The 72089-nt window shown below is 40.7% G+C and overlaps 1 protein-coding gene across 1 annotated transcript; it reads left to right on the forward strand.

The window, feature by feature from the left end:
• The first annotated feature begins 7624 nt into the window (after positions 1-7624).
• Positions 7625-50216, forward strand: pot (zona pellucida domain protein papillote). The gene is made up of 6 exons (XM_071591404.1): positions 7625-7803; positions 38100-38379; positions 39670-39807; positions 43271-43410; positions 44211-45090; positions 45476-50216. Exons 2-6 carry the CDS (start codon positions 38110-38112, stop codon positions 47390-47392), a joined length of 3345 nt encoding a protein of 1114 aa, XP_071447505.1. The 5' UTR covers positions 7625-7803; positions 38100-38109; the 3' UTR covers positions 47393-50216.
• Positions 50217-72089: the final 21873 nt, after the last annotated feature.

A 72089-nucleotide genomic window follows, 5' to 3' on the forward strand; every position in this document is an offset into this window, starting at 1 on the left:
TTACTTCAGTGGGCCAAATGAGCTTCCGGGGGCCAACTGCCTCCCCTAGTCACGCTAATGCTTTCACCAAGAGCGAAATCCTTGATTATAACTGAAAAATTACTAAACCTAAGCATTAAAAATGAGTCGCGAAATTATTGCATCCAACAAGAACAAAACAAATTTTCAGCATGAGTTGCATCCTTTAATACTAATTTCTTACACTGAAAGAATCCATGTAAATCACTTTACGTATTCTTAGAGACAAGGTAACGAATATAACTGAAAATACTATAATTAGGGCTGTAAGGTCAGTGCACAAACATCTGACTCTGGTTACTATATTTTCTACCGTCCAGCTCACATATTATTCTTCCATCTGACTCCTTAAAAACGGAATGAACGAAGTAATGCTATAAATAATCCGATGAAATTATAAAAAAAACTGCAACACACTTAAAAACAAACAAACCTTCCTTTTTGAAATCTCCTCTCAATGCCTCCACCTCCCTTGTGATTTTCCTTTTTTTAAACTACATGTTTTTCATCATTTCCCGTTCGTTAAATTGTTCTTGTCAAAGCTTTTACTAGGTAATGTCTTCTCGAAGTCCGGTAAAACTTCTCTAGATGCATTGATACCACAATAATTCACGTAATATTCTCAGGATCATATTTCCATGGAACAGTTACTGCGTGGATTCAGAAAATATTTGAGCACCTGCCATTCGGTATATCCCTACACTGCCACACACATATCCCATCTGAACCTTATTCATGTTGCTTTATTCATGCACAACCTTCAAAATTTCGTAATTCAATCCTTCCCTATTTGACATTCCCTGGCATGAGTCCTCAACTTCCCTTTTTTTTGTTCTCCATTATAATCACGCATTTTATGTTAAGAATGGTATTACATTCTATTCGTATAGTTTTTTTCAACCTATTTCTGATTTTCTTTATCCTAATAATAAGTTTTATAATCCTATATGTTTTTTGAACTTCTTCGGAGACTCAATTTTTCCTACAGTTTTCTTTGGTCTGGCACATCCGTTACTCAGCCAATGTTTCTGTATTCAACAGCTTCTTCTCAAGAGGTTTCATTTAACCCACTTTCTCTTCTTTTGCTTTCATTAATCCATTAGGTATCATTCGCCATCTTTGAGTTATTCCTATTCGATGCCATCTCCAAAATCTTAATCGCGTATGAAAGATCCAACTATCCGCTGGTTCCTAGTGGTTTAACACCTGTCACTGATTCTGCATTTCATTGTCCGAGTGTCGAACTTTGGTGTGAGTTACTTCGAAATTCATTAAGAAATTCTCATTATTTTCGAACTTTGATATCATTGTCATACATTGGAGTCTCTATCATTCCTTGACTTAATTTCAGTATCTCTATTTCCCTATAAACTATACCTTCTTCCTTCAACTAAAATTCTCCATTTTCATTTACTTTTCGTGAAGTTTACAAAATAATGTCCAAGCCGTTACTATGTATACCACGTTGAGGACAGGATTAAATCAATTTCTTCCTCCCCTATCATTGCGTGTAACAAGGCGTATTACGTCAACACATCCCCTGTTTAGCCTTTTCTCTCAACCGCATTCTAGTCACGATAATCAGGTTTCCCTTTACGTTCTAATCACTGTCACTATTCACTCTTAGACGACTTCCGCTTCATTGCAATTCGATGTAAGGATATATAATTGCACCAATATTACGTGGGTCGTTCAATAATTTCTCATAAACCCAATTGCGCTGGTATTATCGGAAAAGATTTTTTTAAAGTAATCCTTGTCTTTCATTAGACTAGCTATTAAAGTTACAGCTATATCCAATTCTTGGTTTCATTTTCATAGTTGACTGAAGCAAAACATTCTTGTTTATTTAGAAAAGGGAGTTTATTGCGGCAATTAAACATTGCTATTTAAAAACGCTTAGCACATAAAGAGATCAAAATCGAGTGGATGAAGTTCGTGGCACATCTGCTCCTGTATTTGCTTGCGACGGTTGACAATTGGGTAAATGAGTTTAAACGTGGCCGTACATCCACAGATGATGAACATCATTCGGGGCGTCCGGTAGAAGTGAGTTTCCTCCGAAATGATTGACAAACTGCATGTTATGGTTTTGAGGGATCGACGATTCAAAGTACGCGAAATAATTGAGACCGCTGGAATATCACTAGGTACAGTGTTTTCAATTGAACACGAAATATTTGGTGCAAAAACAATCTCGGTAAGATGGGCGCCGGAGTTTGCTCTCAGAGGAAAATAAACACAATCGTGTGGTAGATTCGGAGGCTGGCTTTTCCCTTTTCCATCGCAATCTTGACGAGTTTTTGCGGCAATACATAACTGTGGACGAAGCATCGATGCACTAATTCACTTCACAGATAAAGGAGCAGTCGAAACATTAGGTTTATAAAGGTGATCCGGCTCCGGCAGGGAAATCGGCCGACAAGGTTATGTCCACGGTCTTTAGGGATGCACGCGAAATCATCTACATTGATTACATGCGAAAAGGATCAACGATCAAAGGAAAGTATTATACGTCGTCACTGGTTGGGCGTAAAAACAAAAAAATATCCTCATCCAGTAAAAAAAAAATTCTCTTGCATCTAGACAATGCGCGGATGTACAACGGCGCAGTTCAATGGCAAAGAATATGGAAATAAGGCTCGAATTATTACAACATCCACCATATTCCCCAGATTTAGCCCCCTGTGAATGTTTTCCAACTTGGAAAATTGGCTCGATGGAAAACGATCCACGTCGAATGAGGAGGTCATCACCAACAGAGATTTCCGGAATCCTACTTTTTCGACGGCTTAAAAAAGTTGGAAAAACACTGGGAAAAGTGAATCGTGCAAAAAGGAGATTTTTTTAAAAAATAACACAAATGTACACGAAATAATTTTCTTTTTCTATTTTTCCCTCAGGACCTATTGAGCGTCCCACGTTCTTTCTTCAGCTTGTTTCGGCATCACTCATTGCAACCTGTACGTTCTCCAAGAAGGAAACCATCCATTGCCATTTTGGTGGTCTCCTGATGCATAATTTTGGTATTTTCAGTAACAGATGTTATGAGAATAATCCTTATGAGATGGATTCCTATTTAGCACACGCTGCGACCTACGAGGGTCATCCGGAAAGTAGTACCCGTTCGTGAAATAAAGACACAAAAGTAAATATTAACAAACATAAAAAATTTTATTTGAAAGAGGATACTTTAAACTACTTCTCAACATAATCTCCAAGCAAATTAAGGCATTTGTCATAACGTGTGACAAGTTTCTGTATTCCTGCTGCATAGTCCTTCGCCGCCAGCTCATTGAGATACGCGAGGGACCCATCTTGCACAAATTTTTGCATAATGCAGATGGTGTTTAACAATTTCATGAACAATTGTTCGAGAAACATTGGGAAAATGCTCACAGATGTCATCAATTGTGACGCGCCGATCGTTCCTCACGAATTCGTCAACTGAGCTCACCAGTTGGTCTGTAATGACAGACGGTCTCCCCGAACGCTCATCGTCGTGTGTGTTCCCCCTCCCCATGTTGAAGTTGCGACACCACCGCCGAACAGACGACTCGTCCATTACATTGTCTCCATACACCTCCTTTAATTGGCGATGAATATCACATGGGCGAACGTTTCTTGCATTGAGGAATTTAATCACTGCCCTCACTTCACAACTGGCGGCGTTCTCAATTTTTTTAAACATTGTAAACAATCACAGAAACAACACAGGCAATGCTAGCGTCACGCAATTTGGCTCAGAGAAGGCAGACAAGCCACTGAAGCTATCTGACCTCGTCCAGCGGCTACTCGCGTCGTCAGCACTTCATGCGGCACGAACGGGTACTACTTTCCGAATGACCCTCGTATATAGGAATCTTATGCAGGCCTTGCGCCGAAATCAAAATTCAGATCTAGAAGTTGAAATATTTTGCTTCTCCGTTACTTTCCCTATCGTGTCGACAGAATTGTCAAAATAATTATTATCTCGGGTACAGAGAGAAACATGCATTCTGCATTGCCCGCTGGGGTCTCCACTTTCACTTACGTGAAGGATAGCTGCGGTCCCTTCCTCCTGACTCTTATGGTCTATTGGCTGGGTGTCGGTAGCCATTCACCATGTCACGACCTCTTCTTAGGATTTTATTCTTAAGAAAAGAAACCTGCTCTCTCCGCGAGAGGTACCACCTTTCGCCTACGAGTGCTCATTTAAGATTAAAATCGCTCATTTCGCAGTTTACCTATACCCTTTACTTTAAGAATTCAATCCATCATCCGCTACTCGGTTAACACAATCAATAGTAAATCTTACTCAACTTATTAAAGAGCCTGTCTAATGAGCTCTTCTATTTGTACTTTTTAATAAAAAAACATGTGCATACTCAAAACATGAGTAACTAGTTACATTTATAACGGTGCAGTGAAAAGCCAATGGGAAGTTTGATTAAAAAGGAAACGTTCCGGGCGTGATATGGTGTAATATCATAATTAATTAAAAATTGGCAATTTTTAATTAAAAAGGGAAGTTTGAGAACTATATCTGGTATCTCCTTCCATGACGCAAGTTATGAACTCCCCAGCAAGCAGATATATTGGGAAAGGAGAGCATCAAAATCAATGTCATTAGCACATTTATTAACATAGTTTGAACTCCAATGGAAATGACTTTTAAATTATATAGTATATTGCTAGCTTTACATCGTACCATGTTAATCATGAGCAACCTGCGAGTGGAAGGACTAAACATTTAAATATAAAAACAGTTTAGTACATAACATGATCTTCGCGGACAAAATGGTTGTCAGTGCTAATATTTGGTCACATTTTTAATTGTAAAGCCAAGTTCAAGAACTGTCACATAAACTATCCTGATTGAGGTATCTGGCTAAATATTCCCGGGGAGAGAAATGAAACGGTACTAATCTGCGTATTGTAGAGTACAAAATGGTTTGGTGTGGTCAGGTTTAAGTCTATAATACATCTCAGTGGCGCAACTAGATATTAAGATGATGGAAGGGTAAAAGCGACATATATCTGCTGGTATAAATTTGGTGAAAATGCCATATTTGAATGATTAATCAAGGATAGCCCTTAAAAATTCTTTAGTTGACTGCACTTAGAGATTCTGATTCACGGGGACTTTAAAACCCTATCCTCGATACTAATTTTTCATCATGGCTAGTCCGAATAAAAAGTAAAATGGTCACTTATCTTATGGTTACTTATACTCGAAAAATTAAATTGATTCGAAGCAAAAATGTACATTATACCAAGAACTTACAATAAAGAAGGGTGGAAATTTAAGATAAAAAGAGTGTCAAATCATTATTAGCCGAAATCCTTTCTATGAAAAAACAGTTTATTCTGCAACCCACTGAGAGAGGAATCTGTCCAATGCGTCACCGGTGTCCCAGTCCGATTCTGGTTTCTTGAGATAGATCCATCCACAGCCTACATTCTGACTCACCAATGAGTTATGTGAAAGTCCATGTCAGGACACGTAGCATTCATTTGTGGAGTGATGGAGAAGATAGGATGACATTAAATGAAATTTTATAAGAGGAAATGAACTTATGAAAACAAGGTCTTTCGAGAATATCCTTATAGACGGGTCGAGCTTATCTTGACATTGGATTGCGGAATTGAAAAGCGATTTTTTAATATATCCATTCTACGATTTATTCCTCTTTTTTTACCCGGGTGGTAGTAGATTTGGTTTTTGGCATAATTTTCTCGGGGTCGAAAGCACACTCAAGAGTACTTTTCCGTACTAAAAGGCTTCGTGCCGCCTCCTGTCTTCAGCAAGGGTCGAGCTTCTATTATTTTTTATTATCCAACAAAACTTTCTTATCTCAACATATTCTAACAACAATAGCGGAACTTTTTAATTTTAACGAATTTATTACATCAAGCTATGACCGATTGGTAAAACTCTATCAGCAAACCCTTCGAATGGCGTAACATCTTTGCTTTACTTTCTTCTCAAGCTTAGATACTGTCAATTTAATTACTTCAAGTCAACGTCAAGGAAAGAGTATTTTGTGTAAATATTAATGGAATTCCTCAGACCGTTTCATATACGGAATCCTGAACGTCCTCCCCGTTTTCTTCCATTTACAAATAAAAACAGAAGGAAATATGAGCAGTAGTTTTTTCAGCAGGAGGGTTAACGGTAAAAGACGGAGGCTTTTATCACTCCCTTGGTTGTTGAGGTGCATCAGTCCAAAACAAACGCCGTAGGCCGTGATCCAATGTGACCATGCCTGCTCTCGTAGAATTTATGTACATACTTGGTCCGTGAAGTCAGTAACTCAAAATTCCCACAACATGACGGGCCAAGGAACTGAAAACGCGGGAATTGTGTTCTCTTCGCTGGTCATCGATATTTTTTCCAAATTCACCAATTACCATGATGGTGGAAAAGGGGTTGGAATTTGGACATGAAAAAATAAATGAAAAACCAGTCACATTATTGTGATGTTAGAGTTTCTATTCAATATATGATGAATACGATGACTGATATGATGGTTTATGTAATCATTTTCTCTACGCATAAATAAAAGTGTAGAAAAAACCAACAACGACTTGGCCAGAGTGGTCATTCATGGTGGTAAAATTCTGCCTTGTTGGGATATGGCGTTAAAATACCGGTCTAGGTTCTGAGCCAACCGATTCATTAAAAAAATAGATTCAATAGGGAAAAACATTGAGTACCACCGCAGACATTTTGCTCTATCTAAGTAAACATTTACGAAGATGCAAGCATTGATGTCACCACAAGATTGCTGTCAATATTTAAATTCTCGAATCAGGGACACTCATACCAGAGGGCTGTAGAGAATTTAAGAACACCGGAATAATAAAAACTGGACCTGAACGCCTCGGGAAACCCGTTAAGGATAGTATCATCGAGACGATGGTGCCTGCAAGTATGGGAGCACAATCATGTAAACATTTCTGACTACAATCGAACTCACTGGAGAACGAATGATGACCCCGGGATGAATAAATGATTCTTTCCCTTCGGGGCATCCGACGTCATTACTTTTCTCCTAAGTGGATTGTCCTTGGTGTTCTGTCAACAAAAGATAAGGTGAACACGCTCTTGGTGTTTGAGGACCCGTGGGAGGGCGAAGACTAGCGAAAGAATAGTGAGAGAAGAGTTCGACGGGGGTGAGAGCTCCCGGGGAGCGATGCCCTTTCACGAGAGAGAAAGAAAGAGAGAGAGGTGTTGGTAGGACGAGATGGTTGAGGGGGGGGGAAGAATAGAGGACCGAAGGGGGCGGCGCCCACGGGTGGCTGCGGTTGAGGGAAACACCGCAGACCGGCGCTGCCTTCGCCTCCCTCCTTTGAGGAATACGAGTGGGAGTTCGAACGGCTAAGCTGGTTGGGGCCTGGAGCGGTGGCAGAAAGGGAGACCTGTCCCTTCGGACGTCTGTTGGCGGGAGAACTTGGGTGAGCACATGTGGTGAGTCTGTGTTCGCTGGCTTCGGTGTGCGTGCGAGTGAGAGCGCCAGAAAGAGCAAGGTGGGCGCTAGGAGGAGGTTGCCAAGGTGGCCGCCGGGTAGCAGCACCGTCGGAGGGACGTGAGAGAGGGAGAGCGAGTCAGTCTGCTGGTTGCCTTGGATCTGGACATATTATCTTTCGAGTGCGAGGGGCGTGTGGTTACTACGAGAAGCTGTTGTGAGCTGCTCACCTTTTGGTTACTGTGTGACCAAGAGGAGGATGTAAGGACCTTCGGAAAGCAGCCGACAGCAGTGGACACATACGAGCTCCAGAACAGGCCCAAAGAGAATTAAGGTAAGTGTCTTCTCGCTTTGGTACATTCATCATTGAGCAATTTATGCGGGCACGAAACGCCCTCCGCCTCAGTGTTAACAAGCCCTTGTGCTCACGCTTAAAGAGAGCGTCAATCGTCACCCGTGCCAGTTCTGGGATTTTTCGTTAAGAGATTTCTCTATGGCATTGCTTTGGTTGCGTGAAGTTATTTTAAATTACGCCTCACTCCGCATTAAAAGTGATTTAAACTACGGTAATAATGAAAAGACCCATATGTCATCGAGACGGGTTAAAGGAATCGGACGGTAGGGCACTTTCTATTTCAACGACATATTACACCTATACTGAACCTTTCCTTAGAAAGGCAACGTGATGTAGTCACGACGTCACTTTCTAATTGATCGGTGCAAATGCGGAAGCTTGCTCTGGATCAGGTGCGACCATGCGTCCATTAAAAGAAACCAAGGCGATGAGCGGATGCATTGTTACGGCATGTTACACAGGGGCGTGTATTTTATATGCACATTTATTCATAAGAATTGTGACATCACGTCAAATGCGATTGGCATTTCAACGAAGCGACAAGAAATTTTTGTTACGCATTTCTGAAACGGTTTGAGAACTTTAAAACCCTACTACGTGCATGCATTCAAAAACATTCATGTCGACGACAGCCGAATGGTCTGAATCTCCTCCCGATCTTCCAACGCGCGCGTGACCATCTGTTCCTTCAAAACACAGATATCGTTGGGGGAACGAAAATGTATTTCGTAACTCCAAAATGCGCTTGTTGTGGCCCTCGGCTTAGGGGAGCGGGCTGAAGTTTATATTGTACTGTTGCTCAACATATTATCTAGTCTTTTTTTAGGTGGGATTTTTAGAGAAAATGTGTTTTCCCATAGGTAAAGTGGACATTATTTGATTTTCCATTTGCACTCCGTTTCAAAAAAGTCATATACTTATAACTTGGTGTGGGCTGGAACGCGAGAAGGCAAGGGAACTCGAATATTTTATTGGACGGTATAAAAAAATTGAAAATTCTGGCACTTTTGGTTCAAGTGTATCATGGTTGCTTATTTACTTCAGGAGCAACATAATTTCCTGCTTGAAATTAGCGCCTCAAAGGTTGAATTTTATAACTATCATTAAGGCAGAGGTCATTCAATATTCATCATGGATTGATTGACCACGGTTGCAACTAAGCGGAAGCGAGAAGCTATCTTATAAAATCTAATTTTACAAGTTTGCTACCTTAGAATTATTTTTCTAAGGCCTGGACAACCAGGAAAAGGAAAGACCTTTGACTTAATAGTAGACCTCAAAGTAAATTTAATATAAGTTTTTCAAAGCCTACCACCTGATTATTTGAAAATCACAATTTGCAAAAAGCCGTAATTTTTATCATCATAATCTAATTATCTCAATATTTAATATTTAACTACTCCAAAAAGTTATATTTTTACAGGAGAAAAGGCCGTTTATACCAGGAATTCCAGTTTTAAAAAATTAACTGATTTATCCTATGAATTAAGGCATTTTAAGCTGTCATTACCCCGTTGCAAATGCAATGTAGATAAACTGTTACTATAGTTGAATTTAATTCAATATACCATTCAAAAGTCACCTGGTCATTTTCTGGGCGAATTCCATCGCGCGGATGTGGGGATAAAAGCTTGACTCCATTCAATATCGAAGCTCTTGTTATTCCCGAAGGTAATTCATGACAAGAAAATTTGATAACTGATGATGATTTACGTCGAAATCCAGGTCACGAGTACATTAATTTTACTTTGAAATAAAAAAGCGCCAAGTTTAAATGCAATAGGTGCAACCATTTAGACGAGAAATATACTGGGTAGGTTACTCGTAACTTAAGTAAAATATTTTGCCATATACCAAATATTGGTAAGAAAATGTCCTACGTGCAAATTAAATTTTTTCACAGAAACCTAATTACATCATTACGCCGGTGAAAGTTTACGACGTCTTCGATTTGGATGGGTTGATTCTATTAATTAACTCGGGGATGTACAATGGATTGCGATTGTTCGCCTTTACCATCCGCTTTCATTGCCTTTTCCATCGCATTCGATTTAGAATTTGAAGGCCATTGGCTACAGTGTTATATTAAGTTTCTTTACTAAGTATCACAAAGACCAGCATCGGGCAAAGTTTAACGAGTTGAATTGGAATTGGACGAGACGTTGATTATGTGGCGGAGAAACCGCACGCAGGTGGCGACTTCAGTTAGCATTAAACCAGTGATGAGAATTATCTCACCTGGGCTCAGGTAACGGTCGCAGAGATGATCGGTGTGTCACTTATTACAACATGAAAAGTTGCCAAGGTTAATCGGTTTGATCGACGAGTATTATTTTGCCCTCTCTCAGTGCACGTCCAGCTGCTTCCGTCCCTAGCAATCAGGCACCATTGTTAACGTCTCCATACACCTTTCTTCTTACACCCTCATTGACAAGATTTAAAACCTCTTAGTAATATTTATAAGCCTTTGTAACTGTCTTCCAAAAGAGAAATACACATTTTAAGACACTTTATATCATATTTATTTAACTTCTCCTTTTAATTCTTATCTGTATTGACACTGGGTATTTATTAATACGATGCGATCATTTTATGACAACATACGAACCATGTGAAAAATTGTTAGTAAAATATGAAACATTTTAGGGTGGTTAGTAATGGGAATTGTCGCTAAAAAAAACATCGCTCCAAAATTTTTTAGCGGCCATTAAAATCTCCGACCGACAGCCTTGGAACGTTAAGATGGAGGACATAAAATGATTTCGAGGATGGGTTAGAAGGGATGTAAGGTGTCCCTGTAGAGTAACAGAAGCTCAAGCATTGCGCAAGATCTAGTCGTCACGTCACTGTTTGATATAATCATCACACTCGTAGACATTTGATGGCTTTAGAGGAATCTAATCGGGGGAAATGTATAGTGTCGGAACCTGAAATCAGTTCTCGCGTATATTTTCAAGCCATTAAACTTATGTATCAAACAATGTTTAAATTTACATATATTTTCTTTTCCAACCCTTGTTTGAAATGCGAAGAAAAATAAATCATCAATTAACCTGCATAATTGCTACCGGTAACTTTTAGTTGCTTATTAAGAAACGGGAAAGTGAAAAAAAAACCTTTTTTAACTTCCAGAAAGTTAAAACTCAAAATTGACTTAAAAAAAAATGGGAAATCAAACTTTTACATTCCATTTGGCATCCAAAACACTGTAGGTAAACACTGTTTCCATATGTATCATTTTCGACAATGTATACTTTGATATTCCAAGGCTAGTTATTTTCATACCTTGTTTGTGCATATAAACAATGGCATGTACCAATATCAATATTTCCTTCCTTTCCCTCAAATGCTGACACAATGAAAAACTCCTTAATTGCAGGTGGAAATGCTAAGTAGGGCCAACAGCAAAGTTCAAGGAACTGAAAGAGTTACTGTGCCCTCTATAGTCGGCTTAGAGGATTTATTTTTTGTATCAAAATACCTTTTCATGTCCCTCAGTCATCTAATACTTAATGAAACAAACTCTCTAACATCCAAGAGGGCAAATGTTTGATCTTTCGTGCGGAGGGGAAATTCCAGTCGAGACACCTGCTCTGAGTCGTGGTAGAAAAATAGTTTATGCGCACCTCGGGTAGATATGCATCTCAGCCACAAGCCAATTGTTTTGGCCGGATACCAATCGCTTTCGGTTCTTCGTTGTTAGGTCTTAATGCATGACTGGAGCTAACCGTGAGAATCCTCATCGGGAATCGGTCGTCCCAGGTCCCTGGCATCTCAGCATCCTGCATCCCGCGCAAGGCGGAGGGATGAATCCCGCTCCCCCTGATTCCTCTCCGAATATCCCGCCCCTCCCACCGCCCTCGTCCGCCGGGAACTTGCATCCCCCTCCTCTTACCCGAACAGGCTCTCTGTATTTGGCAAGGAAGGGACGACAAGTCCACGCGGGGTGAGTCACGTGACGCGTCGCGCAGACCGACGCGACGACGAAGGGGACCGGACTGGAGCGAACGAAGGTCGTCGCCGTAGCAACATTGCCGATGCGTCCACCGTCGTCGAGTGGAAGAATCATTGCGCGGCGACATTGTTTGCACTTGCCTGGGCAAACTAATGTTTAAAGGCGTTAGAGGATTGAGGAAGTGGTGTGTCGCCGAAGGACGCAGGTTGTGAGATAGGCCGCGGGGTCGGCGGAATGCCTAAACAAACGAGGAAATGCAAGGGGAGGATGGTGGATATTTAAGTGTCCCCTGCCGGCGATTCGTTGAAAGGTCTCCGAGACGAGGTGGAATGGAGCGAGTGGATTTTAATCTGTAAGCGGAAGTGGGTTCCACGAATCCAGAGCTATGACGGATCGGCCCCATGACTTCGGACGAAACGACTTCATGGGAAATTCTCAAGATGTTTTTGTAGGCGTCGGTCTAAAAGTTGTCCTAAGTCAGGTTCTAAATATGGAAATTAAATGACTCATCGAATAAGCACGTAATGGTGGCGGCTCTTCAGGTCACGGCAGAATATTTTCCATATGCGAGCTGCAATTATTAAAGTTCCTAAACCGAATTTTCATGTAAATTAACATCTATAAAAATTATCAGCTATTGTTTACGACATACACTCTTTCATCGTCGAAAAGGTGTAGAGGGCCCAGAATGTTTATGATCCTGATGGCGATGACAAGAGGATGCCTCCATGCGCAAAACATTTTCCAAATACAAGCTTGTATCGGACCACGAAAAAATGAGTATTTCACTATCTGAAAATTAAAATCATAACAAGTGATCGCATGTTAGTTATTATTATTTAATTTATTATTTCGTAATCTACCGGTTAAGGTAGTTTTTGGATGGACACAACTATCAAATAAATATTGTGTGACTCCCAACAAAACAAAATACAGCAACCTATACTACTACTTCATCTTCGTATACTTCCTTCCTCCCTTCATCCCGCACAACATCCCTATTATATTCCTACCCTTTCCTTGTTTGCCTAATATTATCCCCTCTATCACAGTCTTCAACATCCCACTGATGATCAATATGCTTTTCACCCATTTTTCCAGCCTCCTTATGATTTCTCCCAACAAACCCTTCTTCTCGCCCACCATACATAGTACTTCCTCATTTGTTTTCCCTTCGGTCCATTTCACCATCTCCATCTTTCTCCACACCTACATTTCAAAAGCCTCCAATCTACGTCTATCCTCCAGCTTCGGTGACCATGTTTCCGCACCGTACATAACTACGCTCCATATCACAGTTTTGACGAGTCTTTTCTTAACATCCTCATTCAATGTGTCTGTCATTAACTCCCTCCTCCTTGTGATATCCTCTTTACCCAACGCAATTATTCTCCTTACGTCCCTACAATTTTGACAATGTCGGTCCAAAAAACTTCCGAGATACGTAAATTGTTCCAACTGCTCTATTTTTTGCCATCCTATTTTAATGATTAGCTTAGCCTTTTTCTTTCTGGAAAACCGCATAACCGTTGTTTATTAATATCGATTCTTGCCCCATACATATCGTACTGAATTTCCAATTCACTCAGCATTGCTTGCAACACCTTGGCTGACTGACGAACTACAGCTTGGTCATGAGCAAACCTAACTGATTTTACAAATTTCCTCCAGACTTTCATTTCTATCTCCAGCTCTTCCCGTGCTTCTTTAATCATTTCCTCCACAAATACGTTGAACAGCACTGGTGATAATTGGCAACCCTGCCTTACACCTCTTCCTAGCACTGCCCATCCGGACTCTCCGTTCCCCACTCACACCTGAGTAGTCTGAGACATGTACATGTGCGGATTATCCTCCTGTCCCTCCAATCAATCCCTATTTTCTGCAATATACTCAATAATTTTTCCAAATGACTCTATGGAACGCCTTTTCGAAATCTACGAAACAGACAAATACGTCCTAAATGTATTCTAATTTCCTCACGATTAGTGACAGTATTACTGCTATGGCAACACGCGTGCCTCTCCCCTTCCTGAACCCAAACTAATCATTCCCTAAGTAAACGTTTGCCCTGCTCTCAATTCATTTTTTGATGATCCTGAGAACCACTTTAGCTGCATGGGAAATCAAACTTATTGGTCTATAGTCCTCACATGATGTAGCCTTTATCTTTTTCATTGTACGAACTAACACTGATCTCATAAAGTCTTCTGGCCAGGTTCATTTCTAATAGATGCTACGAATCAGTCCGTATAGCCTTTTCCTACCACATTTTCCTTAACCTTTTATTAGTTCCTCAGGAATGTTGTCTATCCCCACGGTTAATTGCTGCAGTTAAACATATGCTTAAATAATTTAAAATGCATACATATACGTTGGTCGAAATCAATCATGATCCTTACGACGACAAACATTAAAAGAGAAGCAATAGGGTTTTTATAGTGCCGAATAAGAGTATATCTGGACACCAGAAGAGTTCAATTTTCTCAAGGCATTTTCCACTTAGTTTCCTGGCGATTTTAACCCGAAAGCCACATACGGGTGTTACCTCTCTATATCGAGTGCAAAAGTGAAAGTACGTTCCGGGTATTACATTCGAGGCTACAAATATCACCTCTAAATCAATGTCGTGCAGCGATATATAGGCAACGATAAGAAAACGAAAAAAATGAAGAGTTAAGAAACCGCTTCTGACTTGGCATAATACATTTTTTCTTTTAATCTCTAAATAAAGTACGAGAGCTTTAATTCTAAAAGTTAGCACTATTCTAACAGTTAGCAGAAATATTTGTCTGTGAAAATTTATCTGCAGGGTAAAATATTGTTTAAATATCGTTATGTTACTTTCAAGATCCAAAGTCCATTTTTGATTCGGATATTTTAGGTGCAGAAAAATTGTATTCCATCACGTTAATACATGACGTCTCCCGTGGCTTTGCAATCACTGATTAATTTCAGGTGCAACCGTTTCGATCTTTATCAGACATTAAAAACAGAGAATGTCAAGTAAACATTATATTGTAATGATTATTTCCATCTGAAGTCAATGGATATTGAAAGTGCCGTTTACTATGGTAAGCACTGCAGTTAACACATTGATAAAAGAACTCATTCGCATCGATCTGAGTCACAGCTGTCGCACGCATTCTTGTTGAAAGGCGGAAACCACAATTGCATATACACGTTCATGAACATGTGCGATCAAATATGAAATGAAACGATACAGGCAATTATAACAGCCTAGACCGTTTTGGCGCAATCGTATTAACGCCGTTGTCGTTAAAATCTCTCATCGGCAGCGGAGCATAAATCCAACCGTGATTGCAGGGTGTATGTAGCGCGTGTCCGTCAGACTGCCCCCACAACGTGTTGCGAAATATTATTTCGCCTCAGTGGCTCTCTCCAAGCTGGAGCCTTGATGCCCTCCTCGCTTTCGCACATGGGATCGCTAGCAATTCCGAGAGTGTATGTTTGTTCGAATCAACTGACAGGCCCCGCGCTAGGAACGGCGTGCCAAAGGTGGTGAGGAATCGCGCTCTTTACCCCCAAGTCAATTATTTTTATCGCACCGCATCTCAGGTCGGGAGAGCAACGCGAGCATTTTATTCACGCAGGGCGGTGCCGCACAAGAAGCCTCGCTCACCAGGTTGCGTTGAGATTGAATACTTTAGGAGAAATTGCGACTTCAAGGTGGATATGTTTTCGGCCGATCGCCCACTCGCACGCCTGCAGCCTCGCCACGCGTTGGCAACGGGCGTCGCCCGGTGCCGCGGGTGCGGTCGTCACGATGTAAGACGCAGATGGTCGCCGCTCGGCTGCAGACGGATGCTGTAAACGACAGCCCACGATGATTTCGCATTGCATGTGTGTTGCGGAATGTGTGCGAGAAAGAAAGGGGGTGCGAGGAGGTGGAGGGGAGGAGGGCGAAAGAAGCGGGGGCGAGGCAGTTTCGCGATACCAGCGCCGAACAGAGCTCGCTGCGAGCCGATATTGAGAGCGATGTTACCAGCTGCTGTGACCTCGTTCCCTTTTCATGCGGGCGCCGCCATCTTGACAGCTATTTCTCTTTTCTTTCCCAGTTGACGGCAAACAATAACTTTCTCCCGTTCACTTTCTTGCTCGACGGATCAATGAGAATAGTTACCAAAAAATAGGAAAAAATACTACGATCACGAGCAATGGGAAGCTATAGAATCACTCTGTGGGGTCGATGGAATCGTTCTGTTCAGAAAGTGGGCTGTAAAAGAAGGCTTAAATATAATTAAAATTATGAAATGCATAAGGGACGTAAATTCTCCGGGTCCACGCAGCAGCTTTATCAAGAAATTTCATGAATGGTGAAAGAGAATTACCGAATGAAACTCTTCGCAGAAGAGGTGCCGTCAGTAGCGCAGGGAATTGTTGATATTCCGAGAAAAACGGCGATTTAAAAATCACTCCTTTGTATTTCTCCATTGCCGAACCAATAAGACGCGTTTTATCCTTAAATCTGTACTCTTCAGCCATCGAAGGACAGTCATTTCTTTAGAATTCCCTCATTCGTTAATACAGAAAAGTAAAACTATTTGCGACATATGGAATTGAAAGTGACTTATGTTTTAATGAAACTGTTTACCTTGGTGTTTCTCGTGTTGTGAATACAAATTAGGTTGCACAGCCTCAGGGAAAAGCCAAAAGCTCTTGACGATATCGATTTTATTAGTCACCTTAGCCTTCAAAAAAAAGGGATTAGTTTTTTGGCGGCACAAAACACCGGAAGTCAGAGGGATGGAATCTTCGAAGAATAGTTTTGGAAAACGTTCCTCCCGTTTCTCCTACGTCCACTTATATATCCGCCCATTCATTTTCCGTTTCCTCGGAAACCCATTGTCTCCCCCTCCCCCCTTATTTCTTCCTTTAATGTCTTGGGATTTCACGCCTGCGGCACCGCACGCACGCTGGAGAATCTTCTTTTGTCTGTTGGCGTCACAACGCTGTTTTTTCCCCGATCGTCTGCTTTCTCGGCGTGAGAGCAAATTTAGGTCTGTTTAAGAATAAATACATGCAATTATCGGGAAAAGGACCTACTTTTGAACAAGAGGGTTTGTGCTGACACGTAACAAACAAGAGCTGTAAACACTCTCTTACACATTTTCTTACACGCTCAAAATTGTTAGCGAGTCTGGTTGACTAACGAAAATTTTTACTACCGTAATTTTTCTCATGGCAATTTAATGAACACTAACTGTTGTAATAATTCACTTTCAAGTTTATCTATTTGTTAAACCTAATGAATGACGCAAGATTTAAGGGAAAAACGTTTTTCATTGAGCTGAGAAAATATGCAAATGGAGCTGCATAGATATGCAAATGAAGCTGTAAAAATATATAAATATTTCAATGATGTTAAGTTTCAATGTGGAGTGCAGAATGTTTATAATTTATGCCAACAGTTAAGTCTTCTGACGTTTAAATAGAGAAGCTATTGTACGCCATAGGGTTATTTCTACCAATAGTATATACACGGAAGTATTTGTTGATTCAAAGAATTCGCAAGAGCGATTACATTCATCATAAGCACTCTACTGCTTACCACTTTCTCAAGTGATGGAGAGGGAGACGAGCATTGTTTTCAGTAATATTTTCAATACGTAAACCCAGTTTGAGTTATCTTAGAAATTTGAATTGCAAAGGCATTTCGCTTTGAATAGCAAAGGAGTAAACATTTTATTTCTTATCTCATAGCCTCTGAATAAATGAAATTTCACCTAATGGAAAATATTAAACTGAGTTTTTTCATAAACACCGTTGGCTAATTTTAATCTATAAGAATCGGAAAAATGTTATCATCAATTTATGACGGTTGAATGGGTGGACGAAATCGATAGTGATTTAGCAGCCTCAGGAATTCTCAATAGTGACATGTGAAAATATCGATATTTGCACGATATATTTTTTTTGACACAAAATATTTCGACAGAATACGCATAATATGCAAAATCAGATGATAGATGCCGTGATAAAGTGAAAACAAGGTGCCTTGACGAGAGGCGGGGAGTGAAAATTGATAAAGCGGGAAGGGAAGGAAAGAGCATATGCAACGAATATAAATTAGCTTAAGAGGGAATTAAGATTCATGATCGATTCGGTGTTGCACTGTGAGCGTATGGAATGAATAAATTAAGCTCATCGAAGGATTCCCTGAAACTCTTGTTAGCAGCAGATGAGATGGAAAGTGATTACGTACTTCGAAATTCTCCACGTAAAACTTCAAAAGAATAAATTTAATTCTTTGAAAATCGGGTTAGTGCCTTTGCCAGTACACCTAAGTCATCGTCATCGATGAATCACCTTCTTCCGTCCATAAGTGCGCTGCCGCAGTCGTCAAAAGTTTCGGGAAACAATTATTTTGGATTCACGAACTAACGAAGAATCTATTTGGGGATCCTGATCCATTTTATTCCTTTTGACCCCGGAATCTCTTCCCACCCAATCGAAATTCCATTAGATCTCAAGATTATATGCTAATATTCGCCGTAGACCTGCTTTCTACCTCCCTGCTCCCTCACTCCCCGACCACCTCGTTCCATTCCATCAAATTCAGCCTCTCCGTGACGTACTTTCCCAACCTCCCCCCTTACTCTCCCCGGCACCTGGGTACATAAAATATTTCTTGAGAATTTCCCTCACTCAGTGGGACAATATTGAGAATTATGACACACGAAATTTCCGCTGTGTATCAACCAGAATGTCAAGTGTTATAAAGAGCGTTAGAATGTTGTTTGTCTAGCATTTTCTCATTCCTTGAGGCACAACTGACCAACAATATTGATAATGAGCATCGATAAACTGAGAGTATCTGAGACATGAACGCAAATGATGCTTTACGGAATCAAACACATAACAAAGATCTAGAATGCAGAATATTATATTATTATTATTATGAGCTGCGAAAAATTGCTGAGGTTATGTTAACCGCCAGTAAATTTTCATGCTTTTCTTTAAGAATTTAGTTGTGGTACAATGATAGCCAAGGAGACTTGGATTTATTCCCAGTTGCGGTTGAAAGCTTGCAATAATGAATCGGTAATCCTTTACACCATAAACATGTCGTTGCCCCAACGTACGCCACTTGCAAAAATGATAGCATCTACCTTTTAAAACTAAACTATCGTCAATTTTCGACGATAAGTCTTCGCGTACCCCGAGGTTTGACTTCGCAAGAATATCAGCGCCCACAGCAATGGCGTAAAATCTTGAATTTTACGACTACGACCGACCGCAGGAACTGTCATGGGAGGTCTGAGAAAGAGACTGGGCTGAGGAGGGCGGGATGAAACAACGTGCGAGAGCGGGTGGGCGTGGGCGGTTCAAGCGGTTGACTGGCAAAGGAGGGAGTGCAGAGGAGGGGGAGGCGCCGCAGAAGCTACCCACGCACGCCCGGCAAGGCACCGGGACGCTGGGACCGCGAGATCCGATCGCGCTGGGGGCAGAGAGGAGAGGAAGGGTCCGTTATCTCACAATGGCGAGATTTAAAGCCCGTGGTCGCAGGAGTTCAGACCATCAAAACCATTGGGAGGAAGGTTAAGGGGGGGCAGGTGTGGTGAGGGGCGCGGAACGCCCCGCGCTCAAGTCTTACCATTCGCAATAGACCCCAAGTTGATTACTCGAGGACCTTTTCCGCGGTCTTTACATCCATCCCTTAGTCCATCGCCCAACGGCGCGCCAGCCCAATGTGGTTGAATCACCTCTCGCTCTGCGAGCAAGAAAACGATCCATTTCGGACCACCAACAGGTGGTCACGTCATCACGGGCGGGTGACTCCCGAGCCGTTCCCCGTAACTCCCAGAGCGGACGGGATTCCGGAAATTTCGACTACGGTCGTTGAAATCTCCGCGAAACGAAGGGACGACGTGAGCGCTGTTTGTTACGTGCCGAGACAAGCCCCTGTCTCTTGCTCCGGCCGGCGACTATCCCCCGGGGGCGATGCGCTCCAATGGCTCGGCCTCCTCCGCGGACCAGTGGGCGGATGCCATCGCCCCCACACACCACCCCCTCCCCACGCCAGCCCCTTCGAGATCCGTCTCTAGTTCCCTCCTCGGATCTTCTTGCGCACTCCACCGCCGACAGTGACCTTTTATTACACCCTCGGGACTCAAAGAGGCGGAGTAAGAGGCGGTGAAGGAGACGACCAAAAGGCCTGCCGTCTATGTGACCCTTCAGTTTTCTCATCAAAATGCGTTGATCAGGAAATATTTAAGTTCAACCCCCGGGGTTATAGACAAAGACGGGTTGCGCGGTGTGCCGACTATCTGCTGTTGTCAACTCTTGGTGCTCGGGACCCAACAATCAGCATCAATGCCGTCGTCAAGCGGATTCCTTCTCGACTTCAAGAGAAGTCGCTGTTAAAGAACTCACCCGAGCATGAAGAAATTGTAATTTACTATAATTTTAAGAGTGGGCCTTGGGGAAAAGAGAAATTCGACAATTCATGCCACTACTTAGAAGGAGATAGAATGAAATTAAATTCATCATTTCATCGTGCGTGATAATCGCCATTACCGAAGATTATTTGCCATAAGCTTATGTTTCTTGAAAGCATCAGGGGAAGAACGGGGTGGTGGGAGATGGGTGATGGCTCGGGGCGCCGGTCGGAATCCTCTAAAAAATCTGACACCTCTGCTTTCCAGTACGCGGGAGACACCGCTGGGTATCAACTATCGCGCTCGCCACGCACGCAACGTCATCGCATTTTCCCTCCCGCCCCGCCGTTTTGAGTCAATATCGGATGAAAATTAAGAAAACGGAATTTCCAAGGCCTGCCCCCTCTGCGGCGAGCGGAGGAGGAGCGGTTTGCGTGGGTTCTGTTACCACGACGACGGGTCGAAGGCCTTGGGGGGGTCCGCCGTCCTCATCGGAGAGCGCTGGAAGGCGGCAAGAGTGGGCTGTAAAGTGGGGAGGGGGGTCAGGGGGAGGAGAAATCTCCGAGAGGGAGGGACAAACAAGGAGAAAAGAGCGGAGGTGGAGAGAGAGAGAGAAGTCGGGTTGGAGGAAAGGGTGAGAGGCATTTGAGGAGGTAGGGGTGAGGTGGAACGATGGTGGCGCCGCCCACGGGTGGAAGCCGTACAAGGCAGGCCGCCAGGAAGAGAGAGTGAGAGAGAGAGAGGGAGAGGAGGGATGGGAGGAGGCGAGGCGAAGGAGGTCGACCCACGCGAAGTGAGGGAGAAAAAGAAGTTTGCGGAGGAGGTTGTGGAAGGGGATGCGACGAAGATTGGAGTGTGCAAGGAGGGAGAGGTGCGGAGGAGTTTCACGGGTGGCGCAAAACCCCCCTTTGATTACTTCGACCTGAAAGTGAAGGTTCCCACTTTACCACTCACAGAGCATCTGGCGATCGGCGATGGACGAGTCTCCAATGGGGCATTTATAAAATTCTTCGGTCCTCTCAGTATATTTTTCATCCTTGACTCCACAATTTTGCTAACGCAAATTAAAAATGCAAATGAACCGAATTGTACAGAACGGTAAAATTCTAACGAAACGCATGCATACATGTACCCATCGAGTATAAGATAATACTTTCAATCTTGCTAAGTATTTTACGAGGTTTCGTCATATGAAGCAAAAAGGGGTGGGTAAAATGTACTTCAATTGTAAAGTTACTCCATGTCTAGTTAACTAACAAATGCAATGTTTGCAAATGTATCGATTGTTTTGGAAATTACGATTCAATTATTTCATATTAAAAATAATTAGTATCACCGATAATATGCTAGGTGTGATTTTATTGCACATTTTGGTAAAACCGTGACTAGAAATCATTAAATGGGATTCTGTTACTTTTGAATCTCGGTCTCTGATGATTAAATGGGATTGCTAGACCTTAAATACTAAATATCTGGGATTCTAAATATAATTTCAACTCGGATGAAAAAAATTAAGATTACGAGATAACAACATGATTATTTAGCACCTGGCAGGATCTCAAGCAGAAACCATTATAATTTTAAGCGATAAGCTGATTAAATACACCTGGAGGTTGCGCCAGGAATTCGTAAATTCTAAAAAGTCAAATGCTTAACGCGCAAGTGTTTGGTGTGATTCAATGCAATTCCAGCGACAGATGGAAACCCATGATCTCATTTCCAGAGTAACGTTGGCAGCCAGCATAGTTTTCTTTGCGGTGCGTAATGCTCTGAATGCTTAATTTTCTCTCTGATGCATTGAGGTGCAAGTAGGTGATTGCCTCAAAGTCTTAACCCGAACGTACTGGGATTCACTTCCGAATCATCTACTGAAATGGGCACAGTTAGTTTCGAGACTAGTTAAGTGATATCTTTCTCCATATTCTACGAACCTAGGTTTCGGCACCAAACGATTCGATATATGATTATTTTCGATAAGATGACGATTAATTATATGTTTAACGGAAACCAATGACCACACTACTATGTGCTAAATGCTGCTAATATTACTGAAATTTTTACGGTTTACCAGGGAACATACCTTTTAATAATATAATTACAGATTTGCATCGAATAATGCTAATCGTGTCAGAGTCAGCTAATCACAAGTAGCTTAGAGGATACCTTCAGCATATAGGAATTATTTCTATAAGGGCCTAATCTTAAAACATACGCGAGATTTTCCGTCTAACAGAGAGAAACAGGTTTATTACATGAGCTGCTAGCACGTGGCTGCGACATTCCTTCCGCAGCAGGAAAAAGAAAACCATTACGTGATGAATGATGTTTCCCCGAAACTATTACTGAATGTTTTTCATCAGAGGTATTCTTGAAAAACGTGCATGGGTTCCACATTCTCGCGAAAGAGATTTTGTGTTGGCATTAATTTTGAGTTGGCTTGTTTTTGGATCTCGTTGGAAAGGGGGTAGAAATTGTGATATAATATTTAAAATTATTATTTTTCCTTAGAGTTACATGACATCGTTGAATAATTACGGACTTCACAATATTTCACTCTGAGTTTTTTTTATCAGAACTGCGGTTTAAATGTCAGTGAGTCATCTTCAAGGGTAACGTCTGTTTCTTAAGTTATGAACGTATTTAACTAAGCGAAGGTTGAGAGGGAACCAATAAATTTACGTTGGATTTGTTATATATATATATATATATATATATATATATATATATATATATATATATATATATATATATATAGATATATTTATATTTATATCTTCGAAATGGAACGCTCTTCGGCGCCGCACAAATATATAAAAACACAGATGTAGATTTTTAAACGATAGAAACACAAAGAAAGGACACTCACATATGTTGTTTTGACGTTTCGACGGCTCGGCCGTCGTCTTCAGAATAAAAATAGTGACTCTAATGATTATTATTCCTGCGATATCTCTGACGTTATCAAACACTTCATTAAGTTTAAAGATAACCCTTGTAATGCATTGTTTGTGTCTAAAATGGCCTTAGCCTCCTTCATTTTATTGTCCAGGTGGCTTTGAGGCATCGAAAAATTAAGCATTTTATGGCAATCGCCTTAATTCTTCAGATAAGGTACTTTCACTTGTAAAAAAATATATTTGCACGTTACACTCACGTGAAATACAAAATCTCCACCAGTATAGGAAGACTACCTCGCTGTAACATGATGGCGGCAGATATGACTGGGCAAGCTGGTATTTGCAAAGAAAAGTGTACTATGAATTACAGGCTGAATTAAATGTGACAACTGAAATTATGCGGAGTAACTTTTGAGAAAACGTATAAAAGTGGATTGCCAGCTTGGCAGTCTTTTTCAGCATGCGGTAGACACCTGAAAACAGGTCATATTCACTAAGGGGAGAATGGAAATACAAATTTCTCGTGTGGGTTTTGCGGTACAATGCCGAATAAAGGTGACTGCAATTCGAATTGAACACCGACGCCGTCGATAAAGCGCGACCTATAACATGGTGTTTCGTGCAGAGGCGTACCAAATAGGCAGCTCAACGCCGGTCCGCCCACAGCACTCGAAAGTTCGTCGCGACAGACGGCCTTAGCGCGAGGAGAAAAACGCACAAGGTTGGAGAGAATGAGAGTGGAAAAACAAAAGAATAGAAAAAATTTCGCGGAAAACTGCAGTCGAGATTTTGGTGCGGAATAGTAAATTTTTCTCGCCCTCTTTCACGTTCATTTCCTAGGTATTTTTACGACAGCTGATGGCATAACTTCAAAATCTTTACGTTGGTGCATACGTTCGCACCGACAACATACATTTGCTACACAGAAAATGGATAGTATTTATTTAAAGCCACGCGCCGAAATAATTTTGACGGACCAAAGTGAAAAATTCGACGCTTACCGAAGAGTAAGGCGTGGTTCACTCCGATGGCATCAATGTAAAATAGTTTACCTCGATAAAATACCATAACCAACAATATTGTCGAAAGAGGCAGGATATGCTCTGCCGTGACCACCGCCCGCAAACCACATCCGCCCTAGGGCCGATGAATTTCATCCGGTCCCCGACGTACTGCAAGACTCTTAACTGCAATCAAGACGAAAAAAAAGGTTCGTTTCGCTTTATCTTTCCTCGCGGGGGCTTTGACATGAAAACACTAAAACGGAAAATGCGAGGACACAGACGGGAGAGAAATTGATGTTGACTCTTTCCTTGGACGCAGAAAATACGATTGCGAATTCTAAGTTTGTGCGTTGAGCCGCGGGAGGTTGCCTTGGTCCTTCATCCGGTTGGAATAAGCTATTAGCACGCTCTCTCGGTTCGAAATCATGAAGGGGTTTTATTTTTAAAGTTTGACATATGTGCGAACCACGTGGAGTCTTCACGGGATGATGAAAATATTCTATAACGTATTTAGCCCAAGGTATCCTCCTGGGAGGTGCTTTCGGCGAATGGCGAAAGAAAAATATTCCACACAATTTTAATTGGTATTAATTAAAATTTAAATAAAGTTTTACTTGACTTCCCAGATAATTTTAAGTGAATTGAATAGATAATTTAACAGCTGCTCGCATCTTATCGAGGAAGGTCACCCAGGTAAGATTGGCAACGTCGCGTTGGCTGACGACTTTGAAAATAAAATTGGTACGGAGTGATTTCTAGAGGAATCAATCACTTAAGACATGAAAAAAAGAGTTTAAAATTTACCACCAAAGGAGGAATATGAAATCTTTGCCAAGTCATGGTAAAAATTAAAAAGACAGTTACTTTTTTAATAACGAGGTGAGGGCAGGGAGGACTTCTAACAGTTGCGCAGAACGCAGCGAGCTCGATAAAATGTTCGCTGCTACTCTGATTTATAATGAGAAAAGTATTCTGAATTATTTCATTAAAGGAAAATTATTGTAAAGAACAACTATAGAGTATGCTATGCGGTTACTTAGCAAATGATCAAGCTAAACTCTGATAATACCTGACGATAACCTGATCCTCAGAAAAAATTATGTGCCCCATTAAAACATCGTATAAGAAAAAAATATGACAGCATTATTTTCACAATCACCTTCTTTACTTCAAAATTCATGTGGTCAACCTAGGCCAAATTTTGGAGTGTAGATAGCTAAATTAAATGCAAAAATCTCGACGAACAACATTCATAGCGTAAATTACAGAAACCCGAGTTTTATGCACCAAAAGATTGCAATAGTTCTCATATTAGAGGTGTTTTTTCTTCGCACAAAAATGTTTCTCAAGAGTTTTGGAAACACATAACGAAAGAAAGCATGACAATATTGTAGGTTAGCACACAACAAAAGTACTGATTCCCAAAAACATGGACAAAGACGCCGAATCGAATCGTACTCTCTGCCTTATCATTTGTGTTTTTTTCCAGCCCGCTTCCAACTTACATATGCTCGTATTTTAAAGCTGTCAAAACAATATGACGGTGAAACGTGCTCAATATGTGTCCCTCAAAGTGTTTCTCCAAGAAGCAGGACTGACATGTTGTCGGCTTAAACTGTCGGCCCTTCCTGGTCTAAATTCATTTTCTCGAATCGCACAATACCAACACTTTGAGTGCATTGGATGTTATACAATGAGATGAAGAACACTCAAACTTTATCTTAAACGTCACCTAGGTTATGTCTTGATAGCCTGTTCGCCTTCTCATCTTAATTTCCACCCACTGCACGACCACTAGTATGGGGAGTGCGTTATGGATTCGGTTGAGCCGCGAGCGGACGAATACCAGGAACCGCAGAGGTGCGACCGATGTCATTTGTCACCAAGCATTAGCGGATAGGAGTGCCCGTGGGATGACTGTGCCTTCTTAGAGGAGGCACACCTTTGTTGCCGCAGGCGACCCTCGCCTACACATAACGCACTTTTTCTCTCAACCCTGTTGCCAAGTCGCTCTTTGAACGAAGATGAGGGTTCTTTGCTATTTGGCCTTCCGCCCCCGCAAGGTGATATCGTCACTTCTTGAGGTGTCTCTCTGCTGACGGAAATCACGGAATCCGCATCTTACGCAGTCATTTTGAAACGAGCAAAGGATCTTGTGTGAAGGTTGACATCGTGGAGGTTGACAGCGTAAGTTAAGAGATGGAATGATCACCTATAATTATTTGAATTAAAATGCCACTCGCGTTTTTATAGTTCCGCATGTTTATTGTTTTTTCCGAGTGATTTTTCTGACAAAATCGAGTGTAAAAAAATAGCAGACTATCTTGAATGGTTTGTTTAAATCAAAGCGATAAACGATCTGTTCTGAAGTAGGTTGTTTTCTTGCATTCCTTAGTTAATGTTGTTCCCGTATTTGCTTTAATAATCATTAGAGTCTATGGTCTTTTCTTCGTTGCGTGACGCTAACCAGATTTAACAGAGAAAAGAGTATGTGGACGAAGACATAGAGGTCAAAATTCTGAAAATGAAAAATGCAATAATTGCTGATTACATAAATAATCGGCACATGCCAAACTAATAATCTTGTTTTATAACGACTAAAATATAATAACCCTTTTTATAATTATTTTAACCCTCCTTTCATCGCAATATTCAACACTACAATCGTAATTGGTGCTAGTTCGCATGCTCTATTAATATCTTTATGCCCGAGTTCCTCTTTATATGCTTTCTTATTTGACGTATAAAAAATGTTTGTCTATCACGTGGAAAAATGAGCAAAGTACCTTTACTTCAATTCCACCCACACAAGAGAGGTATAATGAACAAGGCGTTTCAATATTTTTTTGCCTCGCAAGAATTTCATAATGGGTTGAATTAGCAGTGGGATTGTTATTAAGCTTTCTCCATCCGGAGGTAATTGTCAAAGACAAGTCACGCCCTCAATAAGTTCTTTCGAGAGATAAATTCCTTCTCAAGTGAAGGTAACGTCTAACTTCCACGGTACTGAGTTCTAGTCGAATCCTGGAGTTTAATTTTCCATCTGATTTACCAGAGTACATCCTCCTCCACTGGTGATCCATTTCAGGCTCCAGTTATCACAACACTATGATAACACACTCATCCAGATAGAACTCTGTATTTTAGTTTCAAAGTTGTCATAACGTAGTGAGTTGCACATCCTCACACCTCTGTGAGTTTCAAGCACAGGCATAACACTTTGCTTCTTTGGTTACAGTGATGTAGCAGTGATCAAACACGCATTTTCAAACGCTGGGAAATTCTCATTAGTAGTCTCTATTACAAGACGAACTCTCAGATTCCCATTTTGAACGGAAGACGAGTGCCCGCCCCTGCACACTCGTAGCAGTAATGTTGGAAAATACTGTTTTTCATTATATTTTTTAAATGGTTTTTTGATTTTCGTAATACTTGCAGAGTTAACATAACAACTCCACGACTATCCTTGCCTGCAATATATACGTTCAGGTATCACGTGGAATAGGTGCACAGGTAAGTTACCAGCATAACTGTTGAGGCAAGGTTGTATCTATGCGATAATTCAATAAACGTACTATTGAACGCTTCACAGAGACGATTTGCAATCAAATGATAGTTTTCACCAATATTTATAAAAAGGTATATTTAAAAAAAATACCTTATGCAGATTGACTGTGCAAAGAAAAGTCATTGTCACGACCTAACCAAGTGCTTTGGGATATGAATGAGGCGCCTGATTCCAAATTTCGTAGGCTTAGAGAGATACGATGGATGCACTGAGGCATTAACTAGACTCTTGGTAATGAGAGGATTGGGCCAACAAGGATAGCTATCTTGGTATAACAGAAACCTGAAGTGACAGAATTATGACAGGGTCCGATAACATGGGGCAATTTTCATTAAAAATTGGTTGAATATATATGCATCTAAATAGCAGTGTTTCAACTAAGATGGAAAACCTGAAGAACACAGGATATTTGCCTCTTTTGGAAAACTTAGGCGGATTTGGCGGATATTTGGAAAAAACGGAAGTTAGCAATTTTTTTGAGAGACACTTCTCCGCATGTCATTTTGAGATACGTTTAACTCGACAGTTTGAGGAATACTAATAATGTATCTCTCTCTCTATTATCATGCTATCTGTTGATGTATGAGAGTGATGGTTTTTTAACGCGACTAAAATTATACTGCCCTCGCCACTATGGCGTTCCTGTTCAGGTACACCCTTTCATTGGAACAATACACTGTCATTCTTTTCTCCGAGTTCTGATTTCGTTTTCTAGGAAGTTCATGCTCCTTTTAGGAAGGGTTCATTGTCATTAACCAGCGATTGCAAAAAAATTCCTATCGGGATGGTGTAATTGATATCCTTCAAGTATTCTTCCGCCGTAATGCTAGATATTATTCTACGCGCCTGATATCACTATACTATTACCCCTCCTTATTATCTTTGACTCCTGTAGTCGATGACTATTGCCAATGCTTGTCAAAAAGTAAACTTATGTTTGGATCTGGAACTACCTGGTCAACTGAGAATATTACCAGGAACCCCAAGGGAACTCGTTGACACTTGGATGTTGTGACACACTTTAATAGCCACTACATTAAGTCAAATCCATTTTCCTCGAAAGGCGGTAATTTTATGTATAATTTTGGATAAAAAGGAACTACTATAATGCTTTGCTTTTCGATACACTACCACTTTTAGAATTTATACTAATCCTCTTATTATTTCTTTTTTACCATGCTCACTCAGCCGATACACATTGCGAAATGACATCACCGGGGGAATTGACAATCAATGACAACGACTAGCATGACCATAAATTTATCCATAAGGTGCTAGATCGTAATTAATCGTAGGCAGAATAGTGTAGACATAGTTAATCATAATACAAATGTAGAGGCTCAAACTGGCAATTCCACTGCGATTATTCACGCTTAAGACCCAGCCAAGAACAATAGAGAAATCGGGAGAGCGCCTTCGCTTTCACTTCGGGATGGCTCCATCATGAACGAGTGCGGCACAGTGGGTTTCTATTTCAGTTCAGGAGAGATCTTCTTTGGATTCGTCAAATAATCATAAATATTTAAACAAGTCAACATTGGGAAAATATACCCACGCTTTAATTAAGAGATTATTTCAGGATCCTTCAGAACTATTCTTCAAAACCTCTAGTTGAAATACCTAATCATTGAAGAAATGGTTGGCTCTGCCGACATTGTAACGATTGAAATCGACACGATTGACATTATGGTAAAACTTAGCTTCCAAAGGTTACGTCAACTTTGGAGTGGCTGGTTCAAATCCGGCACGATCATTCATTCTTATTGGCTGGTATTTAGGAATGATTATTTCAGCTATCAGAATGTAAACAATTTAAGTACATGTACAATATATATATATATATATATATATATATATATATATATATATATATATATATATATATTGTCGATGGCTAACGCATGAGATCAATCAACCATGATATCCCAGTATGCTGCATCAATGTGCACCGCAATATTGATATAAACGTGGGGAGGGTACCACAAAACTTTTCAGTTTTGCGATATTTAATGTCGTTATGATCATTATCAGTTAACGCGACCTGACCTAAGCATTGGCGTAACCAAAAAAGGTACTAGGATCTTAAATAATAAAATACATATTGAAATGAAACACTGGGAATAAGATACATGATATGGAAAAACTGAGGAACACTCATAAAGGACTGCCTCGTAAAATATTTTCAACTATTAAACATTATGATATTCCTAATCAGTTACAGAAAAATCAACACTGACAATATCTACTTCAAATTTCGAAGAAAAGTTCCTCAACATTTATTTTTTTAAATTTTATTACATTGATCCACTTACAGCAATAATAGCCAAAATACAAGCGCTTTATAGTGGAAAATGTTACATAATGGAAAAATAACAGTTTCAAGCTTAACTTTGTGGAATTCCTTCATGATGAGGGTAGAAAAAGAAACTTTGCACTTCCAAATAAAGATTTAATACTCCTCACGACTACCGTCATTCCCTCATTACATAATAGAAATTGCTGAAATAAAAGTGCACTGAATTACACACTATATATTACTGTTTTATATCAAACAAAATGTTGCAATATGCATTGCTTTCTCATACTGACTTCACGTAATATCCTTATAATTGAATATATGCACAATACAGCGTAAGGGTTTACAGATTTTTCCTTTTCACATCAAGACCAACTGTAATCAAGGCCAGTATAAGAAATGAGTTTAAATTTGTTATTCGGGTAAAGTAGAGAACGAAATCTGGTCTCTCTACCACAGATCACAGAAGAGCGATGGAAAAGAAATCTATAGTGGAGAGTAGATTGCCCAAGATTACGTTAAGGTTTCCTAATGATCCAGAGAAGAGTAAGAAAACCTCTTTACGAAGGTTCGATTAACGCGCTTACCTTTCAAAACCCTACGAACATTCACAAATTGAATTAGGTGATCAATCGAAATCTCCCAGAAATCCCTCCCCATAGCTTCCTCCCAATACCTTTCCAACTTCCTTTGTGTCCTTCAGCCCTTTAACCTTTACCACTCTCGAGTGAGACCCGGTAATTAATGTACGAAAAAAAAGATAACTTTAAATAGCATGATATTAATTTGAGTTAACATTTTGGCGGACTTTAAACTTTTCATGCAAAAGTAGATTTCCCAATAATTCTCGGAGGCCTTTCCCTTTTCGCAGTCGCAAGATCTTTCACCATCCCTTCACCGAATAAACACGGCACACGTCATTTTCAGCGAACTCTGCTTCTCGGACAATCGACTCAATGTCGCTCCTCTAACTTAATTTTCCTCGCTCGGTGATGAATGCCAAAATAGAATTTTGCACTCATGTTCACTGCGCGAAGCTAACTCAAATTAAATTCATTCACTTTGGTTGCCGCGAATAATTTATATCTCCGCTTCGAAAAAATGAACACCTTTTTGACCAAAGGGTCCACGCGGGGAACGCATTCAAAGAAGAACGAAAATATTTGATATAAAAGAGCGAGAAAAAGAGCACGAGAACGGACCGGGGAGAGTTCTATGCATGTTCGTGAAAATTAATGAAGGGTTTACCGTGGATTCGCGAAGAATAATGATTAATGTTCATTTTCATAGATTGGCGGCAATATGTGAGAATTCATCCTTTCTCACATCGTAATTTTCGGTCATTTTGAGCAATGCTGATTTGTTTTCCCCGGGCCAATCTCTAGGGAGCTCTTAGGAGGACTAGCTTTAATAATAACGAGGTTGGATTGGTGTGTTTTGTGACACTTCCATTTCTTCAACCGTGAACGCCATCACCTTTCCTTGACTCAACTCCCATCTCTTTGTACCAGCCATGGGTATCTTATCCGCCTACTCGCATTCCTTTCCTTACCCCTTCATCCCTCTTTCCACAGCATCTCTCCGTCTCTCCCTCCTTCTCTCCTGCCTCTGAACCCTCCTCAGACTTAATCCCCTCCCGCCCCTCCACATTTTTTTCCCTTTCACTTCATTATTTCAAAACTGGACGACCTCGCTCGCTCGGCTTCACCACGCCCTCCCGACTGTCAACTGTTATACATGCATTACACTAGAGCGAGCCGTGGAAATCGGCTTTTTGCCTTGGTGATGCTGGTGCAAATAAAAGAGACACGCAAAGTGAATGGAAAAATAAAAGGTGCATGTATCGATCGCTACGGTACCCACATTTTCAATAAAACGCTCCATCGCAACTACTATTCCAGTTCTAGAGTAATTCCCCCTTCCCACGCCCCATCCCCAGACAACCCTCCGATCCGCATATTTTTTTTTTGCCATCCTTCCTGAAGCTTCAAAAGTAGCCCACAAGGCCACGAACTAGACTAGTATATTCCTCAGCGGTTTTAGCAGAGAGAACTTCTGGTTGAAGTGGTAGGATCGGTTTCAGAGGGTGCGTGATTTTCGAAGAAATATGGCACTTATGGTCCTGTAGAGATTCGAATTGGGCAAAAGAAAAATGGGGCCACTTCGCCGGCTAGATGGTTCAAATTCTACGAATTAAAAAAACTACCTGACCGATTCCCTTAATTCTAATGGCTAAAGCGAATTTCTGCTTCTCCGATCTTTGTTTCTAGATTTTCACCAAAATATGATATAAATTACACCATTTAAAAGCGGTCATATTTGTTTTTTGAATGAGCGTCCATAACTGATTTTCATTTTCATTTTTATTCGCTTAAAATTAATATTAATAGTTTTTTCATAATTCGATTCAATAGAGTCCAAAGAGCTAATATCAAGTGATAAAGTTCCACGCATAATCTTGAGATTTGAAATATGAACAGTAACAGTCGGTGGCATTTAGTGTAAATCATTTCCTTATGTAATTAACTGCTGAGATTAAACGACTCTCATTTTTTCTAGGTTCTGTTAAGAAACAGAAAAATTAATGACTCTCAAGGAATCGAGATGACTCATATTTTCCGCTCTAGTCAACCTTTGAAGTGCCGATCGCACTTAAAAATGAAATGAACTGGAGAGGAGGGCAAATATTTGCAACCGAATATGTAATTAAGGACACCGTCGGAATCAATTGCAAGGGGGACCTGGAGAAATTATCTCAATTGCCTTCGGGCGGAAAAATTGCAAATAGTTTGGATGTACTAATGCAACTAAATGTTTACATTTTGGAAATTATCATGCTTGGCGCAGATTTCAACTTCAGAGTGATAGCAGCGTTATGCAGTCAGTGTCGGCCTCATTGCATACGGACGTAGTAATTGATTTTGAATTATCCAGATGGTACCTCAAAAGCATTTGAGTCTTATTACGGCCGGCATTCATAAGTATCTAGAGTTTTCCGGACGGATGCAAAAAAATAAAGATTTCTCTGGGAAAGGGAGCTGATTTTTGACTATTTTTTTAAACATAATCCCCGAAGTGGTGTTAAATCTGACCTTTCGACAAAATGTATTCACGTGATTTTATTTTATACTTAAACAAAAAGAAGAGGCTTGAAAGAAACAAGCTTCATGGAGCCGTAGTCCAGAGTGTTACTGCTGCTGAATTGCAAATATGATTTTCAAATAACGAGGTGATGGTCATGCAGAAGTAATTTTTGATTCGGAACGGTTTCGACGTGTGCCAGCCATTCTCTTTCGTTCAATTTCGTTTCCCTCTTTCCGCCCGAGATCCGTTATGTTTCCGCCCTTCAACCTCCCTCCAGTCCCACTCTCCCATCTGACTCCCCTAAAAAAAAATATCCCGCAAGACTTTCCCTCCTCCTCCATATTATCCACTACTACCTTCACCCGTGATAGGCTCGCTCATACGTCTGTCCGTCGATGACGCCATACGCTCGTTTTAGCCGACTGACATTTACAAAATATTTAACCGCAGTGCTAAATAGGTTACAGACATCTTCTATACGTTACGTTGCCGTCGGGACGGAGACAACATAAGGAGAGCGTACATCAACTATATCGCGTAGAACATTGACTGGACGAAAGCTAACAAAACCATGTTGGGCAATTCGATATGGCGATAACGCAGGCCAAACGTCCGCGGGAACGAGTAAGCCATGTGTGGTAGTGGGCGTGGTTGAGCAAGATTGCATCGAAGGACAACATTTCTAAGTGCACAAGTATGGAAAAAGTCTAGGGCAGAAAGATAAGGGGGTATATGTATAGAAATCACGTAGTGCAGGAGAAATCGGCAATGCCTTTGCACGCGTAGCGTAGCGTCCAAAGCGTAGATTTTAACGATGTCTGAAAATACAATTAAATATGCTTGAAAAATGGTACAAAAGAGTAACAATACAAGGACAATTATTTTAAAATAATCGCTAAGAACAGGATCAGCGGCTATTATTACCCCTAAACTGGAATAACTGATGCAAATTAGATGGGACCAAAGGTAATGACATTGTTTCGGATTAAATACAGCAACGATTTTGTACGCCGTTTCACAATGCACCAATCCGATAAATGTGAATGCGATGCGCTGGTGTTTCTAAATTTTATAATTCATCGGAAACTGAAACAGCATTACGCACAAAAATTCAAAGTTTAAAAACGACAAAAGTACTCGTATAATACAGCGAAATGAACAAAATTCCATGGTCTTTTGCTGCGAAATTTTTATCGGCGACTAGGAGATTTACAATTGTCTCTGCAAGTCATCCACAGAAAGTAAAAAACAGTGAGGCAAAACTGGCTGCATTCACTCTGTAATTTCCTACTAATCTTATTTGCCGATATTTTTTATCCGATTCCAAAGATTTCTTTAAGCGGCACTTTTCTCGTCGATCGTCATTTCAAACCTTGATCACTTATTCAGTTTGAAAGGATTCTCATTGGAAAGAGAGGAATGCTGAATGCCGAGTCGACAAAAAAGGGACGTCAAATTAACGTGCTCTACTGATTGCATTCACGTGCTCCTGGTCGGATGCCACACGTCTCTAACAGAGCGAGTGATAAAACAGCATGCAAAGGAAACGGGGAGGGGGTGCATTGCAATAACTCTCTCTGCACTTGCTAGGTTCACCTTGGCAAGATTCTTAGACATCTTGTGCAACGTTATCCTTTCCCTACATCCAGCATCCGTTATATTCTCTACCCCTCCATCCCGACGCCAACCCCCTCTCTCCTCCCGTCCCCGTACAAATAACATAGCGTCCTTTCCATATAACACAGCTGCATCGCTGTAGTCATTGAGCGTCCAAGGTTAAACGTGAGAGGAATCGAACTTTCGTTTTAATTTTTGGAATCTCGTTGATGAATATCGCGTCCCCAATCACCGACCCAAAGGAGTTAGCGATAAGCGGAGGTAATCGGTCCAAGTGAGATACCGTTCTCTGATTTGCGGAATTATGATTACAGTTAGAGAACGGAAAAAATGTCATCACTGAAAAATTATTTATTGGTTCAAATGAATTACATATTCGACTAAAATAATAAACAAATGTAATGTTGAACGCAAGTATGAACTGGAGGAATGAAAGCTTACAATTCCTACCGCAAGGGATGTTAAAATTTAACTAAAATAAAAAAAATTAGGACTCCTCGGTTCATCAAGATAAGAGGTTTGGGGGTGATCAACTGTGCACTAAATCCAAAATAACGGGGTATATTCGTGAATATCTTCGTGTAAATCCAGTCGAACTTGAACTTAGGCATCTCTCGTGAGTAAGGTATACAATTTTTCCGCGAATACAGGAATAAAAAGAGCCGCTAAGGGTTAGCTTGAGTAAGGTAAGAAGTGCGATTTTCGGTTCGTGGAAATTTTTGCCAATCAGAATGCTTTAAAAAGTAAGCGCTTTTCAGTCCTTTTGCCGCCGCTTTTTTCTGAGCGTGATAAACATTCGCACATGGATTGTCATATCATTCGCACAATCATTAATAAAGTTTCATTCATGCGTCATACTCTTCAAGTGTTTAACTACTTATGCAAAGGTTTTGTTATTCGTCGGCAAATTTCCCCTTCATCCTGGGCATGCAATGACAACATAAGGACATTTGAACTAAAGAATACGACTATAGGCGTTTTATTACTCAGTTACCAAAACAGAAGTTATTTTCCATCAACAGCCGTAGACTTTTTCCACGAGTGAGATCCTGTAAGAAACCAAACATTTATCGCGAGGACCAAAATTATTAAACTAAAACAAATAAAAATCCTCATCACTGTGGGAAGACAAAATCGTCAACTGAAGTTCAGTTGATATACTGTAGCTAAACGTCGATTTAAAAGTACCGGATAGCAATTGTTATTAGTTAAACAATGTAAACAAGCGTTGATGCATGCAATTCCAAGATACTTGATTCTTATTTTTCATCCTCGTTATATGCTGAATAAACCTCCTCCGATTAAGGCTTATAAAAATTCCATCACGTCCCTGACAGCGGCATATGTTCGTGATACAATAAAATATAAGATGAAATGGCAACTTTATCATTGAATGTCAGATGCTTATAAACATGTTTTCCATGATATATTTTAATTTTGGTGATGTTTTCGACGTTTCATTTCTTTCGTATAACTCTGTCAGATATCTAACACCTAAGTTCTCCGATGATCACATTTATTTCAACTAAAAAATAAGAATAGCTATATGATTACGCCTCGTATATGCAAATCAAATTCAGATTTAGATACACTCAGGTTCGTAACTTTGTAGGCACAAATTATTGATGATGGCAGGTCTTGTTGACCTCAAAGTTAGTTGACTTTGAGGTTAACAAGGGTAATGCACTGTGACAATTTTAGTCATTGCATAATTCACCAAAGAGCAGTCCACTATATTTACGCAAATGTTCTCCTCCCTCGACGAAAAACGATGAGGATATTCAGTACCAATCAGCTCGCTTGGCGTAATGGTATTTATTTGGTGACCAGTTTGCTCCCAGAGCTCGCTTTATTTTGTAGAAGCAAAAGATTTCAACATGACGAAGCTATTAAATTTTATCGTCGCAACCGTTTCAAATTGAGCGATTAGTGCGTGGATCGTTCACTAAGACTGGAAGGTAACGGGACGGAGGATAGGCCATTGTAAGTAGGCCTATAAAACTAATCTCGACACTCATACCACAGCCAATCGTCCCATGTTATTCATTTCCTTCGAATGCTGGCACTCGCCTCAGAAGGCCACCAACACCGTCACCGTAGCGCACATAAATTCTAAGTACATTTCCTACTTTCCTTTTGTGTTTCTTAGAGAGGGATGAGACGTGTTGATGTGCATGAGGAGTTATTGGCATTGCGGTTGACCTATAGGCTTATTTATATTTCAAATGAACATGATACTGTATCAGTACTTTTTGTGTGGGTCGAATGGAAGTTCCTAGTGGAAATATGTGCTTTCTCCTTGGTTCCCACTTTCGAAGCTGGCGGCTGCATCAGAATCACTGATATTAGTGGTATTTACGATTTCAATCATGATTTCAAATGATAATTCATGAAAAGGAAATAAACACGGATTGTTGATTATGGATGCTTTACGCGCTCGTTTCTTGGGCCTTGAGGATTAGTATGACATATTAGATATGAACAGAGTGCTATTTAATGCCTGTATTGGACATTATCTCTATTTTGTGCGACGTTCGTAGCAGAAAGTACGCATTTCCCCGGAGGATTAATGGAAGGTCTTCTGTTTTCATCGTACTAATTTCCTTCCGAGTGGTTCATGACCGTGAATTTAAATACGGAATCGATTCTCAAATGTGCTAATAAATAATATGAGTTCGTATAAGTCACGTAAAATGAAAATTTTTAAATAGGACAATACCGAGCGCCAAACTATAATTACCAATTAATGACATAACTTGCGACAAGTACCCTCATGCAGAAGAAACATGCGATCCTTTTCACACGACGGTTAGCCGATGCGACTGCAATGATTATGATGTATGTTTTTTTACTAATTTTGATATTTGTAAAAAAGATATTTGTATTTTCGACTTCTTTAGAGCTCATTAGCCATCAGGGACTGGTGCTGGTCAACAAATTTGGAGATTCTGAACTTCATTGAGCCCGAAAATCTTCATAGTCGCGCATTCAGCTTCATTTATGTTAAATAATGTGACAAATTGGACGACAGAATTTCTTAAATTTGATGATTTTTTTTTTTTAGCTTTACTACGTTAAGAAAATTCAGAAGGGCAATATTCACGATTTTTGGAAACCAAAACCTCTTACATTGTTTATATCCTGCTATTTAGTTTTCGCAATTGAGTCACGTAAAAAATTAAATTAACCTCTCTGTTTAAGTTTGAAATTATAAAAACAGGAATGTTTTTCCTGAAAAAGCATTGAGTTATCACAAAACTGTTCCATCAAGTTTGATAGACAAAATAATAAATAATCTGATCTGTCTAAAGCTAATTTTATCATTGAACTCAACTGCTGTGAAACGGATTTATCTATCTCTAGCATCTATATTCAGTGTTGACGAATATCCACCACCAGATTTACAAACTTCAAACTGCAAGTCATATTTACTCATTTTTTTCTGGTTTCAGGTGTCCTGACATGAAGATCCTCCCCGCAATGCAGGGCCAGCCGGCCATGCGGTTCTTTGTCCTAGGGTTGCTGCTCCTCGTGCCGGCTAGCGAGGGGCAATCCAACTACGCAAGCCATGGCAACAGCATCGAATTCGAAGCGCCGTCGGAAGAGAATAACTTCGGCCTACCCCAGCAAACGATTCTCGACGGGAAAGTCACGAAACTCGACGACCTTTCCCCGGTTATATTCCTCAACAGGACCAAAGGAGCGCTGAATTGCGCCGCCGGTATCATGCAGGTGCGGCTCAAGCAAATATTCAATATTTAAAGAGAATAGCAGCGTTCCGCGATTTTTTTGTAAAACCGGAAGCTCGCTATGCAAATGGGAAACATGCAATAAATGATGTCTATATAGCTTAACGATTCGATTTTATTCAATAATCTGACCTCAGTAAAGGCACTTCACTAATAAGGAAACTACATAAAGACTATTAAAAAGCTGCTGCGGGGGATATATTAATTTACTATGGGTATACCGATCTCGGAGAGATCGGAATGGGCGCGGTTTCTCACGATATTCGTTGCATTCTTGTACGGATTATCCCCATTCTTCTATGCACAATAAAGCTCTATCCCATGCCATTCGATATAACTTGATTATTTATAGAACGTCCTGCATATTTTAAGTATTTACGACAGTGAAAATTCATCACTGATGAAATTTCATTGAGTCTTAGTTCTCACTGCTGAACACCTGCAAAATATTTTATATTCATTGTTGAAATAGAAAGAAAGACTGGTACTTTTCCACAGATTTTATTATATTTTATATTCATTCTGGTTGCCTACAAGAAAAGATGAGGGAATTCCATTCGGTAGAGCACCAATGCATCAGTTTTGAATATAAGCGTCTTCGTCTCAGATTCTCCACTTAAATATCCACTTTTGTGAGAGAAATGTACCTGTTACACGGACGTATTGGAGAAACCCCTCGATTCCCGATATTCGTTTCGTAAAAAAATACTTTTTTAAACATTAAATTTATGTTGTTAGCTCCTTTGCGATCAGTACATGGAGGATCATCTCATCATTCCATAAATACGTAACATCATTTCGCAAAATTGACTCCCATCAAAAATTTCCCCTGGGAAAGTAATTACTCCAAACATCTCAATGCCTAAGGTAAAAAAATCCGGAAACGGAAAAAAATCACTGAACTGTACATGATAGTCCTATTTACAGAAACAACATTAGATAATGAGAGAAAATCAAACGTTAATGACAGCAAATACGGAAACCATGAGATGGTATTTTTCTACGGCAAACTCAACAGAGAGGTAGCTCATTCCGAGATCACTCTCTATAAGGTTTTCTTTACATTAAAGAGATATTTCAGCGGAGTGGAACTGCCGCTGAGTCCATAGCGATAGATTGACTGTTGAAGCCCAAGGGGACTGAGTGGGGCTGGAAACGCACATGCCTCTGTTTCATTCCGAGGTTAACATTGAAAATTATTCCCCAAAATTGGTGTTTCCCAGGGATTACAACTCCACAAAACAAACTAAACGACTTACTTATTTCCCAACAGGTGGAGCTGAAGTTCGACGTTCCGTTCTTCGGCATCGCGTACGCGGACTTCGATCGAAACAGCGCGTGCACTGTGCACGGCAACGGCTCCCTGAACTTCAGGCTCGACCTTCCGCTCAAAGGGTGCGGCACGGTGCAGGTGAGTCACGCCGGGTTGGTGCCGCGGACTCCACGTTCCCTTCACTCGGAGGGAGCCAATTGGAATGCTGGAATGTGATGGACATGCAAATTAATACTGTGAACATTGGATCGCACTCCCTACGATTTGAATACGTGTGGTTCTCATAGCCAATCAAAAGAGGGATTTATAATCCTTCCACCATGCAGCTGTCTGCACATTCTTGCTACACAGGATGCTGGATGATAGAATTACAAGGTCCCTGAATCGAATGGGAAATCTCCCCATGAGAGCCATGCAAAGATACATTTCAGAAGGGTTTGTTCGGGAGCTAAGTTATCGATCAGTACCGTACTTCCTCGCCTGGACTAAAGGTTCCCCAGACTAAGGGAATTCTAAATTTGAATAAATGTTCCTTTAATCTAATTCATGGATGCCCCACTGGTATTTTCGGAAACTAAAATATTCACCATCTGGTAATGTATTTTACGTAATTTGAACAAATTCAAAAAATGTATTACTAATGGTCGAGACAACCCGTAATTAAAATGGGATAAAAGAAAGATGTTCATATTACAATATGTTATGAAATGAACATGCTTTGAGAATGATTATGTAAAACTAAGAATAAACGGCATGCCAACCGTGCTGTTGAATCTGGCACTCATTGTCAGGTTTTGCTTTATCTCCTTTACCGTGCCGCCATGTGTTCTCGAATTATTTTTTTGACATTTGTGGAGGCTTATAGGTATGCAGAAGCACGAGTAGCACTGGACGCTCCCATGACATTTACATAATGAGTGGTATGACGATAGGCAAAGGTATTGCTCGAGGGGAGTAGGCTTAAATGTGCTTATTCATAATTTGCATTTGAATCCATTGAATGTGATGCTTTATCGAGGGAAACTTGCGCCTTATCACCACCAGAATACGGGCAATAATGAAAAGCGCAATTCAAAATTTAAATTGGCTCAATATATATGAATTCCTACTGCATTTAATCTTTTTAAAAAAATATGTTAATGGTACAAGGATAGCGAGGCGTTCTGGCCGAGTTTAAGCTACTGGAGAATATATTATGAGATGACGTCGACTTTCAAAACTGTTAATTGCAGTATGTTAGACTGGTGATGATTCCATAGCGAGAAAATATTCCATTTTCCAGTCGAGGCATCAAATTATCTTTGGAAAATCTTCTAATACCTGCAAAGTGGTCGCAGCCATTATCTAAGCATAAATCCTGAAAAAAAGAACGATAAAATATTTTCTAGCCAATGAGTTTGTTAAATTCTTTTTTAAAACAATTTCGGACCCGTTGTTTTTTGTTCTCATTAGTAATTCATATGGTTAACTCAATTACAGATATGAATATTTAATATAACTCATATGAATGTCACCTGATAAAATACGTGCGTATATCATTTCCATTTCCACTGTTCAATTTCTGGAATCCGAAATTCGACTGAATGGAAGATTTTCATTGCAATGGTTTGATTTTAAATTCATTGCGGTGGTTTTATTTGGTAAATTAATTATCTTTATTAATGATTGAATAATTATGATGCAAATAATTAACAAAATATTTTAAATTAATGACGAAAAAACGGATGGTATTGCACGTGTCTGGCTTTCAAAATAGTTCTCGAGAATGTTGAGTTGCATAATAAAAGATTGCTTTGATGCTAACAGAATTGGATTGATGTAAATGTGACGTAATAAAACTAAGCCAAAAGACCTTTTGGAGAATTTTTCCTATGAAGAATATTTTGGTATTAATAATGGCAATTAAATATAATCATAATGGGCATGTAAAATCATTCCGCAAAGGAATGTTTAATATTGCCTACGGAAATCCTACAGTTAAACACCGGCGAAGAATGAATAGAACGGAATGTGTCTAGGAATATTTTTAAGTGACAGCAATGGCGGAGTAGCATCATAAGAATTATTTTATTAATAAAAAATATTCATAACATACCGTGAATGATAGCTCGTCAATTATTTAATACTTTGGCTACTTTTAATATTTTACAACGGCATAACATTTGAGAACAGCGAGTGTTTATCTCACTAATATATCATTTGCTTTCGGTGACTCAATCGCAAATCCCTGGTGTTTGTATCATACTGAAGGAATTTGCCCGCTTAAATGGGAGGTGGGATCAAGACGTGGGCGGGTCGCCGCCATCGGCGGAATTCGAAGAAGATTTTCAAATTTAATCGCTCTAAAATTGGCAATAGCCAATTTTAGAGCGAATGGCAATAGCCAATTTTAGAGCGAATGGCAATAGCCAATTTTAGAGCGAAGCCAAAGTGGTGGTGAGTCATACAATCACTGATAAATAGTCTGCGAGTAAGTCATCTTTACTAGAGAGCCAAACGGCTAGAATTTTATAATTAATAATATTATTCACTCTACAGACCTCGCTCAATTGCTTCACAATATGGTAACATAGGTTACCTTGAACGTCGCCTCAAATTGATCAGATTTTCTAAGTTCCTCATCCACAATGAGCAACATAAAGCCAAAAATTTCCAAAATTCCAAAATAGTAAATTTTTCAAACAAAATTATCTAGCGTTTCTATCTATATCGATTAGTAGTAGTTGCTTCGCGCACAAGGACAGACAGGCACATCAGAAGTCTAAAAAAACAGGCAATTACTGTGTTAGTAGTACATTCAAAACATGGAAGTAGAAGTTTCTTTACACACGACTATTTAGAGTAATTTATCCGTCAAGGTCGGTTTTTGATGGACCCAATACCGAAGCTGCCATCTGCTTTCTTTACTTGATATCTAAAAAATGCAATTATTTTAAATTTAGATTTGCAGTCAGAGGAAAACATAAGAATTAGATAATATTACGGTTGGTGACCTAACACCCCCCGCCACACGCCCTTGCGGCGGCTGACGGGGTATTCTGTAGATGTATATAAGAATAAGGGTTTTGTCATGTAACATTAAAATAAAGTGTTAACTCATGTAAAAACAATGCAACCGAAGTGTACAGTGTCCGTTCCTTACCAATAATACGTAGCAGTAGACTAATAGTAATGGAAACCAAATTAAAAGGCATTATTACCTCAATAATGCTATCTAGATTTATCAGTCATGCTCAAACAGGAATACCTCTCTGTGGTCAAATACTAAGTGTAGATGTCAAAACATAATGGACACGAGTTCATTATTTTTGAAAAAAATCACTATAAGACATCTTTTTAAGACCTTTTACGAAAGCTAGGCTGAGAAAAGCTGAAAACTATTAAATATTAAAAAATCCATAACGTTTAAACAATGCTCACAGCACACTTAGGGAGAAGAATTTTCATTTCAGGGGTTTATTGCGAATTACAAGGTTCTAAATAGGATGACGGAATGTAGCGTAAAAGTAACTTTAATAAATAGATTAATCATATAACTTCCGTATTTTAGACTACACAATGACACAAGGTCAGTTGTAACGAAAAGTATCATTTTTTTCAGAATCCTCAGCGTGTGTTCACCAACAATGTAGTGGTGCGCTTTCATCCTGGGCTGGAAATGGACGGCGATGAAGTCATAACCGTCGTCTGTCGCTATCCGCCACCAGTGGCACCCCCTCCAGTTGGCCTGCTTCCCCGAATGTAAGCATAAACGTTCTCAGGAATTAATATTGATGTTCCAGGGCACATTTATAAAACCAACCCTTGACTTGTCATAACCCTAAAACCTTAGCGGTTCACGTCCGTACGCCTTTAAAAACGCTCATAATAGCCTAGAAATGTGGAAAAAATACTCCTGATCCTAGGCAACTCAAAGGATCCTAAAATTCATTTAAAATATGTTATGGTTTTTATGTTTATAGTAGAGGTCCGTCACTAAAAAAACAGTCATTATATTGGTTTTAGAACTACGGAAGGCTCCAGACCTACTCACAATGAAAGCTAGGCCATGGTAGTTGTCTTAAAGATTTTGCTATTGAGACTAATAATATAAAAAAGTGCCCCATGAATCATTGTTTTCATTTAGTAAATTCATGAGTAATTTCCTTCTAATATGAACGTATTCTTAATTCAGTTTATTGGCCAGGGTTCGCATACCAATGATTTGAGTTACTTAAGCAGATGAAAATATATAAAATTAGATTATATGCGATGCTCACTTTTAAGTTTCACTTCTATCATAGTTCTATTATCACTGTTAACGAATACTATTGCAGCTAGTAATGGAATAACCGATGAATATTACTTTAAATTATGCTCCCCCTATGAGAAAATTACTTTGGCAAAACAAAAGCAAATGTATGCCTTTATATACCAAGAAGCCATTATAGTAATTAAACGTAGATCCATGAACTACCGAAAATTCATGCATACGTATCATGCAAGTATTTATGAAATGATAAGTACGCACATTTATTTAACAATATTTATCCTTTTTGCAGAGAGCTTCCTGCTGAAGCAGCTCCAATCGAACCGCCGCTGAAAGGTTTTCACATCCTCTTAATAGTGTGCGCAATCTTATTCCTCACCCTCCTCCTCATTGGCTTGGGATGTTCCTACTACTGCCTACGACACCGGAGGGCTCCTGTCCTGCTCCTACCGCCCCCATCGAGGCCAGCCTCATCCCTCAAGGGAACGCCCCTGTTCCACTCTTCAGCGGCCTCGACCGCCTCTTCCCAGTCGGACGCCACAACCAAGTTGTCCTCCGGAACCATCTCGATGTTCGAGGGCCTCAAGATCCCCAGGGCCCACGCCGGTTCCTCGCCTCCATCCGCCCTCCCCCCAGCCGTACCCCTCGCCTCCACCGCGTCCGACACCCTTCCCTCCGATTACCCCTCGGAATCCCTCAGTTCAGAGGAGGAAATGGAAGTGGACTCCGGAGGTAGAATGCTGCTCGTCACGACGGCGGACGTCAAGGGGATAGACAGGCGACCCAGCACCCTCAGCTCCGCGGGATCCTTCGAAAACGCAGGCTACACGAGGGAGGAGGAGACGTTCACGGCGGCCATCGTTCCACCACCGGCTCCTAAGTTTGACGTTTCCGTTCGGGTTAAGCGAGCGCCGCCGTCGCCGCCTCCACCCCCGTCTTCTGCAACTTCAGACACGACATCGATTTGCTCCTCAATGGTCGCAACTCGACAGACCGACAGGAACAACTTGGACACGATCTTGGAGGAAAGCCACGGCGCGAGGTCCATGCCGCCTCCCATGCCCCTCCTGCAGCCCTCGCCTCCTGCTCCGCCAGTGACATTCACCTACGTTCCAGAGCTTCACCCTCAACCTTCCGCCGCACCGCAAAAGATGTCGGAGAGACAACAGCAGGTAAGACGCCAGACTTTAGCCTTTCTCATATTAGCATTAACTATTTACATTTCGTTTCGTGACAGGAACGTATTTCGCATTTCACTCAGCATCGGCGAAGTTCAAGGATTGTTGAAAGCTATTCAGATGATTCATATAAGGAGGCATAGTTAAACGTCTGATTCAACCATTTCATGTACCTTCTTGGGGTTCACACTTTTGGAATGTACGAATCAATATTACTTGGTTATGTGTATTTTCCCACGTTATTGAAACATTAAATTGCTGAAATAATTCACGCATTTAGCAAAATTATACACCTGTTTAAAAACATAGACATTGTAGACAAGCAAAAGCCGTATATTTGTATTGATTGATCATTACTAATGCATTCCATTTTCCACAGATGTCGCAGTACTCCTACCGCCAGACACGCGAATGGTCTGACGTAGAGGCTGCACGAACCATGCCCGAGGAGCCTGACACCATTCTACGGGGAGTTGACATTATACCGCCCCCTGCAAACCTGCGGGCAAGCCCACCTCCCCGCTCTCTTATCAGCTTGAATACTGAGAATACGGACACTCGCTCAGTCTCCGAGATCATCGAGTCTCCACCAAGCAAACCCTACTATGCCGCAAGTCCACCACCTCCACCAGTGCTTCCCACCGGCACCCTGCGTTCCCAGCAGACCCCGGCCACTCACCACATACGCAAAGACGAGGAGATAATACAGCAAACGGTTAGAGTGGAGGATCTGCCGGAACCTCCGGTGGTCATCTCCCGAAGGCCCGAGATAACATCTCACGTGGTGGACGACGTATTCTTGAGAACGGTTACGGAAAGGAGGACCATCGAGGACATAGAGCGCCGTAGGAGGAGGGCCGTGACAGCCAACCCAGAACCTCAGCCTCCTCCACCTAAGAAGTGGGACGTTGTCATTCGCAACTATCCGGATCCCAATCCGCCCTCGAATCCACCACCACCTTCCTCCGTCGCCTCCTCGTCTACTTTGTGCTGGGAGTCTGACTACACCGACGCAGCGGCATCTGATTACCAAGGAGCCGCCGATGAGCGAACCCCAGAACCAAGGGAGGCTCCTATTTGGCGAGACCCTGGACCAGTGGACGAGCCGGTCGTCTCGAGTAAGACTCCCAACTGGGATGTGCTGATAAGAGTTCTGCAACCTCCAGAGCGGACTCCATCCGAACGGGCTCCATCAGAGGCAACAACCACTGAGTACGATACAGCTCCCGAGACTGATACGGAAGACAGGGATCTAGAAAGCGGCCGAATCGATGACGACGAAGAGGAGTTGGCAGAAATGGTTAGGAGTACTCTCACGGAAGCCGATAAGGAGAAATGGCGTCAAATCATCACCACCGAGTCCACCCTGAGGACGCTCCTGACTGAAGCAACGGTCCGTGAGGACTTCGAGAGGATCCGTAGGGATACCCGATACAGGACTTTGTTCGAGCCTCACAAATGGGACGTGATCATCAGGGTGCTGGCTCCCCCACCGTCGGCCACACAGGCATCGCAGTCCCGCGGACCTAGGCCGCCCTACCGCAGGAGCAAATCCACCGAATGGGACAACAGGTCCAGGAGATCATCCTTGCCGACCCTTTACGAGTATGACTCCGACACGGGGGCTTCCTCTGTTTCCACACGCAGAAGGGGAGACGAGGACGAAAGAGAGAGCAGGAGCAGGGCTCCATCTTCGCCAACGAGGTCCAGGAGGGGTGGCAGAGCCCCGTCCTCAGTCTACTCAGACGCTCCTTTCTCGGTGTCCGAAGTGGTGGTCGCTGACCACTCCAGGCCCGAGGCCATGAGTGACGTCATGAGCGATGCCAGCGGCCACACCTCGGCATCTTCGTCTTACTTCGCTCCACCTCCGCCGGGCGGAAAAAGGGGTGCAATCAGAAAGGCCCTGCCCCGGGGTTATCGACGAAGGAGATTCGAAGATAGCGAGGAGGATGACGAAGACGGAGTGGACGGAAGCCTCGCCCGGTCTGCTTCCCAGCCATCGCTAGCAAGGAGCGCGTCAGAATTCACAGAAAGGTGGGCGGTTGAGGGCCGAAGCCGGGAGAGCTACGGAGAATACGAGGATTTCTTTGAGGATGGGTCGTCCTCCCTCCGTTCCGGAAGGAGCAGAGCGTCATCTGGTGCCATAGGGTTGAGAAGGGGCGGGGCGAGTGAGGGGGTAGGTCCTGGTGAGGACGTTGTGGGATCGGTTAGAATGACAACAACAACGATGGAAGTGGAGAAGGTCAGGAGAGTAGTACGTGGAGCAGATGTATGGGGTGGCTATGGGCAGGAGTGAAGAGAGAATGGGAAGAGAAACATTGAAAGAAGACGAATTCCCTTGAGGGAAATTAATTGAGAATTCCATTAATGTCAAACAAGGGACAGCGCCTCAACGGCGCTGTTGCCTCTAGTTCTTTTGAATACTGCCATACAATCGTAAATTGATTGTGATGATTATGCTAAGTCTTTAGGCCACTGGAGGGTCAAAATGAAAATTAGGAATTTTCGTGCAATAGAGTCAGGGAACATAATTGTTCAATAATGGCTTCTCCATCTCATTTATGCGTGGAAAAAATAAATAGCCTCAGTAAATGCAGTGGTTGAAATAGATGGAACGCCAGTCATCATGCCCTTCGGTTGTGGCACGTGGCACTACACTTCCACTTTCGGAGAATGACATCTCTCCCTTCATATCCATTTACTAAACAACTTGTTAAAATCAATATGTCATGAGACCTTAAGGCATTCAACTCATAAGAATCCCCTATTATTAGGGCATAGCTAGCTACGGATAGACAAAATAAGATATGATAGAATTAAGTCATTTCCATTTTAAAATAATCTCATTCTTGCCTTAATTTTGTGCAATTTAATGCAAAAAGACTGGTAGAATGTGTAAGTATTTTTAAGGAGTCTATGAAATGCTTTAGATGGTGGATAAAACGTATATATCACGTTACTCGATGCGAATTCAATGGAAAATATATGAAGTGTCCCTGCTAATGATAAAAAGTTTATTTGGCTAAATTACTTCAAGTAAAACAGGTGATACAAGATGCTCGTTAGCAAATATATCATGACAAAGGATTAACAAAAACAAAATTACAACTCTTGGCAGTACTTAATTAAAAGGTATGAAGATAAACTAATTTACTCATAGAGTTTGTGCTTATAATTAATAAATTAGATGTACATAAAGAAACTCGAATCTCAAAATGGTGCTTCAATTTTATAAACGTGTTTTATTTGGACGAGTGATTTCAAATGTTCATCAAAACGAACGCTTATAAAACGTTAAGTGTAGCTCAAAGAATATATTGAAGTGTATATAAGTATATTGTTAAAATATCGTAGATGAAAGAAGTAATGCGAAATTGGACTGAAATATAGGAACGGATGTAATTCCGTAAACATTTCGACAAAATTCCATGGCACATATAAAACATTCATGGTAAAAATTCCGTAACTCGGAGTAGAAAATTTTTATCTACATGTGACTGATATGCTGTGAATGCCATCGATCACCTAATTATATGCAAAGTTGTAGGAATTTCCTTCGTCATAAACACAGTGTTTTTCGGAGTAAAAACATTTATCCTTCAAACAAAATAATACACACGAGCAAATATGTACAAGGAATTATTGTCCAAGCCACAATATTCTAGTATTTTATAACTCGTGTGTTTTTCATCGGTGTGTTTTTTTTATTTTATGCTCGCAGAATTAGAAATAAAATTAGTGAAAATTTTTATTGAGCTTAATGAGAAATTTTACACGTGTTTTAGCAATAAAGAATTCGATTTAAACTCATTTTAAATGATAACACTTTTCAAACAAATAACCAATACTGTGTTGTGGACCAGATGAATAGGTAGAATAATTGTGATTATTTTATTTTATATCCGACGTTCTCCATTTATTTTCGATTGTGTTTCGACAATGGTAAATAATAAATGACTTATATACATGTGTCGAAACGAAGAAACTAAGTTTTATTTCATAAGTGACAATAAGTGTGTTCGTTTCACACGCTAGGATTGTGATTTCGATGCTTTAAAGTGCATCAGTAATTTGTCCTTGCAACGGGAGGCCTTTTCATTCTTTCACTCGTTCACTGTGAATTTTTCTAATAACTCGTCAAAAAATATTTTCCTTTAAACGAGTGGGACTGGAGAGATGTCCCTCAATTATTTTATAAGCCTCCTGTAGGTAAATGAGCAATTTTATCTGTAATGGGCGGAAGTATTCTTGGTTAAGGGTTGCTGTTATTCTTCAACAGAAGACATTTTCTTTGACGAAAACTTATTGAGAAACTAATAGAGTTAAATGTAGTTTAACAATTTTTATCTTTAATTCCTCGTTATCGCTTGAAATACATCGCAAGATTCCTACAACTTGCCATTAACCATTGGTTAAGTAGTTCAATTATTTTCCATTAGGGCATAACTGTTATTTTATATTATATTTGTCTTATGAATTATTACCACCACTTAGCCAATTTACAATTAATTTCCTTCAATAAAATCCCCACTTGGACAGAAATCGAAGTTGGAATGTGAACTTCATATATTAAATGTTCCTGCTAAACTCATATAGAGGTCTCATATTGCAAAGATAAGAGGGAAATGGAGGAAAAGGAAGGTGTAAGTGATACAGAGGGGATGCTTAGGAAAGATTGATGAGAATAAAAAAAATGAACCGCCAGATTGGGTTCGCAATGCCACCCACTGCCTCAGAACGTGAAAACAAGGTAAATCAATACTAGGAAAAAGTTGAGTATATTTTCTACAAGTGACACTTTCATGCCACTAATGCTTACATTTTGCTGATTAATTCATAAAAAAATGAGCAGAAGATGTCTATTGACATTCTTGGCTGACGTATTATCAGCAAGGGTATTTATGGTAGAGGTAGATATTCAAGTTGCTACTTGAAAGACGTCAATATTTTATATAACTACACGTTTAGAAAAAATATCTCCTTTTATGGAATGTTTTAAATTAAAAAATTAACTATGGCTGTTATCATCACACAAGGTGTGTTAAATGAAAGTCCGTGTAGGCTTTCATGCCTAATTTTTTAGCAATTATTTCTGCGCTTGTAATGAAATTTAAATAAAAACATTTTTAATAACAAAACATTGTTTTTTTCACCTATCCATACCTTGGGGTAGTGGAGGGCCTTGTGCGTTATGACCCCTAGAGCGTTGCTATCGGGATCAATTATAATTGCTCCTGTTCGTATCGCTCACAGTAGGAAGTCCTGGACTCGGCCCAATCGGCCATGTGTCGTGTCCGGCAGAGGGAGAGGCAAGGCTTGCGCGGTCGTTATCTCACGGAATACTTGCAGACCGAATTTGAGAACAGCAGTACGAAAGAAAAAGAAGAAGATCGAACCAGTTCACATAGGTACTTGTAATGTGGACTATATTGAGGTGAGGGCAATTAGAAATATAAAGCGAAAGATAGAGAGAGGAAATATGGGTATTTAGGGTTGTGTGAAATTGAATTGGGAGGATTACTGGAGCGATAGTTATATGCCGAGTAATAACGGAGGTGAAGAGAGCCGGCGAGAGTTGGTAATATTATACAAAAAGGTAAGAAGAACCTTAGTAAACATAGAGTAAGAGACTGGGAGAATATTATTAATGGAAGTGAAAGCTAAACCAATGAACTTGATCTTTCCTCAGTTCTATTTACCCCAGCAGAGGGGAATAAATCCACAGGGTATACAATCAATCAGAGGAAATAATTACGGATGTTCTTGGAAGGAAATTTAATAGCGATGGAAGTTTGGAACACGACGGCAGGCGAAGAAATATATTCCAAAGAAACTAATATGCATTTCAATGTAACAATTTCAAAGTGTAAAAATCCCAGTCGAAGCGAATGATTTTTACACTCTAAAATTGTTGCGAAGAAAGATATGGTAGCGAGGTACGGGGCTACGTTTCAAGAACAAGGAATGACCGTGTGGAGAAAACAATTAGAGTTTCTGAAAAAGCCAGGGCATAATAATACCTAACACTTTGTTTAAACACACCAATATGGGTAGTATGCATGGAAATACCCGGGAGATTCAGAAATACTATATATATGTTATATATATGTTATATATATATGTTATATATATATATATGTTATATATATATATATATATACATACATATATATATATATATATATATATATATATATACACACACACACACACACACACAAGTAAATTTAAAAAATCACGGACCCAATATCCTCACACCACTCTGAATACAAATTCAAATATGGTTAGATAAAATATTCGAATATTATGATAAACACCACTTGAGTTAAAAATAAGATACATGATTAAAATTTTTCGTCGAAATTTGGAATAAATCGACGCTTGGGAAAAAGATGCACTAATTCATTTAAGCAGACATTAATTTCATGTGAAGCTTTTACTGTAGCTCTATTTATACTAAGAAGTAATTATTCAAGCATGCAATCAAATTTTAAATAGAACGGAATTGATTTCGAACGCACAGACATACAAGATGGCTGAGCTCACTGGAACAAATTAATTTCCATTGAAAAGCATTTATAACATGTTGATTTCCTCATTAAACATGGATATATGCCATTAAATGACATGAAAAATTAATTTTGGATTGACGCTTTCTATCGGAGTGACCCCCCATTTATGTATAGGGTTAAAAAAAAACATGCGCATTGGTTAAGGGTTTGAGGACAAGCGCCGTACGTCATGGCCGGGAGTAATCATGTAACAGGGCAGCGATGGAAAACACGAATATTGTGATGGACATATTCTAAATGGCACCGATTCCCAATGGCATCCAGCTCCTAAGAACTCATCGGTTGGTAACCTCAACTAATCATGAATACTACTTCACCATGGATTCAACTTCGCCACGGGCAGGGACTCGAATGGAACAGAGCGGCTATCTTATCCATTTATTTACTTTAAACCAATCGCCGTGGTCTGCATACTTGTATAAACATAACCACAGAGGCCGCCACAGAGATCTATCTCTAGCAATTCATGCTGTGTCACTAGCTATTTACGGAAAACTTTCTTATTATCATTTCAGTTGTACTTTAGTAAATCATTATTATGAGTATGTAGATTTTTCCCGTGTTTTATATTGTTGCGAACGCCTAACGTAGGTAGGAGGAATAGTTCCTCGTGCCGATTGGTACGCCAGACAAATATCCTCAATGGGTTCCTCAATTTCCTCGCCAACCTATTTATTGTATCTCTTGAAAAGTTCCTACGATCCAATGCTTAGTTCGCAAAATTTTTTTCTCTTCCAGTGGGTAAGTTTTACGAGCTCATTTCGTAGCATCCCATGTTTTCCAATGGTCATTTGAAATTTTCTGTGCGTTCATAGCCACTTTTAACAATTATTTCATGCTCAGCACTTGCAAAAGCAATGCACCTAATCTCTAGGTTTCGATTGCAAGTACACACACTTGCGAATACCGAGCACCCCTTGAGTCAACATTGCCCGAGTCCCACACCGCGAACTCTCCGCTTCATCCTCCCTCCCCTCCTCGTGGGCCGTCCTCCACCTCGCCCTCCCCTTATGACTGCGAGCACTGATATTTACCCGAAGTGCTCTCACGGATCCCCGGGGCTCCTATTTACGAGCAGTCTCTACGGATCTTACGGAAATTCCCTTAATTGAACACATGAATTCCCCCCATCGCCCCTTTTAGATCCGTAGAATTACAAAGGGAATCCCCTTTCGCACCATCTTCCTCTCTACTTCATCTCTCTTCTATCTCTATCTCTCCTCCCCTGCCCACAAGTCAGTCACAAGCAGGCTTTCTCTCACACAACTACGCACACCATCCTATCACACGACGCATAAACAAACTTCGCGAACGCCCCATAATCCTCGACGGCAACCAATAAAATTGTTATTACGCCCCTTCAACGGGACAAAAACGTCCCAACGCGTGGATTTATGGCCCCGAGTTTCAATTGTCCGAAAGAATTGAAAATCCCTGGCATGGAGAGAGAATGAGAGCTTTGGGGGGGGGGGGGATGGCGAGGTGGAGAGAACGAGATACGAAGAGAGAGAAAGAGGCTTGCGAAACATCCGAATTCATCGAAATGAAAGAAAGGCCATGGACTGGGGGGGGGGGTCGTCAGGAGGGAGGCAATCGGGGTCGACGCGGGCATTAGCCCACTCTTCATGAAATATTCGTAGAAAAGGGTCCCGACCCATTCCCTCGCCCATGTTGATCCCCCTCTCCCATACTCTCCCTTCCGATACCCTTTCTCAAATAAGAAAAACCCACCCATCCGGAAAAAACATTGCCTATGGCTCTCCTTTTCCCCTCCCGTTTCAGGCCCCTCACTGTCGCAAGGTACGAGTATACGCCTCGTATATAGGCTGCTCACTCTGACGAGAGTATACCAATCGACTCGAAGGGATAAATCGAGTAATATTTTTAGCAACAAGAATAATGAAACTTACTACCGAGATAACCTGACCAAAATTTGATTTTGGTTCGCTAATGGAAGAAGTCCTGGACGAAGAAGCTTCGAGAAGCGCGTGAATTTCACACATTCAGGGTGCGGAGGCCAGCTGCTTTCCCTGCGCCACGGTTCAGCTTCTCTAGAATTTCTGATATCCCGAGAATTACACCACTTGGATTTTAGATGAGGTTGTCCGAAGCCATCTCCCCGAGATTTGGACCCGGGGCAAACTCGATCATTAGCCGACCGGTCTACCCACTATCGGCCACCAACCAACCACCCCTCACAAACGCCGCCTAACTTAATCAATCATCCTGAGGGAACGATAAATATTACATCTGGTGAAACTAGTCCTTAAACCCCATCGGGAGGCTGTCGGCAAGGAAATCTTGTATCGCTTTGCAGGACTATCACGCACATGGCATGTCCAACATCGAGTTTTCCACTCCAGATGAAACGAATAAGGACTTAGGAGGGGGAAGGAATCAAATAACAAGACCTGCCGTACGAACTGAGGGAAATGCATCTGGGCTACTCTGTTACACAACTTTTGCTCATTTTATGCGTGCTCGCTGGGGTCGAAGACTCGCTGAGAGTGAGTAACAAGTGCATTCCAGCCTGCAACGGGAGAGCTGATGCACTTGCAGCACGCATGCGGGAGCCCTGGCTCTTCGGGTTCCTTCGTAAGCTTAACCCGCACGACCTGCACTGCAGGGTAACCACCTATCCGAAGATTTGGGGACGTGGTTGCCTCGGTGCAAAGGCCTCCCTCCCCTATCTCCCCGCCGTACTCCACGGACGATGCAACGGAATGAACGATTTCACGCTCGCTTCCCGAGGACCGGAAGAAGAAATACTTATTCGCCTCTAGTGGGTGATAATGAAAATAGCGAACATCTGGAGCATAGGATAGGGGAAAAAGAGCAGCCAACGGATGCTGCAGTATCCAGGGCAGTGCAAAAAAAAGTACAACATCCAAGCCCGCTGGGATTCGAACCCCGGCGATGACATAATCGAAAAACGATCAATAAACACGGCGGGGCGCATGCCAACAGGTGACCTAGTCAACAAGTGCCTAAAACGGGGGAGAGAATTTAGATACGAGGGGTTGTCAGAGAGGACGGAGAGGAAATGAGAGACAAGACTAAGGAGAGGGAACGAGAAAAGGGAGAGATGGAGGGAGGGAGTGAGGAGGTTGGCGAAGGGTGTGGGAAGGAAGGAGCGGGGTGTGTGGGTGGGGAGGAAGAGAGTTGAAGCGGAGGCAGAAAAAGGGAACGAAGGAGACGGACGATGACTGGGAGGCGATGCAGATGTGGTGGAGTGGAGGGAGGGCGGGTTGGGGGGCTAGCGTGGTGGGGGGGCACGAAAGGGGTGAAGGGGGGGGTGGACGGGGGCGAGTGAGGGATGGCGAGAGTTGGGGGGGGGGTGGACGAGAGAGGATGCGGGCGGAGGGATCCTCGGGCAGCAGGAAGGAGGGGAGGGTTCGAGGGGCGGGGATGGCGAGAAAGGGATCGATAGAGGGAAAGATGAGTACGCGGGGGTGAGCGAGCGGAGCGAGCGAGTGCGGAGGGAGAGGGGGAAAGGGAGAAGGAAGGACTTCATCTGTGGCCGTGTGATGCCGTGCAATCCGGCGTGAGTGGTGCGCTTGAGGGAGTGACAATCACCGTCCAAAGCCGCCGTCTATTCCCACCCATTGTATTCTTCACTCGCCCCCCCCCCTTCACCCACAATCCCATCCGTCCCAATCGCTATATGGAAATGGCCATAAAGGAATGGTAATGGGCGGAGAAAGACGTGGGTGATAAGGACAGGTGGGGTGGGACCGCAGTAAAGATGGGGAGAGAAAAACCTTTACAACGATCCGTTCTACATTTTATTCACCTGATCCCTTCCGAGTGGTCTGAGCTCCTAGTGTGGACACGTTTCCCTTTTGTTTCCCTCTCCCTAACCCCTGTCCACCACCCCCGCCCCTCACAAAAATCCTTTTCGCCGCGTCTTCCTCCTCCCCAACTTGCTCCCTCCCACTTCACGGTCACCGCCGTCATCCCCGTCTCCACCCAGCGTTCAACCTTCCCAAGTATCCTCCTCTCGATGACACTCTGAAAGTTGACGTCAAAAGCGTTATCTCCAAATATCTCGTCACGAGATTGGAGGGGAGGAGATGTGTCCGTTCGCCGTCACAACGTCCGACCAGTGCCCCTCCACTCGTTCGCGATTCACTCCCCACTTTCGTTCACAAGCGCGAGTACAAACAACATATTCTTGTTTCGAGACCAAAAATCCCGGAAAAAAGCCAGTGTTTTCCACGTTTCCCTCGCAAATCCCGTAATATTAATCCGCTGGAGGCATTTCCGTTCGCTGCCGCCGATGAGCGCGAGAGATGAAAAATATCTACAAAATTTGACGTTGATGTGGAGTTTTCGCGGGAATGTATTTTTTATTCGTTCATCGTGAAACTCACCACCAGTTCCCGCTGCACGAAACGTAACCTGCCCCCGACAAATACACCAAAGTCAATTTCAGCAAAGAGTGATTTTTTTTTGTTGTCTCGACTTACTAAAATTGAGTCAGATTGTGGTGGATACAAACACAGTAATATTTTATTGAGGTCGAGATGAAATGAGTCAGAAAAATATTTTAAACGATGCATGATTTCCAGACTATGCATTTGGCAGAATATCCAATAATAAAGACCACCTGATTTTTTTCGGATTGGAGTTTGAAAAATTATAAGCGATGCGATTAACTTACTTTTAGACCGACACAGTGTAAAAGCTCTCAGAGTGAAAACCTTACTTTCCCAATTATTGCAGTTACGCCACAGATAAATATGGAAAATTATAATTTGAAAATCAAATGATCCAATAAATATTTGAATGAGAGCACTAATCCAAAGAATTGCATACCGTTTATTTTTTGTAAACATTGAAAAATCGTTTTTCGCCTACAAATATTATTTAATATTTCTCACATTTGTTATTAGCAGACATGAAATAAGCATAATATAAGCATATTCATTAACTACAAGAAGTAAATATTTATCCGACAAATACAGTCAAACGTATGATTCTTTATCACCCCCAAACACTCTAATAAATGCTATATTATTAATGAAAAAACGGAAAAAGTAAAGTCTTTAAAAAAATTAATATCCTACAACTGGGCGGATTTTTATGAGTTACTCGTCACCTGTTCTTTCTACAAATATTCCTTATCGTAATAGAATGATGATACATTTTGAACTATCAGTTGTGTGTGTTGGTGGAAACAGCTTTCAAAATTACAAGGTGAAGCTTTCTGTCAACTGACGAAATTATTCAAACATAAGGGCAACAAAGGAGGAGAGATTTTACACCGAACGGGAATATTTTAGATAAATTCAGCAACATAAAATAAGACGAGGGAAGCAGGAGGATATGGGAAGCAAACGAAATTAATTCTCATCAGAATGGGATATTTCAGCAGTATTTTCAGAAACTTCGGAAAAGGGCGAGAAGAATTCCATGAGAAAAAAAACTTTGAAAAGGGAATAGAAACAATGAGCATGGTACAGAGCTGGAAATATGGAGGGCGGTTAATTAAATAGATTCGGAATCCGATATGAATTTGAAACGGGGGTCCGAAAAAAATGTGCTGCAAGGCAATACTAATATTTCACTCACTTAAAAAGAAAACATACTCAGATGTTCGTGAAATACAATCCGGAAACCAAATAAATCGTCCAAAACCCTTGTCGCGAAGCCAAAAATAAGGAACGTAATACTCAAAATAAGAACAGCGGGGATCTCACCGAATCACTTTATAAATATGTAATCACAAGAGAGAAAAATCTGTGTTCATACGGCGTAATTGGATCCGCATTTAGGCATTATGGAGTTTTTTTTTAAGTTCCTCTTATTAATTATATCATACGACAAAATGTTAGAGAATAGAAAAGTCAGACGGAACGTTCTTTTGATAAGTTCAGCGCTCGCGAGAGTGAATTCCAAGTAATCTCAAGTTGGTAACAATAGGAGTAGAATTCAGGTTTTGCCACTCGGCTTTCGTGTCCACCCCCCCCCTCGAACTTTACGATTTAACGATTTCTTCTTTTCATGACAAGAAGATCCTACTTGACAACCCCGCGACAAAGACTTGACAGCCAAGCTCACCCCTCCCCCACCCTGCCTCGATCCTAGAAGCGGATGAGACCCCAGGCGAAGGGAATCCTCAGGTGCCTCACTTTCGCGCTCCCCTCCCCTCTCCCGGCCCGATAGTGACGCCTACGAGCGGGAGGAAGGTGCGGTGGGCGGCAGCAGTCGGGGAAGATGGAGTAGGGTACAGCACCTTGATGAATTTGCCGAGACGGGGCGTAGGCATGTATGCCCCCTTTCTGATCCACGGCGCCACTTGGCACCAGGCGACCCCACGTCGCTCCATACCTTTGACAGCCACCAGCTGGCTTGATGATTAGGCCGAACTCGTCAGCACCCCATCGAACGCTTCCCTATTTGTTTTACCTCAAAGCGACAGCCACTTTCTCTAAATATTACATATTACCTGAAAGCAAAATGTGTATCGAGCGCAGGTGAAGATACACATACATATTATGTTCATGGTGGAATATGCCTCTTTGGCCAACAGTCGTAGATTAAACTAATCGACCATAAAGATGAAGTTTTACAACTTTATTACTTATGTGACACTGCAAAGACATCCTAAAAAAAATTAGCAGCACCTTTTTAAAGTGAAATTTTGTCGAAACAGAGAACATCAATCTGCTGTATGATTTGGTTTACGTATCAAGGTGAAATGTTGCGTCAACCGTAAAGTACATATATTCCTAGATGAAAAATGAATTTAAGAACACACGACCAGAGAAAAATATAGGGTACTTCCCAATTTATTTTGATTGTTACGGTGACAAATTACGTGGGGTAATCTCAAAATTACTTATTTAAGTGTATGCAGAAATCTGTTTAAGTATTAAATTCTGTCGAAACGGTGTCCAAAGTACGAAGGATGATATCGAGATAAAAGAATCGACAATAACGTACATCAGACAAGAGAAAGAACAGCCAAGAATGAATAAGAGATACTCTTCAAGGGATAAAAACGTTGTAAGAGTGCGGTGAAGAGAGAAAGCACAAGAAAAAGGGAGTGGCAATATGCGATTGGAATAGGAAAGGACGTGAGAGAAAGAAGTGACGAGGAAGACGGGTGAGGGGAGTTAGGGGACGAGGTATGTATGCACGGAGCATATTAATTAGAAGGCTTTAAAGTCGATAGAGCTTGGATGGCGAAGAACAGAGTTAATGTCTGCGCTCCTATCCATGGAGTAAAACATGGCAAGGCTTGAGGAGTAATGCATGACTTGAACGACTATGAAAAAAATCGTTTCCAATCGAGTTTATAAAAAATCTTTGGAGGAAGTTGCGCTTGTTTTATAATTTTTTGGAGCCTTAAATTATATAAATATTCAGATTGGAGTTTGAAGATGTTGGTTGAACAATCTATCGATCGAATTTTTTTAGGAAATGGCAGTAATTATTGTCTATTTCGCGCGGGCCACACAAAATCACTGCCAAGTCATGGTCATTTTACATCCACATCCAATACTGTATAGTTCATACTGCATTAGGCAACCACCAATCAAGGAAATTAGCGTTGTATATTCGAGAAGTTCGGATTTTCGTGCGTGATGTTTCCAGCTTTTAGGCCACGCAATGGGCGAGAGAAAAGGAATTCCTTATTGGTTTGTTTGCGGCAGTCAATTTACCATAACTTTTCCCTGTGGTCGGGCCAGCCAATGCAATTAAGGGCTAACATTTGACTCTCAGTCAGTATTAATCTCAAATTATTTGTATTTAGCTTATATGTTGAGACGTGAAAACCTGCAAGAGCGCTCCCAGCCCGCGATATCCAATAATACGTAATGTGACCTTTTCTGTTCCTTTATACTGAGTTTTCGCGAAAAGAGCAGCTTGACTGTATCTCTTGGGTATGAAGTGGATGGAAATAAAAGATAAAAACACGTTCCAGCAAAAATATTCAGAGAATGAATAACTCATAAAAACAAGAATATCAAAAGAAGAGTTCCAGCTGTTAAATTGTAATTCCTCGGGAGTTGGCTGTGGTATTTTGTCTTGGTTAAGACCGTTTTGTGAATCTTTTCATTTCCGGTTTTGTTGACGCCCATATAAAATTGTTTACAGTCATTCATATTACCGTACATAAAAGAGAACACCTTATCCATAAATGAAATTTGTGATTCTTAATACTCAAAAATGATGACGTGACGTAGAGGTAAGAGAATTTTTCATATCTGATCTGCAGTAAAGATAAGTCGTGAAATGATGTTTACTCAAAGATCTGATTAATTATGCAAAATGAATATTATCTCTTCAAACTTATCGCAGCAAAAAATTGAGAAATGTGTGCCTTTACCAATTTTATCTTTGATTAAAAAGTAGGTCATAATAGAGATAGTTTAAAAATTTGAAATCAAACAGAATTGAATAATAAACCGCTTAGATTCCTTTCTTAAATTTCACTTTCATGCATTAAAACTTCATCTTTTAAAATCAAGAGCTGTAGTTACAATGCTCGGCTATTCAACTGCGGACGACTTCTTGAGTTAGAAATTAATTCACCTTGATCTACATCTACCAATACGAGCATATTTCCCTGCAATAGTGTGCGCTAAGTCACTTCATTGGATGAATATATATTAATACACATAGGACTCGTGGTTTGTGGGAAATATCGAGGTTATAACAGTTGTGCTAGAAGAGGTAATGTAGACAGAAAAAAGAGAACTATTATTGATCAGCAAGAAATAATGAGCTCTACGGCCTCTCAATTAAAGAAGAAAGGGGAAGAAAACTCCAATGGCCGTAAGAATTAGTTGCCAATCTCTCGTCAGACCAATTGTTGTGTTGGTGTGACGGGAATCACGTCAGGGACCAACCACAACCTCTCGACCAGAATACCCTCTGTGGTGGTTTACGGGAAATTAATCCGCGTCAGGGACCAACACACAGCCACACGCACACTATCCTGACTGAAATCCTTCACGAGGCTGTGAGACCCTGTTAAAGAATTTCAGATGGAGATGGAATCCTTCACGAGGCTGTAGAGTAGACCCCGTTAAAGATTCCAGGATATTCTCAAGCACACACTCTGTGACTGGCACAGACCAATCACACACACAAGCACTCAAGAAACGCACACACACTCAAAAGGGCCCAACTTCTGGGAGAATCTGGACACAGGTAAAGAGCAACTAGGAAATGCGTCGAACACGCGTGTTTCGGCCACAAAGTGGCCCTCTTCAGCGAACCGAAGGGAAAACACCTCCAACACAAGGTTGAAAGTCTTCACACCAACACAACAATTGGTTTGACGAGAGATTGGCAACTAATTCTTACGGCCATTGGAGTTTTCTTCCCCTTTCTTCTTTATTATTGATAAAAAGAAGGCCATTTTTTCCCTATTAAATTTTCCATCCCATCCCGTAAATAACAATGTTAAAGTTTCACTCAGCATCATATAAAACGGAGCTTTATTGGAATGTTTGTTAACTCAAGTTCCTCTCTATTCTCTATCATAATTATTTGGTCATAATTATAGTGATATCTGTACAAAATCTAGGGGGGAGTAGATTGACCAGTACTGGATACCGAAAGTTAAACTACCAGTAACTGCCAAGATTCTGAAATGCTGCTGATTAGACGGCAGTTGAGCAAATAACCTAAACTATGTCAAAGCGTCATGCCCCATTGGGACTCAATTGACTGTATCTCTGTGTAATGAGATGGACTCAATTATTTTCGCAGGAAGCATGTAACTTTTTCCCTTAGTTAATTAATCTAAAAAAATATATGTTCTGTGAAAATGTCGAGCATGGCATTACATTATAGTTCAGAGCCATAAAACGACTTCGAAATTGCGTGACTATGTAACGACGTGTTCAAATACAAACCGTAGAGGAAAACTTGCTATAAAATCCTATATCATCTCGCAAGCTGAATGAAATGAAGAGATTTTTAAATAGGTCTAATTATGACTGTAAATAAGGTTTGAATAACTACAGACACATTGACAAAAGAAATTCGCGAGGCATATCTCCATCATTTACACTTAACATAATTTCGCCAATTGTCACCTACTTTAATAAGTATGCAGAAACACTCGGTGTGCATTTAAAAATATTTATTATTTTTATTAAACTTATCAATAACTTATTCAAAATATCAAATTAAACTAACTCAAGAACAAGATAGCCGACTGCTTTAATTAAAGATTGCTCATAAAAAATTGATAAGGATTTTTTTATGACTTGGACGGAAAAACTAAATGATAGAAAAACGAAAAACACGGGGAAACATGTTCTACTTACTTTAATTTCCGACCTCACTTGCACAGCGAACGGCGTGCATAGCGGCTAACCCGAAGGTCTTGAGCATAAATTTCGCATGAATATTACGTTGGAGGGAAAAGAAAAATAGTCAAATTATTTCGGCGAGCCCAGCTAAATGTTACCGATCTCAGTCACATTATTTCAGTTTATATGGTTTCTTGAATTTGTAATGTTTTCATTTATGTCCCAAAAAATCTTACGAATTATTTTAACAGCGTTAACCGTTTGAATGAGGTCCAAGGGAGTTTCAACTCTACCAAAGACTTTAAAGCTAGATTTCGCAGCTGCAAACGTCTTTAATTTATCGGAAAATTCAAACGAACCAACATTTGAATTCAAATTCCGGAAAATAACGAAGATGATAGGATCTTAACCATAAAAGGCCCATACGACGAATTCTAGGGTCCAGGGATAAACAGAGCTTAACAGAGTACGCAAATCTTTCTGCCAGGGATTTACACAACAATGGCGAGTTATCTCTCCAGTTCAAAATCAATAACACTTGAAATTCATATCATCTGCGCCGCTTTACATTCTATAAGAGAGCGGATTCTTTATGGAAATCGGTTTGGAAAAGGAGGCTGCATGGACGTGCATGAAATCAAGAACGGAATGACTGACTCTGAATTCTCCAAAGATTTGGAGATTGGAGGCTTGGGGCACACTTTTGCATACTAACCCTCTCGCAAGGGCTGCAGGATGGAGACCAAAGCCACCCGCAGAAATTCACAAAAATTCCCATGGAGATTGGAAAATCCTTGCTCACCTCAAATGGTATGATTGAGGCCATGTAAAATAAATCCAAGGAAGATGGATGACACAATAAAAAACAATTTCATTTGGCAAGGTAGACTCTTTCCATGGATGGTAGAACACATTATGATGCTTCTCGGCTTCCCAAAAGTTCCGCATGCATAGTGGGGCTCACGGGAATGCTTTCTCCACAGGAAAACTTTGTTCCACTCTTCAAGGCTATCCCCAAGAGCAATTGATTGAATTTTTAAGCCCTAAGCACATGATAGTGAGTTTATGAGCCTATGAGATGTCACTGCTTTTGGCTTTGCTTACTCTTGAGGGACGATGTCCTAGGATAAAAAATTATTATGCTGTGGTGCCCCGCGGGCATGGCGTCGTATCTATCGATCTAAATCGGACAGGGTGCAGATCTGTCGAAGTCTAGTATCCCTGCCCCGAAATTCTTCCGTGACATTCCCATTCAATCGAAATAGGATTGTATTTCCCGCTGGTAGTATTCCTTAACACCATAAACGAGATGGATACCTACGTTCACGCGGTAAATATCTACCCCTCTTTCTATGATATAATGTTTACCATTAATTGTTTATACCGAAAAATTAATAAAGCAAATTAAGTACAAAATAAAGAGAATAGTCTCTCCACAAAATGACTTCAAGAACGTTAATCTCCTTGGTATTACAGAAAGCCTTGCCCGAAAACTCGAGATCCATGATATTCGAGTCTTATTGCAAATAATCGCAAGTGTTTCTCATTTTCTCACAAACTCATCGAAAGTATACGAGCCTCCCGTCATTTAAAGACGTAAATTTGGTCCATCAATATCCGAAAAGTTTTGTATTAATTGCAATAATGTTACAGAAACATAAAATAAATACGTAGTAGTTTTTGTTTTAGGAGGATTTAATATAGCCACTTGAAGCAACTTCATCAAACTTTTCATCCAGCTGCTAGCCCTTAAATTAGGACAATGAGAAGCGTACCAACTAAATATTTATTCCCTTGGAACTGGTTCCACAGGATACATAAGAGCAACGAAAATATTTCCCCAAAAAAAGTTGCATCGTGCGCGGTATCTCACTGTTCTAATAATGGCTACTTTTATAGTTAAAACTAATACAAGGAGTTCAGATCTATAATTAAGCATATGATTCATTAATATGCAATCACTCGGGTGCATATTCTCGGTCTGGAGCACCATTCACAAAATCGTAGCCAGGTGGTTATCCACTTCCAGCGTCTGTGTTTGAAATGATTCCGCGGACGGTAAGGGAATATACTAATTAATGCATAGGAGTAGTTCCTAACTTGAGGTATTTTGTACGAAAAAAAACATTTAACTCTAGATATTAATGGCTAAGTGTCCACGCCAACAATTACTAAATTAAAATTTCTCATCGATGCTATACGGACAAATTGTTCTATATTTCTCCGCAGGACATAACATTTTTTTTCCGAGGTAAAGCATTTCAAATCAAACTGTTTAAAAATAAGCAGCACTAATCTTCTAGTACGTGAGCAATGAAAGATCAAACAACGATATAAACCCTTTCAAAATGTTTCATTTTATTCTAATTACAATTGTTTTCCCAATAAAATGCTGTAGGTGAAGATCCGTCTTTTGTATTAGTATACCATTGAACGTTGCGCGGTACATCTTGATGTATCTCGTATTACTCGGGATTGAAGCTTAAATATACATTCTTCAAAGCCATAAAGGTAACAGGTGTATTATTGGTATGCTACGGAATAAGGTAGGTTTTGGATGGACACAACCTATACAACGGTACAATGATACATTTCGTTGCTTTTCCTGACAAAGACCAACTGAGATCCGACACTACAATAAGCCTATCTTAGTTTCTCTGGGCATAATTTCTCCTTTCGTTCCGTCTAACGTATCTATTTTAATTCTATTCCTTTCTCCTCTGCTAAACGTTCTCGCTCTATCACATTCTTCAACTTCCGATTGTCAATCAAACCGCTCGGCATTCAGATTTCCTGCTTCCTTCAGATTCCTCACAGCAATCCCCTGTCCTCCGCCATTCATACAAGTATATGCGTGTAGCACTTCCTCGTATGTTTTCCTTTCCGTCCACTTAACCTTTCCCATCCCTCTTCACACCCAAATTTCAAAAGCCTCCAATCTACGCCTATCATCCTGCTTGAATGAACATTTTTCCGCTCCGTACAAAACCACGCTCCATATCAAACTCCTGACGAGCCTTTTCTTAACACCTTTACTAAACGTCCCAGTCATCAATTCCTTCCTCATTGTGAGAGATTCTTTGCCTAACGTAACTCTTCTCCTTATTTCCCTACTATTTCGACCATTTTGATCCAAAACACTTCCGAGGTGGGTAAATGGGTAAATAACGTCCTCCTGTTCTAGTTTATGATCTTCTCTTTAAATGCTTGACTTGGCTTCTAATCCCATACCTAATGCATTGAATTTCGAATTGACTGACTCAGAAATTCTAGAAACTCCTTTGTTCATTGAAAAACTGAAGTTTGATCATCCACAACCCTAACTGATTTAATTATTTTCCCACCGTCAATCACTTCTATCCCCAGTTCTTCCTATGCCATTCCGTCCACATACATATGCGTTGAAAAGCACAGGTTTTAACGGGCAGACCGTCTTATTCCTCTTTCTAACACTGGCCATCCCTACTCTCCATCCGTCATCCGCACCTGAGCAGTATGAGACTTGCGGATAAGCCTCCTATCCCCCAATCTACTCCTATTTACCTCAATACATAGATTAATTCTACCCAATTAACTCCATGGTAAGCCTTTTCAAAACGTACGAAACAGACATATACATACTGATTGTATTTTATCTTCCTCTCTATTAGTGGTCTCATTACTGCAATGGCATCGCCAGTGGCACTTTCCTTAATGAGCCCAAACTGATCCTCTCCTATGTAATCATTTGCTCTGTTCTCCATCTTCTTGTTGATGATTCTAAGAGCAACTTTAGCTGCGAGGGAAATCAAACTTATTGTTCTGTCGTCCTCACATGATGTAGCCTCTACCTTTTTCGGAAGAGGAACTAACACTGATCAGAGGAAGTCTTCCGGCCAAATTCTTTCCTCATAAACCCTTCGAATTACTTCATATAGACCATTCCTCCAATTTTGTCCTAAACCTTTAAGTAGTTCCATGGGAATTTTGCCTACCCCAACGGTCTTGCTTGATTTCAATGCTGTTAATATCCTTTCTATCTCACCATCAAGTAAACCTTGACCAAAGTTATCCTCATCTACGTCATAATCTATTTCTATGTCTAAGCTTCCTGGCCTTGGAAACTCATACAACTTGGGAACTCATTACCATATAGTTTCTCCACATATCCCCACCATCTCTCTCGAATCTTCCCTGGTTCAATTAATAATATTGCAGACTTCTCTTTCAATATTTGCATGGATTTTCCCTTCTTACCTTCTGACAGGGTACCTACCCACTGCCCTCTTCAGCGAACTAACTTCACTATTCCTTAGTAAACTTTCCATAACCTCGCACTGCGTCTTCCACCACGCTTCTTTCGCCGTATCCAGCCTCAGCCGAATTACGTATTCGACTCTTCACACTTCCTTCTGCCAAACGCCGTGTTTATGTATATTCTTCGATTTTCATCTCTCGTCTATTTTTCTAACTATCTCGCCTGTAACCCATGGTTTTCTTGGCCTTTTCCTATTTACCGTTCTAATACTTTGGTTTGCTGCTTCGATATCCTCTTTTTATATGTAGCCATATTTTTTCTATTGAATCAGTACCCTTGTCCTCAATCATGATTTTCCCTGTAGCCCTCTGATACTCCTCCCTTATCGCCCCCGTTGATTTGTTCTACATTCCATTTTCTTCAAAAGTCTTCCACGTTTTATTCTCTCTAATCGGACGTTACTTAATCATAAGTACCAAATTATCAAAGGAATCCGCACCCGTTACCAGGAAACTGTGCGAAATAATCACTACATACTAATTCTCAGACTCACCATAGTAGTCTAAATGGTATTTTTTGAATCCCTAGCCATTTTCCACGTGTACCTAAGTTAAATAATTTTTATTTAGGAGCTGCCCATTGGGAGAAATACAAGGTAAACTCTTTAGCGGTCTTTCAAGCGTATGACGTGTAAATACTCGTAACATTACTGCAAACTAGAATTTATGGAAACTAATGACTAATATGAAATTCTTTTATTAAAAACTCCCATTTCTGGGAGTGTTAAGCTTGCGAATCCAGTAATTTAAGACAATATTGCGGGACAATCGCTAATTCACATTGAGCACAAGTTTTACCGTTCATCTATCGCCATCCTCTCGGTCTCCGCTTCCTTTTTCGCCAACTTGTTTACGGAGTTTTAGGCGCTCGAGGGAAGGAAAATATTTGGGTAGCCTCTCCAGACGTTGACTCGGTAAATATTAAAGAAAAATCGCTCTTCAGGAATGCAGAGTAAGGACTTAATGATCAAAAATTCTTTACACTTGAAAGTACCTTTGTTCTATCGCATAGTTTTAAGAAACAAGAGCAATACTACATATATGCAAATCCCTTCGAAACCCTTGCAATCGGTAATTATAATACTCGCAACGCTAATGAGTAAATAAATAAAAAGTAAAATAGAAAACTCGCTTTAAGAAAGGTGAGGAAGTTCGAGGGTGTTCAAGGAAGAAAAATACTAATACATACAGACTTCTGAGTTTTAATTATGAATTCTAAAGGTGACTTTGCTGGAGCTCCATCCGTCACGAAGCGTCAATATTTTATAATTTACCTTGCAGCCTAATATCAAATCTGCCTAGTTTTCCCTCCAGTTGGACAAATTTTACTTCCGTTTTATGGATCTTAAAATTTTTCATATTTTTTATTAATTCAGCGGGGGTTCCGTTGAATGATCGAGATACCTTTTTATTCCCGTTCTGGAAATTGGATTCTATTTGAGGGTGCGACTGGCTCTTCTTTAGACCGCTTTGTATTCGACAGTGAAATATTGAAGCAATCCTGGAACAAGTAATTAACATGATAAAAAGTCAATAAATTTAATTATTTTGAACTTTCAAGCCACTGCGTTGTTGATAATTGTTAGTCGTTGATTATAATTTGGATTAGTAAGTTTTTCACAAAAGACACTTCTAGCTGCTTTCGTACTGTACATGTAATATTGGCTTACATTCAAATTCAACACCAATCATTAGAAGTAGTAACCAATAATTCAAATGAATTCTTACATTATTTTAAATTTTATGTGATTGCGAATCATTCCGATAGTACAACCACGTGAATGTGTTTGGTATTGACATTGTATTCCGAAAACACAGTCTACCAAAATGGCTATTAATAGTTGTAAATCTGAATTCAAGATTTAATCAACATGGATAACACAATGTCAAGTCGGAACAGTTATTTATAGTGGATAACACGATTGATGTCTATCTAATCTTCTAACTTTACGTTTTCGAACACCGCCCAGGGCACGGGAATACCGTTGTCACGTAATGAATATTTGTTTTATGAGTTTCCGAGGCGGTTTGACCCTGCCCAATTCAAAGGGGCACTAATAAATAGCAACCAATTGCCAATAATTCAATTCCCGTAGTCAAAACGAGGCCCTTTCTCTCTTCTCTGCATCAATTTTTACTCGGATAGCAACGATGTCTTAATTCTTAAATATCATACTTGAGTTCAATCTTTGATTAATAGATTCGATCGCCTGCCCTCAGACAGGAGGCCGAACCTAACCGATTTGCCCGCATCTTTCCCGCTGCGGTAAACATGGCCCCTCGGCGTATGTAAGCCCTTATCTCGCTTGTTTTCCGCCCACCGCCCTACACCCCTTCTCTCCACTCCCGAAAGGATCACCGTTCCACCTTCGAAAGGAGGTTAGCTCCACGGATTCCGGTAAAAAAAAGGACGTAAGGAAAATGAAATCGAAGGGAAGCGTGGAACCGATCACATCATGTGGCCTAGGGGAGGAAGTCTCAACATAACCGCATGGATCTAAGTCGCTCGGATATATATCGAATTTCTCCGCTCGCCCGATCCACCTCCGGAGCTCCCACATCCACCGGTCCTAGCATCCTCTTCCTCTCTCTCTCTCTCTCCCCATCACTCTCCCGCGCTTCCCTCGCCCGCAAAACCTCGACGGCGCATGCGCCTGCGGATTCGAACGCCCATCAGCTGATCGGATCTCGAGTTAAAGGGGATGGGATGCGCATCTCCGACCCACCCCCGCTCTGCCGTTACCTTTCACGAGAAGGGACCAGTAGGGAGTGGCACGAGGGAAACAGGGAGCGGCGGTGGAGGGAGTGGGATGGGTGGCGCAGCAGGAGAGTGAGAGAGGGAACGGCTTCTGGGCGCCGCCGCTCGCCGGCGTTAAACAGAATTCGGGCCGGTCGGGTGGAAGGTCGCGGAGGCCACCGGGCCGAAACCATCCGAAACCATCGATAACTCACAACCGCGGATCGTTGGGGGAGATAATGGTCGGGGTGGATTTAACCACTGTTTGCTTAGTGGCGGCCACACACACGTACGCGGCACGGCGCAGAGCGGATGCAGGAGGCACGTCGCCGTGGGAGGATGGGAGTTAGAGGAGGGGGTAGGTGGGGGGGTGGGGCGTTGGGAGGGCAAAGGCGGCATGGGGAGGAGGGAGCGCGAGTGTGCCACGCATTGTCTCCGAGGGACCTTTCCCGACGCTATCTCTCCAGTTCGTTGCAATCGCGGCGCGATACGAGACCGAATCGGGACCCTGATCGATCAAGCGTGTTTCGACGCCTCTGAAATGTCCGCAAATCGATAATTCCGTTGTCTCCTGTTATTTTTTTTCTTTTGAGTCAAAAGGAAGAACATTATTATTATTTACTTAACCGAGCTTCACGTCCGCGGCCTGGCAGGAAGGTGCATACATTTTTCAAAGCGTCATGAGAAAAAGGGATAAAAAAGGGAGCCCTGGTGATTTGCTTCCATTAACAGTAACCCTGCCTTTACACATGACCGAATTCGTCAATCGCGGGAGTTCGTGCTTAATCTTCCATTTTTAAATCCATCATTTGTTATATTTATACACATTTTTATTGTTTGGAGGTAGAGTAAGTCCTCTTAATCCTGGTTCTCCTCTTCATGAAACGAAGATGATGTGAACTATTGGCAGTGAATATGTAATGTGTTAATTCTACAGCCAACAATGAATTATTATTGGCTATAGGACTGACATAATTCATTATTGGCTTTAGGATTGACACCTCCTCTTCATGGATTATTAAATATATATCCGGACAAGAACTGATTTTTTGCATTAATTTTAAGTCCCAATAAAAGTGCAATAAAAAGCATAATTTATCCTTCAAATTCCTGTTAAATGAACTCAGTCTAAAAATTAAATTTATCCTTTAAATTTTCGAAATAAGAACGTGCTGCAATAACTAAAGACCGTGAGACTTCACTGGCAGTTAGTTAAATTAATTTGTCTCGGCGAGATAAGCAAACTGTAAGAAATGAAGTTTTTTCAATATTTTTGCGTCAAGTATTACGTTTCTGGTTTATTTTTAATGTGATACACGGCTTAAATTATACCAAGTTAATAGGATTACTGAAAGTAAAATGAAGTACCCTAGAGAGAAAAGAAAGCCATTACTTATGGCCACAAACGTTAAATTATACTTAACACACGAATTCTCAGAATAAAAAATCAAGAATGGCACGGACGAGTTTCAGCATTTAACATCTGAAAGAAACGATGGTACCTAAGGGAGTTAAGAAAAATAATGCCGTATTCCGATAATATCCATTTTTCTTTCCATTTCAAGAATAATTTCATTAAAACTTTTGATAAAACATTAAAAGTATACGTACAGTCCAATTTACCTTCAATAATCTACTGGCAACTCAATTGAACAACTTTACTTTTTTCTACCGAAAATTTATTTATATAGTATACACATCGTGGGACGACAGAGTTACTACCTTAGCGTACGAAAATTTCCAACAAAATAATTTAGAATAATTACTGTTTGAGTTTCATTCCTTCTTGCTTGTTTGACGAATACAAACTCTACGTATTTCACCGCAAAAAAATCCAAATTAGGACGAAATCACTATAAATAGCAACATTATAATCAGATTTCTGTGCAAGGTCAGTTATTTAATATTTGGAAGTGTATTCTACAAAAGCGTACAAAGTTACTCAATTCACTCAATTTGTAGTGCCCGTCATGTAAATTATTGTACATAATTTTCCTTCCTCGACTTCTTTTCTTACTTCGCTTGCTTCTTTCAGAATGTAATCCCTTCTTAATGGGTACATTCCTACCCAATTTGCCGTCAGCCTCTCCACGAAATTGCTTCTTTATCCCACCCTTTATTCCTTGGCATATACCCATTTCAAGCCCTATCAGTTCATTTTGTATTCATGTACCTCCGCAACCGCTGTTATAAATCTATTAAGGGTTCATGCACTTCACATAATGACCATTTTTATTTAACAGAACTTTATATCTGACGTTTATATCCTCACACTATTATTATGGAAGACGGAAACGTCTTCATTACTGTTTGTTATTATTTACTCTAAATACCCTCTTTTCTTCCTGAGTTTTGGTCTTTACTATGTCAGTCCCGACTTTACCCCAACGCTCAATTTTAAAGGCATAGTTTACTTAAAAATATATGTGTGCTCATTCTTCTAAGTCAACAGTAAACAAATCAATATGCAGTACATTTTAATGTAATGTCTAATCAAGAGACACGAAAACATCTTCTCAACAGTGCTTTCGAACTGAATGTATTCTTCTTCAGAAATCTACTTCCATCTTCGGATTATTAGTTTTAGTTTCGATGCCGAATTTTGGAGGATTCAGTCATGATACACAAATTCCGATTGATGGATCAAGCATATTCGTTTTTTTCTACAAACTCGAAGATGCGGTAAATTTTTTCTTCACAACAAGTCCTAATAATGATGTAAGTGAACCAAAGCATGAAAACTAACACCATAAATTTCAATCACAACGACAGTGAAAATGGCTCACAGACAATCAAAGACGTTTTGGAAGTTGACCAGGACGGTTTCAGCATTTCTGAACACAAGGACAAGGTAAATTGGAATAAAAATTGCACACTTCAGATAAAACTCCGAAAAACTATTCAAAAAAGCGCGTAACCAGCAATGCGACAGTGAATCATGAGATTTCTGTTAATTGATCACAGTTTTTAAGCTTTTGCTTAGTTTGTCACTACACTTCACACTTCTGATTCTACAGAAAACTTAATTTTCGTGACTTCAAGCAGAGTGAACTTAGGGAGAGCCCTTCTCTCCTAAATAATTCTCATAGAAATAGTGAATGTATATTTTTC

The sequence above is a fragment of the Hetaerina americana genome, unplaced genomic scaffold (genome assembly GCF_022747635.1).
Source record: "Hetaerina americana unplaced genomic scaffold, ioHetAmer1.1.p SCAF_1, whole genome shotgun sequence".
Lineage (NCBI taxonomy): Eukaryota > Metazoa > Arthropoda > Insecta > Odonata > Calopterygidae > Hetaerina > Hetaerina americana.

Excerpts from the sequence above, each read along its gene's own strand:
- pot (XM_071591404.1), top strand. The coding sequence starts at position 38,110 with ATGAAGATCCTCCCCGCAATGCAGGGCCAGCCGGCCATGCGGTTCTTT. Across the intron at positions 38,380-39,669 it reads GCGCCGCCGGTATCATGCAG|GTGGAGCTGAAGTTCGACGT; the intron begins GTGCGGCTCAAG and ends ATTTCCCAACAG. Across the intron at positions 45,091-45,475 it reads TGTCGGAGAGACAACAGCAG|ATGTCGCAGTACTCCTACCG; the intron begins GTAAGACGCCAG and ends CATTTTCCACAG.